Genomic DNA, 68,333 nt, shown 5'->3' with positions numbered 1-68,333 from the left:
TCATCTGTCCTGATCACCAAGAGGAGCTCTGTTCAGACCCTCTTTCCTGATGGTTGCAAGCCCTGTGATGGTAGCCACTGCCCTCCCCACCCACCTGCCCCAGCCCCACACAGGTGCCCAGGGATCAGGGCCTCCTGGGGTCATTCTTTGAGATGCCATCTGACTCTTCTTTCCTCTTTCCGTTCTCTGGAAAAGGCAGTTTGGGGCAGAGTCCGCGGGCTCTTCCAGCCACACAGTCACTGCAAACACTTTCCCTTCTGTTGGGCAGACCGCAGTGGCCAGAGTCAGCCTTACAAGGAGTTGTGCCTGTGGCTGCCCCAGGCTGGTTTTCTCTTCCCTCACCACTTGGCCCTAGTCCTGGGCCTTTCGCTTCTGCCTCCACCCCGGAATCCCAGGCAGGAGCGTTGGAGAGGGCAGCTCAAAGGCTGGCTTGGGCCATCATGGGAGGTGTTGGCTGGGGTATCGGGCAACAGGGAGCTGACAAATGAGGTGCGCATACTTCTAGCCCCAGATTGTTCTGGGCTGCCCCAGCACCCCCCCTCCCCCCATTGAGGTCTGGGCCAGCTCTACAGCCTGAAAACCACAGGGGTCCTTGTAGCCCCCTTTGTCCTCAATTTAACAAAAGACACTTTTTTTTTTTTTAAAGATTTTATTTATTTGACAGAGAGACACAGCGAGAGAGGGAACACAAGCAGGGGGAGTGGGAGAGGGAGAAGCAGGCTTCCCGCGGAGCAGGGAGCCCGATGCGGGGCTCGATCCCAGGACCCCGGGATCATGACCCGAGCCGAAGGCAGATGCCTAATGACTGAACCACCCAGACGCCCCAACAAAAGACACTCTTGGAACCAGGGAACCAGGCAGGTGGGGGCGGAGGGGCTGAGACTTTAGGACAGGCTCTGGGTTGTTATTTTGTGCTCAGGACTTCTAGTGCCATCTGTCCCTGCCCCCACTGTCCGCTCCCTCGCCCCCTCATCTGCCTGGGTCCACTGGACTACAGCATGGGGGAGGGGAAGAAGTAGGGGAGCTGGTGTCCTCCCTCCCCAGGGCTGCCATACCTGTCTGACCAGTCCCTCCCTTTCTCTTTCCTGCTCTCTGTCCCAGGTTTGGCAGTGGGCCAAACCACTGCCCTCCCTTTGGTCTCTGCAAGGAGCAGTCTCCCCACCATGCTAGTGTGGGGGTTTGTTGGGGAGGGGGTGGCATGCATTCAATTCAGTCTTTGGAAATTAAGTATTGTTTGAAGGGGCTGGGAGAGGGCCTGGTGCAAACAGGTACAAACTGGATTTTCCCCTGCTGGTTCAGCAAGTCAGAGGAGGCCAGAAGTCTGGGGAAGAGTGGGGAGGAGGAAAGAGGGGAGGGGAGAAAGGAATGTGGACTCTGCGTCCCCTCTGGGAGCCTCTGATTTGTCTTTGTGGAAGGGACAAGTGTGTCCTTGTGTGTGTATATGTGTGTTCGGTCTGAGTGGAACTCTTCTGTGGGTCTGTCTTTTCGGATTTATGTCTGTCCCCAAAGAGGGGGCTTCTGGGTCTTTCTGTCCCTCTGAGTGGGGGGTCTCTGTGTCTGTCCTTCTGGAAGCCTGAGCGTGTCTGCTGAAGGCTGGGGAGGAAGCTGTATACCAGCCCTCCTGGCAGGTGGGCAGTCCTGGTCACCCCCTGCCCTAGGGCGGGGGCTGTGTGCTGTGTGTCCCTCTCCTCCAGGGGACTCTACCTGGGTGTCATCCAATCCCCACTTCATGCCCTGCAGGATCTTACTGAGACTCTAGCCCCAGTCATCAGGTAATTGCTGCTGGAATATCTGCCTCAGGGGCCCAACTCCTGCTTTACACCCACAGCCTGCCACACCCGGCCCGCCCAGGCCTGGGGTTCCCTGCAGAGCTCCCTATTCTTCAGACTTCGACAGGTAGTGCTCTTTTCCAACCTGCCCTCTGACTCATTCTGATAATGTGCTCAGGGAGACAGGTGCAGGGACTCTTCCTCCATTTCCTCTGGCCTGGGAAGAGAAAGAGTGTCCAGGTGGCTCCAGCTTTACTCACCATCAGCGCCCTTCCCCACTCCACCCCACCCCACCCGGTCCTGTCTCCCTTCCCGTGATTCACCCACCGGGTGCTCTGGGACCGACTCTTGCAAGTGCAGCTTCCCTCTCTCCTGAGCACCCCCGCTCTTTCTCTCTTTAGCCCTTGTTCTTCATTCTCTGTGCCCCGTAGTAAGGCCTACAGGGTCCAGCCTGGCCCCAGGGAATCCTGGGATCTTGGGAGGAGAGGAAGGCACTAGGTTGTGTCCAGGAAACGTGCTCTGTTGGATCTCACTTTCTTGCACCCACAGATCCAGAGGGAAGACAGCCTCTGTGTGTGTGTGTGTGTGTGTGTGTGTGTGTGTGTGTGTGTGTGTGTTCATTCATTCCACAATTATTCACCCAGCACCTCTTGGCACTGCACCAGATGCTGAGGTTAATAGCAGTAACTGAGGAGAGACTAGGTAGATGGCTGGCCTGAGGTTCAAGGATCTGGAACCTAGATGCCCTGTCCTCCAGCCTGGGCAGAATTTCATAATCACTCAATGCAGAGAGAAGAACATGAGGTGGTGTCTTTGGGGTGTCAGCTACTCTGGGATCCCTTTCCTACTATGCTTCCCAGTCCTTGCATTTATTTCCCCAAGGGGGTTAGGAGACCAGAGGGAGGAGTAGGGCTGCAGTGTCTGGGTGACCCCAACCAAGTCTCTTTGTCACAGGAGGCTCCCGCCAGGCCGGTCGGTCTCTCCAGTGTTACACTTCCGGAATCCCTCTTTTCCTGAGCAGGGGCAGTGCCAGCTAGAGTGGGCTCCTGGGTGGGAGCAGCTCTCTGCTGCCCCCACCTGAGTCCGGCCTGTAGGTGGCAGGTGTCGGGTTAGGCCCAGCCCCCTCAGGGCCTAGCCACTCAGGTACCCGTTGGATCCTCCCCTTGGGCTGGGCTCTCTTTTATAAAGGGCCAACCCTGGGGCGCTGTTCCCACCTAGAAGCAGCTTCTCGGCTCCTTCTGGAACCTCTGTCAGGTTCAGCCTACTCATCTCCACTCCTGCCTCCACTCCGGCCTCCACCATGTCCATCAGGGTGACCCAGAAGTCCTACAAGATGTCCACCTCTGGCCCCCGGGCCTTCAGCAGCCGCTCCTACACGAGCGGGCCTGGCTCCCGCATCAGCTCCTCCGCCTTTTCCCGGGTGGGCGGCAGCAGCAGCAGCTTCCGGGGTGGCCTGAGCAGCAGCATGAGTGTGGTCGGGGGCTACGGCGCCGGGGCCGGGGGCATGGGAGGCATCACGGCTGTCTCAGTGAACCAGAGCCTGCTGAGCCCCCTTAAGCTGGAGGTGGACCCCAACATCCAAGCTGTGCGCACCCAAGAGAAGGAGCAGATCAAGACCCTCAACAACAAATTTGCCTCCTTCATCGACAAGGTGAGGCCGCCCCCGCCCGCCTGGCGGGCAGTGCCTGGGGCTGGGGGTCCCTACCTGTGTCTTGGTCTCCCTGTCTGGGGGCACATCTCCAGCTCCCCACTGGCGACCTGCTGGCGCCACCCACCCTGGCAGCACTCTCCCTTCCAGCTATGACTCAGTCTTCCCATGCACTTTGGTTTGGGCCGGCGCAGCTAGGGGGAGAGGGTCCGGGCGGCTTCTCACTCTAAACCTTGAGGCTCCCTCCCTCACGCATCACACCCCTACCCGAGTTCTGACGGCTCTGTGAAGCTTTCAGCCTGGAAGAGTCCTAGCTGTTCAGCTGTGGGGTGGGACGGGGAGGCCCCTTTAACCAGGTTAACCCTTCTCCCTGGCCCTGCCCCAAGGGCTCCCCAAAGTGCCCCTCTGTATTTTTTTTTTGCATTTAAATAGGGTTTGATAGGACTGTGGAATAAGGAAGCAGGTGATTTGACTCAGAGGGCAAATATTGATTGAGGCCTTTGGCATTCCAGGCCCTGAGTGTGGGGGCACCGAGATGAGTCATCACCTGGCCCCTGCCCTGGGAACCGGGGTGGGCGGGGCCGGGCGGGGCAGAGACTCGCCCCCCATCTTGGGGTGAGGGGCTGAGGCCCTCGGTCTTGGGGAGGCCCTCCCCTACCTGGGCAGCTCTTAGCTTCTGGGGTGAGGGGGGTGCCAGGGGCTGGCTTCAGGAAAGCCCATCCAGGATTCAAAGTCTGCGGGCGCTGGACACCCCGCCCAGGTTTCTTGTCCTGTTCAATCCCAGAGTTTATGGCCTCAAATAAGGCGTCTGTCCGCCAACGCCCCTCTCCCCACTCGGCCCTTGTCCCCGACCCCGGCTCCGCCCCAGCCTGGTTCCACTTTCCCCAGGGCAGACACTGAGCCGGGTTTTGCAGCCTGGGTCGTTGCAGCCTCCGGGGCGGGGGGGGGGGGGGGGGGGGGGGGGGGGAGCGCAGCGCTCCGGAGGGTTGGGCCCGTCTCTGCTGACTGGCTCCTGGAGGCATTGTGGGAAGGGAAGGAGGCAAATCCTGGGGCAGAGTAGTAGTAGAATTGGAGTCCCCCCAGGGAATTGGCACCCCCCCCCCTCCCCGCCCCGCTTAGGGAGGGCTTGCTGGCTCCTGGGCAGAAGGCACCCTTGACTTTACTCCTTGATAGCGTTTTGTTAGCTCTGGGGTCCTCACAGTGAGTGGTTAAGCACAGGCTCAGAGTCGGAATTCCTGCCTCACCGTGCCCTGCCCTTTCCTTTGATGGGGCTACCTTGCCAAATCTGATTTCATCTATAAAATGGGCATGATAATCCCTAAATAAAAGAGGTTTTGCCTATTCAAGCATATAATGTATGTACAGAGCTTAGCAGTGCTTGGCCCATATTAAGCAGTCCATTAAGGCTAAATGTTAAAATCATTTACTTTTTATAATTTGTGGGCAGAATGACCTGGGGAAGAAAAGGATTTATAGAGGAGAATTTGTTGGATCAAGACTGCATGCACCCTTCAGACCGCCTTCTCTTTTAAGTCCCCTCAATTTAAAAAAAGTGACGACTTTGGGTTGATTAAAAACAATGTATTCCTGCTCTTGGAACCCATCTATTATTCTTTCTTTTAAAAATTTCCTTTCTGGGGTGCCTGGCTGGCTCAGTTGGTGGAGCATGTAACTCTTGATCTCAGAGTTGTGAGTTTAAGCCCCATGTTGGCTGTAGAGATTACTTAAAAAATACAATCAATCAATCAATCAATCAGTCAATCATTTCTAACATGCCTTAGTTTCATCCTAAAATCTGGATTCCTTGAGCCCAAGGAACCCCGGGACCTTTGTGTTTGGGGCAGGAGGAGGGGCTGTGGATTCAAGGGTGGGGTGGGGGTCGGGGAGCCCTCTGCCTGCTGGAGAATCTCAGAGGGCAATGGGGAGGGGGGTGTGCAGTTTGCGCCCAGATCTGCCTAGTCTTTTGCCTCTTCTCTGGCTGCAAGGGACATCTGCACAGAGATAAGCTCCTGAAAGGGCCTGCCTGGGCTCCTCTAGGCCACCGCAGGGTTGAGGAGACCCAGGCTCAGACCGGGGAAGCAACTCAGTGTCGTGCAGCAAGGGCCAGTAGCAGCCTTTGGCTAAAACCTAGGTCTTCTGGCGAGTGCTCTCCGGGCCGAAGGCCTGAAGTTTCTCTGTAATCTGTAGGAGTGCCTCGAAGCCACTCCATATGATAAAGATGATGATGATAATATTTGATATGAGCAATTACATTTCTTTTTCAATCTTCTATAAAGTGCTAATGGAAACTTGGCTATTCTTACTGATTTGTAATATACAGTCTAAGTAAGTAAGACCTATTTTTGTTCTGCAAATACCATTTCAACATAACTCTCCTAGCCCTTCCCTTCCACCCATGTGCTTGCTTGTCATCCCCCTTCTCCCCTACCCCCAGCACTTGGGGGACATGGCTCCCTACTCCACTCACCATGCTGTCTCTTTCAGGCCACTGGGGAGCCTCCCAGAGCAGCTAAACAGATCTCTGGGTTCTGGAGACACCACTGGGAGTGGCTTAGAGGAGAAGACAGTGCTTGCTTACCCCCCAGACTCCTCCCCTGCTCCTTGGGCCCGATGTGGATCTTCTTGCTCCCTCTTCCCTCATGCAGGTGAGGCACCTGGAGCAGCAGAACAAAATTCTGGAGACCAAGTGGAGCCTCCTACAACAGCAGAAAACCGCTCGGAGCAACATAGACAACATGTTCGAGAGCTACATCAGCAACCTCCGGCGGCAGCTGGACACCCTGGGCCAGGAGAAGCTGAAGCTGGAGGTGGAGCTTGGCAACATGCAGGGGCTGGTGGAGGACTTCAAGAATAAGTGAGCTGCCCTCCTTCCCGCTGCCCCCTACCTGACTGAAGTCCTTCGGTCCTGTCTAAGACCACGTGGCCCCCTGCCTGTCGGGCAGTGCAGTCCTGTATAGTTAGGGTGACCAGAGGACCAGGTTTTCCAGGACAGTCTAGCTTTATGCCCGTTGTCCATGATTGTTAATAGCACCCACCCCCTTTCAATCTCAGGACTGTCTGGATTTGGACAACGAATTTTATGTTAATATGTACATAGTAAACCAAAGGTGGGAAAGGCCTCTGTTGTATCCTTACAGCCTTGGCCGTATTTATTCCTTACCCTTGATCTCCAGTACACGCCAGAAAGTTCTGTCTGAGGTCTCATGTCAATCCCTGCTGCTAACCCTCTTCATGTGCCTGATCCAATGTGTATTCATGGATTCCGAGAGGGGTTTCCTACTCTCGGCTTCCCCACTGGCTGATGATAACCTGGGGTAAGGGTGGGGAGAGAGTGGCTGGTTGAGGCAGAAGGACCAGAGCTGCCCTTATATCTTGCATCTTCATGAACTGAATTTCCTAGATACTCTTGCCTCCCCAAATACTCAGGACAACCTCACCTTTGCCTTTGTTCTCTGATTCTAAGTCTTTTCCTTACCAGATATGAGGAGGAGATCAAAGAGCGTGCAGACATGGAGAATGAATTTGTCCTCATCAAGAAGGTGAGGGATGACCCCTCCCCCACCAGATAACAGGAGGCGGGGCTTAGAGACTTGGAATTAGGCTTTCTGGGTTCTGTCCTTTTTTTTTTTTTTTTTAAAGATTTTATTTATTTATTTGAGAGAGAGAGAATGAGAGATAGAGAGCACGAGAGGGAAGAGGGTCAGAGGGAGAAGCAGACTCCCTGCCGAGCAGGGAGCCCGACATGGGACTCGATCCCGGGACTCCAGGATCATGACCTGAGCTGAAGGCAGTCGCTTAACCAACTGAGCCACCCAGGCGCCCCCTGGGTTCTGTCCTTAAATGTGTCCAAGTAATGGGATATTTGGCTACCTCCCAGGTAATACAGCATAGAAAGACAAACAAGGACAGAGGGGTAGTTAGGTGCGTTTGGACAGAACTTTGGACATTAATGTTGGGATATGGTTAAGAAAATGGAGCAGAATTGGAGGTGTGGCCATGGAAGGCTTCCTGGAGGGGGAGGGGGAGGGGGAGGGGGAGGAGGAGGAGGGCTGCGGGGAAACGGAGGTAAAGGTGTTTGGGCTGGGGGTACAGGTGTGATGGGGCAGAGGCTGGGGATCAGGCCAGAGAATGAGGTGGGAAAGTCATTTAGTTAGAAGGTTCTATGTCTGGGCCATTGGGTGCCCCTGGTTGCGGTCATGTGTGGGCACTCAGCTCAGACTCCCCTTCCCTACTACCCAGGATGTGGACGAAGCTTACATGAACAAGGTAGAGCTGGAGTCCCGCCTGGAAGGGCTGACCGACGAGATCAGCTTCTTAAGGCAGCTGTATGAAGAGGTATGTTCTTGGGGGCTGAAGACTGAGGGGCCCCTGCCCCATCAGAGGCTCCTCCCAGCCCCCAGCACGTCAGCAGACAGGGTCTCACCACTGAATAATTATAATTATCCATATAACCCAACACGGCTGTTCTATATGTTTTGTCCCCCTGCGTGAGGGTGAGGGAGGGTTTATTACCCCATTTCACAGATAAGAAAATGGGCTCGGGAATGAAATAGCTTGTCCAAGGTTGTCATACACAGAGGGATGGCCCAGCTGCAACTTGAACCTGCTCTGTCCCCAGAGCCTTTGTTTCCTGTAGCAAGCTCTTAGGGGCTCACTGTTGGCAGCTGAGTGGGGAAGGGCTCTGCCCCTCGGGTCACTCATCTGGAGCCAGGTGGCCGTTTGTCCTTGCCTCCTTTCATCTGTACATCCCTCCAGGTTTCAGGCCTTTGACCCATCTTCCCAGCCCTAGCACCCACCTGCTTTGCTCCTCGGTGGCTGGCCTCCCTGTCTTGTCCCTAAGGAAGTCCCTTCTGCCAAAGGGGGCTTCTTGTGTGCAAGGACAGGGCCTCACCACCCACCCCCTGTGCCGTCCCCCCTCCCCAGGAGATCCGTGAGCTGCAGTCCCAGATCTCGGACACGTCCGTGGTGCTGTCCATGGACAACAGCCGCTCCCTGGACCTGGACGGCATCATTGCCGAGGTCAAGGCCCAGTACGAGGACATCGCCAACCGCAGCCGGGCTGAGGCCGAGACCATGTACCAGATCAAGGTAGGGCAGGAAGCTCTCAAGTTCTGGCCCTGCTGTAGGGTCTCAGGGCTCCTGTCCCCAGATCCTTGGGTGCTGGGGAGACAGGGGTGTCCGTGTCCCTGGAAGTCTGGAAGAAGGCTGGCCGTGGTGTGTGTGTGTATGTGTGCGGGGAAGGGGGAGGTGAGACGAGCTGGGCACTCGCCTTCCTCCTGCTCACACCCACAGTACGAGGAGCTGCAGACACTGGCTGGGAAGCACGGGGATGACCTCCGTCGCACGAAGACGGAGATTTCTGAGATGAACCGGAGCATCAGCCGACTCCAGGCTGAGATCGAGGCCCTCAAAAACCAGGTATGAGCTGGGCTGGGGGTGGGAGAGGATCCTTGGACGTGTCAAGGTGAGAGCAGACAATGCAGCAAGGAGTGAGGGGGCTGGGGGTCAGGAAAGGAATTCTAGACCAGACTTTCAGCTTCTCAGACTTCTCCGGGGGGGGGGGGGTATGAAGGGTGCTGAGGAGGTCCCTGGGGCCCTGATGAGGGGGCCAGAGGGGGGTTAGGCTCCAGGATGGGTTCCCTCGAGCCTGCTTTGTTTTATCTGTCTTATATATCAGGGTAAGGTCAGGTTCTACTGCTTTAAGGCAGTCTGGAAAGTGGAGATGTGGTCCAGTTAGGCTGGGATGATGCCTTGTGGTGTCCCAGGTGAGAAGTTCATGCAAGGAAGTGCCTGGGAGCTGCTTAGATTTCCCTCTTCTGCTTCCTGAAGCCCACTGGTAGCATTTTCTCGGAGCTAGATGGAGTTGGTTAGTCTAGGTCAGGGAGAGGCTCTGGTCCCCAGTAGAGGGGAAAGGGAAGGTGGATGCAGGGGGAGGAGGCAAGCAGACTGCTCTACCTGCTGACCTGACCCCCTTGCCCCCACAGAGGGCTGCCCTGGAGGCGGCGATCGCCGATGCCGAGCAGCGCGGGGAGCTGGCCCTCAAGGACGCCAATGCCAAGGTGGCCGAGCTGGAGGCCGCCCTGCAGCGAGCCAAGCAGGACATGGCCCGGCAGCTGCGTGAGTACCAGGAGCTCATGAACGTCAAGCTGGCCCTGGACATCGAGATTGCCACCTACCGCAAGCTGCTGGAGGGCGAGGAGAGCCGGTGGGTGTTGGGGTCTCTGACTGGCCTGGCGACTTGGGGTGGGCAGGGGTGGGAATTGAGTCCTGTTGTCCTGGGACAAGGGCCCGGAGTTGGTTCTGATGTCCCATGTGTCCTCTGGGTACAGGCTGGAGTCTGGGATGCAGAACATGAGTATCCATACTAAGACCACCAGTGGCTACTCAGGTGAGTGTCCCAGCCTTGGGGTGTAGGGCAGGCGGGCGGGGCCTTTTTACACAGCTCCTGTACATTTCCCTCTTGTACGGCTGAGGAAGCTGGGGCCCAGTTAGAGGTCCTGTCCAAGGTCACATAACTATTTCAAAGCTCTGTCCTAGTCTGCTCCTGGTTTTCCCCAGCCATCCTAAAATAATGAGCCAGGGCTGGGGAACTATGTAGGGGGTGGCAGGGAACAGCGGACGTGGAGCCTGATGTGTGCCTGGCCTGAGCTTATATGGCTGCTTCTGTCTCTGACCAGGTGGCTTGAGCTCAGCCTATGGGGGCCTCACAAGCCCTGGCCTCAGCTATGGCCTGAGCGCCTTCCAGTCCAGCTTTGGCCCTGCTGGTTCCTTCAGCCGCAGCGGCTCTTCGAAGGCTGTGGTCGTGAAGAAGATCGAGACCCGTGACGGGAAGCTGGTGTCCGAGTCGTCTGATGTCCTGTCCAAGTGAACAACCACGGTGGTCCCTCTCAGCCTCCCCACTCTTGTGGCTGCCAGAGAGCCTTTGGGGGGAAAAGGAGCTGTGCCGGGGAGCGTCGGGAACAGGAGAGCCACCTAAGACCCAGCCCTAGTCCTCAGCCTGCCTTTGGGGGGAGTCTTTTGCCCTGGGTACCCCCTCTCGTCCGTGCCGCCAACTAAAAGCCAACTCAAGTATCTTTTCCCAAATAAAGCCTCAGCTGACTCTGCCAATCCCACTGGCTTTGTGCAGCCCTTGTCCGTGGGGTGGGGGAGAGGGGGTCAGGAGGCCCCTCCTGGGACCCAGAAGCTGGTGGGGGGGCACCTAGGAAGTGGGGGGGCACTGGGGAGGATAGTCTGGCCTTCTCCAGGCTGTTCCCAGAGAGACTTCTTTGCTGAAAGCCACATGATACCTTGGTCATTAATGTCCTCTTCAGTACCCCATTTCATTTTAGCTGTGCAACAAACCCTTGGAGGCAGGCAGGCAGGCAGGCAGGCAGGTTTTAGATGCTATTATCAGGACAGAGTGCAGTTTCCTTTCGGTAGACCTCACAGGACTGCTTGCCCGGAGGGCCAAGTAATTGGCCCAGCAGGAAAGAGGAAGCTCCGGCATTTATACTCTGCAGTTCCCAAGCCTCTCCTCCTCCTCCTCGGCCGGGCACGTGGCATTTCCTTGGTGGCCACAGATGTCTTTTTACCGTCTTCATTCCTTTGCAGCTGGGAACCAAGGAGTCCCGGGTTTCCTCTCCCTTCAGAAGCCCAGAGTGCATTTGTAGCAATTGGACGTGTCACACCCACAGTTTCTAGAAGCCAGGATAGTATAGGACTTGGCATTGGTAAGTGGGCTCCTCCTGGCTCCACTGACGATTGTTCCCATCCGACACTGGTCCTTGCCATTCCCTTTTCACCCTTTTCCACGCAGTGTTATATATATTTTAAAGTCTTACTTATTTATTAGAGAGAGAGGGAGCTCAAGTGGGAGGGGCAGAGGGAGAGGGAGAAAGAATTTCCAGCAGACTCCACGCTGCGCGTGGAGCCCCACGCAGAGCTTGATCTCACGACCCTGAGATCATGACCTGAGCTGAAACCAAGAGTCGGACGCTTAGCCGACTGCACCACCCAGGTGCCCCTACACGCAGTGTTTATATTATGTATACAGCTGAGTGTGCGAAGGGTGTGTGCATTCTGTGTTTGCATGTGGAGGGTGTGCTGTGTTGATATGGGTGTGTTTATGTTCTGTGAAGTGTGTAAAGGGGTTTGCCCATCTTCGCTAGAACTGCAGCCTCTGGAGTCTAGGGCAGGGCCAGAGGTTTAGGACACACCTGGGTGGGGCAGCGTGTCCCTGGCCTGCGGCTTCACCACTACCACCACGGGGTTCCGGGCAGACCTGCGGACCTCTTAGCACTGGACTAAGTGTGGACAAGCCCTTACTTGGTTCTGACTTTCCAAAGCACCAAGGGAGAATAAAAACCATGCAGGGAGTACATTTGTGGGGACAGGGTAGGGCAGGAAGCTCTCAAGTTCTGGCCCTGCTGTAGGGTCTTAGGGCTCCTGTTGGCTTCCCGGCCTCGGGGTTCTCCGGTTATCTCCCTGGCTACCTGCCTCAATGGAGCTGCTTGACTGATCCCCGGCCTTCTACTTTCCCACCCCCTCCCAGCGCTAGGCCCAGAGTTCTGGACTTTGTCACAATAAAGGACTTCCCTCTTCCATGATCAAACTAAGCACCATTATTTAGAACACCATTATCTCTCTCATTATTTGGCAACAGCTTGAAGAAAGAAACTCATTTTTATCACAACTTACAGCCTAACCAGCCTTCGGCTCATGTGTGGCTGACTCTCCCCAGGTCCCAGGAGGCGGCAGGGTGGTGTTAGAACCCAGAGCATGCATGGTACCCAGTGAGAGGGACCTCTGGCCCGGTGAGGCCCCACGTCAATATTTTAAATTGTGCCCCGCGCAATCCTTCTTGAAGCCAGCCACCCATCTTATCAGGCCCTGCCCCCACGAATGCTGGGGGCAGCCAAGGGCCCCACCAATAGGCTCCTGGTGTTTCCACACCCCAGGTGTTTGCTCAGGGAAAGGCAGGAAAAGTCGGGAGAATTCCCTCCCTCCCCCTCCTTCCTTTCTAGGTTGCTGTGTACCTACTGTGTGATCAAGGACACTCAGCATTCAGGGGACACCAAATACAAGAGCTGGCTGTCCAATTCTCATTTAGACGAACTGAGGAAGGATGGAAGCTAACCTTTCTTGAATACCTACTTGATGGCCGATCTGGGGCTGCATCACACGCCAACCCTCCAGGGATCCTGTAGGGCGGGTAATAAAGTCCCCATTTTATGCATGTAGACTTTGCACAAGGTTACCCTGTAAATGATGGAAGTGGTGTCCAGCGCTTGGGCCAGGGCTTTTGGACAAGACTAGATTTTTATCATCTGTATAGCATACACAGCTGAACAATTTTAAGCTTGTTTTTGTTTTTGAAAAGATGATGTCCCCTGTACACAGTTCTAAGTACAGGGGGCCTCCTTCCCCACCAGCTACCGGTTTCTCGCCCAGAGGGTAACTAACGTTACCTGTTTCTTGTAGTTCATTTCAGGTAGAGTTTATGTATGCATCATCCCTTAGGTATGTACGTGTATACAGATAAACTTTTCACAAAAGGTATTATACTATATGTGGTATTATATGTCATGCTTTGGCATTCCCTCAATGCCTGTTTCTTCCATATCAGTATGTAAATTGCTGCCTCTTGCTTTTTCAAAGCTTCATCATATTCCATTTACAGATGTGCCACTACGTATGTATGTATGTATGTATGTATGTATGTATGTATGTAAGCAAGCAAGCAAGCAAGGAAGCTCTACACCCAATGTATGGCTTGAACTCAACGACCCCAAGATCAAGAATCCCATGCTCTATTGACTGAGGCAACCAGGTGCCCCATATTTAAAAAATTTTAAATTAAGTTTTTAAGTTTAATTACAGTATAGTTAAAGTGTCACAATCTTTGTAACCAATCCTCAGTTGGTGGGTCTTTTTAATCTTCTGCTATGTCAACAAAGTTGCAGTTAATAAACCTTGGGTCCATGGCATATCGTACATAATGAGGGTATCTGAAAAATTCCGGGAATCGCTGAGTCAAAGTATATGTACATTTAAAATTTTTTAAAAAGATTTTATTTATTTGAGAGAGAGAGAATGAGAGAGGGAGCATGAGAGGGGGGAGGGTCAGAGGGAGAAGCAGACTCCCTGCTGAGCAGGGAGCCCGACGTGGGACTCGATCCTGGGACTCCAGGATCATGACCTGAGCCGAAGGCAGTTGTTTAACCAACTGAGCCATCCAGGTGCCCCTACATTTAAATTTTTGATCGGTATTAGAAAAGAAGCTTGTTTTCTTATGGGACTGAATTTTAGTTTTCTAGAAAGTCTATGGGTAGAGAAGGCCCATGTTTGATCGTTTCAGATAAATCAGGCATTGCTCCTCACCTCTCACCCCTCTAGGAACAAAATAAAGAGTTTTCCAAGCATTTGTGGGCCACTTTTCATACACTGTCATTTTAAGGTTTTGCTCTGCCCGCCCAGGGTGATCTGGGCTAGGATGGCCCGTGATCGTCTCCGTTGGGGGGACTCTAAAGAGGGCTCAGGAGGAGGGCCAGACAGACCATAGTGTAAGGTGGGGGGAAGGGAGGAGGCTGCTGGGTGCCGAAGCTGGTGAGGAAGGGAAGGCAGGCATGGGGATCAGCAAGGCCGAACATGGTCGGTGGCCCCTGGGCCGGACTGATCCTGCTTTGCCCATCCTGGCGGGTGTTAGTAGCTCTGTGTATCCAGCATCCCTCCCCCTTCTGGTGACAGGACTCTCCCCCCATCTGGCCACTCCCATGGCCTCCCCCTTCTTTTCAGGGACTGTCCTTCCCAGCTGCAGCCTGTGGTTCTGGCGGGCCTGCCAGTCACACTACCTGTTCTCCGGGCCCACAAGAGTGGTGGAGCCAACCTGGCCGATCAAAGAACAAAGCCCTTTTCCTTTCTCGCTGGGGTATAATATGAGTGCAGTAAAAGGCAGAAAGTGCTTCATAGATTTCTGCTTCCCTTCCCACCTGCAATATAGAACATTTCCTCCCTCACAGAAGATTCCGGTGTGCCCCTGGCTAGAGTGCACCTTTAAAAGTACAAATCAGGTTTGGTTAGTCTCCTGCTTAGCAGCCCCTCATGTTGACACGGAGGAGAAGTCCCCACAGTTTGGGCCTGCTCGGTCTCTTCCCGCTCCTCAGGCCTCCTGGTCACCCTCTCTTGTGTTCTTTGATTCGGTGGAGCAGGCTTTTCAGGGCTTGGTTCTCATCTCATTATTTTCTGCTCGGACCTTCTGCACAGGCTGTTCTGTCTTCTTGGAACACGGTGCTTTTCTGTGCACACTGAGGAGTTTCCTATTGTTCTTCACGGTGCCTGTGATGCGGCTTCCGCAGGAAAGCCTCCTGGACACTACAGGCCAGGTGGATCCTTCCTTTCTCTCCTTCTCTCCTTTCTTTCTTTCTTTCTCTTTCTTTCTCTCTCTCTCTCTTTCTTTCTTTCTTTCTTCTTTCCTTTCTCTTTCTTTCTTTCTTTCTTTCTTTCTTTCTTTCTTTCTTTCTTTCTTTCTTTCTTTCTTTCTTTCTTTTTCTTTCTTCCTTCCTTCCTTCCTTCCTTCCTTCCTTCCTTCCTTCCTTCCTTCTCTTTCTTTCTGCTGATGTATTGGTCTTTTATTTATTATTTTATTTTTTAAAAAAATATTTATTTACTTGAGAGAGAGAGAGAGACTGAGAGAGACTATGAGTGGGAGGGGCAGAGGGAGAGGGAGAGGGAGAAGCGGACTCTCCGCTGAGCGCAGATCCCGATGCAGGGCTCGATCTCAGACCCTGAGATCATGAGCTGAGCCAAAACCAAGAGTCAGATGCTTAACCAGCTGAGCCACCCAGGCGCTCCTGTATTGGTCTCTTAAAGCATCTCCCTGCAAAGTGGCCTTGGCCCCACAGCAGCAATCAGGCTGTCTATAAGTGCCTGGGAAAGGGGGAGAAGGCAGACTCGGGGCCAAGCTTGGCATAAATGTGCCTAGCAGTGTGTGGCTGGTGCCCGGAGGGTGGGGACAGGGATGGCAGGAGTGAATCCACAGACACCTAAGCCAGGGTCCTGGGCCTCAAACTACTTTCCGCTTACCTGGGAAAACAATGCACGACCCAGAAAAGTCAACTTCACTTGCTCAGTCATTCAGCAGGCATTCACTGGTCACGGGATGAGGCAGACACCGTCAGGCACAGGGTGAAGAGGACTGGATGTTTGGCACCTGGCAAGGTGAGGAGTCACTGGGCACGATGGACTCAGTGATGACTTAGGGCAGCATTGACTGTTGGTGGTCCCCCAAATCTTGTTCTCCCCCACTTTCCCCAGTATGAGAACTCCACTTTTAGTTGGGCACATGGCTACTTGGAATAAAGGCTGCATACTTCTGCTGTCCTTGCAGTCAGCTGTGGCCATGTGACAAAGGGCTAGAAGAGGAAGTGGAGGGTGAGACTTCTGGGAAGTATCCTAAAATGGAGAGAGTGTGAGCACTTCTTCCACCCCTCCTTTCTGCTGGTGTGAATGCATATGGAATGGTTGTAGTTCAGCAGCTATCTTGGACCATGAGGCGACCTGGGGAATGAAAGCCATTCTTGACAGAGCAAAGCGGAGATGAGACCTGGTCTGTGCGCCACGGGATGCCATACTAGGCTTGGCCAGATTATTTCCATGTCTGGAAATTGGGAGAGAAATAAACTTCCATCTGCACTGAGCCACTGTTATTCTGGGTTTTGCTATTACTCTTAGCTGAAGCCAATCTTCATATAGTCTCAGGCGCATAGCTTCCAGACGAGCCCAGAAGATGAGCAGAGAGAGTCCTGGCTGGGGTAAGCAAACTGGCTTCCAGCTCCATCTTGCCCTGACTTGCTCTGGGATGTTTGGAGAATCTCTCCCTTCTCGGGCCTCAGTCCCCTCGTCTTGAACCGAGTTGTCAGACTTTGTGGGCGCCAAGATATCTTCTCGCCTTGCCGTTTTATCTTCTGGATATTTTGATGAGTCCTGGAAGCCCGGCATGCTGAGCTGAGAACGTTGTACTTGATCTCAGAAGCAGTGGTGTCCTTGGTGAATTTTCCTGGTGGAGAGTAGGGATGGGAAGTGGTGGAGGTGATGCTTTAAGAGGAACCTGGAGTCTCCTGATAGGGACGTGTGGCTACGCTGGGGTGGGTGCTGGGTGAACAGCAGAAGACCAGCTCTGCCATGCACGGGGTCTGGGACTGTGGGCGTGCTGCCTCCCCTCGATGAACTTTAGTGTGCTGCCAGGGACGTGGGGACGATCCACCCTGGTCCCAGGGCAGCTGAGGCTGGGACACAGTAATGTATGGGAAGGAGTTCTGTGAACCCTAGATGGCGAGGCTTGCCCTTTCCCTCAGGAGCCCTTTCAAGATGAATTCTCTGTCCGTCCTCCCTTCCGTGTCTGTGGCTCACCCCAGTGCATGCGCTCCCCATCAGGCTGGGGGGCCTCGGGAAGCAGCATGGCCCTAATGTTAAGGCAGAGGGGTCCTCAGGCACCTGCCCGCTCTGGCCATGACATCCCCCCCCCCGCCCCCCGCAGCATTTTCTTCCTCTCTTGCAGGTGTCAAAGTGCTTAGCCCACCTCGTCTGCTTCTCACGTGTTCTCTCTGAGGAAGGTTCTCTTCTCATTCTCACCTCATGAGGGACGAGGTCTGAGGGCCCGGGAGGGGAAGTCATTTTCTCAGGGTTGCCTGGCTTTTGGTGGCAGTGTGGACTGGAAAAAGAGACCATAAACCTGAAGCTGTTCCCAGATTATTTGACCTGCCCAGACCGTTTGAAGCCAGGGGAAACTTGTGGGATTAGAGGAGAGAACTGAGGAGTGGGCCAGGCTGGGAGGCAGGCCACCCAGTCGGGGGGGCGGGGGGACAGTATAGCTTCAGACTCCTCGGGCCCATGGGTCACTTCACCCAGGCTTCGGGTGCCCCCTGGTGGGCATTGTGGGGAGTGCCCAGCCGATCACCTTCCCCGCCGTAGCCGGCGTCTGGATGGTTCCCGGGACACTCCCTCTCCTTCTGGGTATCAGTCTACCTGTGGGGCTTATTGGAACGGTGAGAATGTGAGCAACTTGGAGATTTTTTTTTTGGTTTAGGAGGTTAAAATTCAAATGCCCACAGGGGCCAGGCAGCTAAGGTAAAACAGAGAAGTTCGTGTGGGGTGAGAAACTGTGGGTAGTCACCCGCCATTGGCACATAAAACATGCTGGAATATTCTTGGCCTTCCCAAAGAATTACACTTTCCCGCTATCTTTTTTGAAACACGTCGGCCTTCCATCCTCCCACTGCAGACTGAAAGATATGCACAGGGAAGGTTTACTTTCCTTTTCTCTGTCTCATCTGTTTGCATTTTCTCTATTTCATCTTTATTAGAAGATGGCGCACGTATAGGTATGGCATCTGACACGTGGCCTCATTGTAGGGACAGTAAAAGGGCGTGGTCAGCACAACGGCAAACTAGAACCACTTAGAACACCTGCGCCGGAGGCAGCCCTGCTCTGTTACCCTCTGGCCGTGCCCCTGCACCTCTGCTGAGGAGCCCAAGGGGCCAAAGGGGTGTGTCCACCCCCAGAGCCTGTGTCTCCCCATCCTGTCCAGCAGGCCCTAAGCTCACTTCCGGGAACTGCTGGGGCTTCTTCCCTGGGTCCTGCCTCCTTCGTACCTCATCCTGGCTGAGGGATGGCTGGTTTGGGGGTGGGGAGCCTCTGGAGCTGCCCTGTCCAATGGGGCGGCCGCTAGCCACGTGTGGTTGAGAACTCTGAATGTGGCTAGCCTGAACTGAGATGTGCTGTGACTATGAAACCCACATCAGATCTTCAAGACAGTAGGAGAAAGATGAATATAAAATACGAATAGTCTTAAATATTGATTACATGTGGAAATAATATTTTGGATATATTGGGTTAAATAAATATACTATTCAAATTAATTCTATTTCTTTTTACTTTATGAATGTGGACACCAGAAAACAAGAAACTATATATGTGGCTTGCATTTGTAGCTCACCCTATATTCCTGTTGGGTTGGTACAGACGGCCCTTGGAAGAGTTGTCCTGGTATTCATGGTGGCCCATCTGAGTGTGGGATGAAGTAGGGGATGAAGTAGGGGATGGAGCCGGGTCAGAAGGGGAGGGGAGCTGTGGGCCTCCTTTTACACCCTTCTGTGCCTGCCCACATGTTGGGGCCCAGCCCAGGGCAGCCTCTTTACTCAGCCCCCGCCTGCTGTAGACAAGCAAGCTTTCGAACTTTCATCCAGAGTTTCCAGAACTTCCAACTTTGCAACAGAAATTGGAAATCTGAATTTTTGCATGAAATCTCCTAATTTTTAAGTGTTGACAGCTAATTCAAATGTTTAGAAAAAACACTCTTCTGGCTAAGACCACACAAGGCAGGGAAAACATATCTTTGGGCTCTGGTTTGAAGTAGGGAGACTGAGGTCAGGGAGACAAAGTTTGAACTGGTTTCCACAGCAAAGGGGACTGAGGGAAGGGGCTACAAGGGGACGTAAAATCTCCAACACCAGCATCTGTCCCCCATTGCCAGACTTCGAGAGTCCAGTATTGGTGTCAGGGGCCAGTGCAGTGGTGGGGACCCGAGGGACACAGAAAGCCTTGGATTTTCACCTTTCCCTGAAGCCTGCTGCTCAGCCTGTGTGGACCCTGCAGGATTGGGCGCTAGGACTGGGCCATAGCCTGAGGGAAGGTTGGATTTGAGCGACTAGGAGTACTTCAAATGTCCACTGGGGGGCAACAGAGGAGCAGGGAAGAAGTAGCTCCACATGCTCTTTGGAGCAGAGCGGGCAGGACTGCTGCACCCTCCCCGTTCCTGGAGCCAGACCCGGGAGGCCCCTGGGTTGCAGGCCACCACACGCCCACAGGCTGCTTTCGTGCAAATCAGAGGGCGCTCCCATCCTCCTGGGGGATAGAGCCGTCCGTATGGCTTGGTGAGTGGAGCTTGGGGTGGATTTTAGCCCCATCCACCTGTGCCTTACACACCTGACAACCCAGGGGCCCATGATGTGGTGGTGGGGAGCTGGGGGCTGCGGGCACCCGGGAGCTGAGTGGGGCAGCCATATTCCTGCAGGGGTGTGTCGCCTGCTACAGCGCGCTGGAAGTCTGAGTTCCTGGGGAGAGGCGGCAGGGGCTCCCCTGGAGGGCGCCACACTGCCAGTTGCCGGCCCTCTGGCTCCCATCTTTCCAGCAGGTGGCAGGCTCCTGGCTCCATCAGCAAGGCAGAGGGAGGTGAGGGTGGGAGGAGCATGCGGAGGAAGGGCTGACTGGGGAAGCTGGGGACAGGCGCCGGGAGGATGCGCACAGCGGGTGTCAGAGGGGGTTCTTGGCTCTGGAAGAAGGGACACCTGCCTCACGGGAACATAGGTGGCCCGGTACTCTTGTTTTGGAGGCTCCAGAGGGAAGTCACTGAGTGTCTTGGCAGGGCCAGGGTGAGAACTTGGGTGTCCATGCTCCCCATCAATGCTCCTGTTTCCACAGCACTCCGGGTTGATTCTGATCATGTCACACCCTGGCTAAACCCCTTCCTTGGGGAAAACCAAGCCCCTGAGCTTGGCACTCAAGGCCCTGCTTGACCTGGCTGAAGACCACTTTTGCAGCCCCCCTCCATTCCCCCTGCATCCCCCTCGCTCCTCCACTGAGCTCCTTGCAGGTTTCTGGAGGAAGCCCCCTGGCACCTCCCAGTCTTAGTGTACGTGCCCCCCGCTGCCCGCAATGTGTGTCTCCAATCTGGCCCACCGGTCCGTCCTCCCCCGCCCCTCCGAAGCTGGGCTCCCCCACTGCCCTGTACTCTACTGCAGGGCCCTTTCCCCTGGGTCGCAGCTTCCCCAACAGATGGTGACGTTGGTGAGGGCCAGGTCTTCCTGGAATGCATCGGCCTGGCCCAGAGCAAGTGGTGGGAAGTATCTGTTGTTTAGATGGAAGGGAGTCCTGCCCACATCCCTCGCCCTGCCAGGTGCAGCCTCGCCGGCATAGAGGAAAACGGGGAGGGGGGGCAGGGGTGTGTGTGTGTGTGTGCATGTGTGAACATGCACATCTGTGGTGCGCACTTGTACAGAGGGCCCCAGGCAGCCGCGATAAGGACTGAGTCATGGGGGCAGTTGTGTGGGCACAGCAGGCGATGGGCACCGACAGACGGGGTCAACCCGGAAAGACAGCGCTCTGTACACAGCAGGGGATTTATTTTCAAACAGCATTTTCATTGAAGTGTACCATACAGGCAGAGGTACGCATGTCCTAGCTTGATGAGCTTCCACAAACTGAACACGGCAAGGTACCAGCACCCTGATTAAGAAGGAGCAGGGTCAGCCCTGGAAGCCCCCGGTGGGAGCTTTTTAAGTGCCCGTTGCTTGACTCTCGAGAGAGGGAGGAGGAGAGGGGCAGGAGAGGAGCGAGTCTGGGGCTCCGCCTATCACCCCTGCAGGGTCTGGGCCTCCCCAGTGTGGCCCGAGGAGCTTTACTGCTTTTTGGACCCCAGCCCTCTCTCTGGTGCCTCTGCCACCATTTTGTCATTGTCTCTCCTCCTCTAGCACCCCATCTGCTGGGCCCGCGCAGGGCCCCCTCCTTGGGCAGCAGGCCCACGGCCTACTCTTCCCTGTCCACCTCAGCTGCCAATAGCTGCCTACGGTCCTGTGTGCAAATCAGCCACTGGCCAATTTTGCTTTTCTTCCTCATGTCTGGGAGGGGCCGCTGTGCGAGGGTGTGGCTTCTGGGGGGACATCTCCCAGCCCCCTGGCTGGGCTGATCATAGCTGCAGAATAGGGACAGAGCAAGGAGAAAGTGAAGCCCACTCTGATGTCTTGGAATTGTGGACACCAGGGGTGTGTGTGTGTGCAGAGACCTGCACCCCGAGAACCAGCTCTCTCAGGGCACCCCTGGCATGGCCAAGTGGGACAATTATCAGCCCCCAGTGAGGCTGGGCAAGTCTGCATGACCGGCCACACACAGGACACAGTTTCTTTCGGCTGTGTAGATGTCATGAAGGCCGCATGACGCCGTGCTTCTGTCATGGGGCTCCATGTGACTGGCAGTGCGGGGGCACGGGGTGTGACGTGCTGAGGGGGTAGAGTGGTCGTGTGTGCAAGGCTGCGTGCGTGGGGCCGTGAGAAAGAGTGCTGGTTGTGTGTGTGCTGGACAGATGTCCGTGGGTTAAGGGACAGTGTGACAGACTTGTAGCTCTGGGTGTGTTTGCTCACTGCAATCAGGAGGTTACCGGTTACTGGGGGGATCCAGGATTGGTGAGGAGGGGTCAGTCTGAAGAAGGAGAAAGGACCAGGCGGCTGTGGATGGGCTGTGCCTTCCCCCTAGGGTCTTGCCCCTCCTCTTCGCCCCCAGCTCTGGGCATCAGGCGACCCACCTACTGCCTGCAGAAATGGGCGAGGTGGAGGCCCGGCGGGGGGGGGGGGGGGTGGTGCCTAGATGCTGAGGTGGCAGGCCCAGGAGGAGGGGGTGGGGCCAGCGATGTGCCGGAGCGGCAGCCGGGAGCCCAGGGCACCCTGCCCTGTGCTGAGCTGGCAGCGGGCGCTGGGAGCGGGCGGGGCCCCACCCGAGCAGGCTGGGGCAGGCCGGGCAGGGTCTGTCTCGGGCCAGGGAGAGCATAGAGCTAATGGGGCAAGCCTGGGCCTTGTTTTGCCAAGACAGAAGGTGGGGGGGGGCAGTGGTCTCTTCTGGGGGAATTCCTTTCATGATGGGGGTGGTGTGTGTGCACGCACGCACTCGGTTGTTGTATGTGTGTCTGATTTGTGTGTGTCTTTGTAGTTTCCTCTTGGTGCAGGCATGTATCGGCGGGTCTGTGTGAGGGCCAGGCTGCTGGGGGTGTGTGTGTGACTGGCGCCTGGGCATGTTTGTGTGAGGGTCTCACTTGGACGTGTGTGCCCACACGACTGCTGTGTGTGCGCCCTTGTAGCCAAGGCCTACGTGGCTTGTGTGTGTGTCACGTTTGTGGAAGACATCTGTGTGGGTCGGTGCGAGCTTTCTCCAAGGCCTATGTGTGTGCACCCATGTCTGTGTGTGTACGTGATTCATTCAGGTTCTAGGCGCCGAGGGCAGAGGGGGCCGAGGTTGGCAGTGGCCTGTCCGGGGTGGGGGTGGGGGTGTGGGGAGTGGAGGGCTCTGGGCTTCCTGGGTTGGGGTTTGGCCAGGTCCTGGAACCAATTTGTTTCCACACCAAATCCACATGCCCTTCATGCTCCCCCATCACCCCCTTTGTGAGGGTTTGGAACAATGTGTGTGTGTGATGACCTACAAATTTACCAGTGTGTGTAACCATGCCGCTGATTCTTTATATACTTGTTTGTAGCAATTCCCCTAAACAGCATGTGTGCAGCATGTGAAATATGCAGGTGTGGTGTGACACATACTCCTGTGTGTCTATGTGCCACGATCCCAGCAAAGCATGATGTATGTGCATTAGTGTGCATGGGGTTCTACCGTCCCTGTGCATGTGTGTGTGGGTCCCATGAAGTATATGGATCCAGCTGACAGTGTTCCTCCTCAGCTGTCTCCCTGCTGGGGGCCTGGCGCATACATTCTGTTACCTCCTTCAAAGCCCACATGTCCTGACACTCAACTTCTTTCTGTTCCCCTCCCTGGTCCCCACCCCACTCTTTCCCACAGCCATCGGGGATCCTCCCCTGGGACAGGAAATCCTGGGTGGTTGAGAACTGGGCCTTTCTGTGGAGTCAGTGGTTTTCCCCAAGTTTGCTATGGTACCAAGGGGCCAAGGGGAGGCTGCTACCAGCTAGGTGGTTGGGGGAGCAGCCCCGGCCAGGGGCAAGAACATATGTTTTGAAGCCAGACAGACCTGGGGTCAAATTCAGACTCTGACAAACTACACATGTGTGACCCTCTATGCTCCGTTTCTCCTTTGCTGATTTTTGGAGTTGCTAGGAGAAGCCATGGAGGAGGTGAACATAAAACTCCTAGCATAGGGCTTGGCACCCAGTGGTCTTTGGCCATGGGTCCTTTTCTGTTTAAAGGATGGCTTTAAAATCATTGTGAGATCTTGCATGTAGGGCCCAGGGGCTGGCGTGGTGCCTTGAGTCTGATGCGCAGGGCAGCATCTGGTCTTTGACCTTCAGGGGCCCTGCGGTGTGGCGATGGGCAGAGCCTGAGCCCAGGAACTCTCCAAATGTAACCCCTGACACAGTGGTCTGGGCCTCTGGCCCAGGCCTCGAATCTGTATCCAAAAGAGGCATGGAGGTGGCGTCCAGGATGTGTTTGGAGGGCATGGGAGAGGCAGTGCAGAAATGATCTTGAAATGGTGGTCACGGAATGACACCCCAAATGGACCAACATACAAGACTCGAAAAGATGACCAGAGTGCATCAGCTGGACCCGCAAAGATCCAGGAAAGGGAGACACAGAGACACTTCCAGAAGGATTGGCACAGCTTCCCATTTCAGAGGTGTCCCCACCACCCCAAGGACAGACACTCGGATCCCCCAGAAAAAACGGACACCAGACCGTACCCCCTAGGGAGCCCCCTGCCGCCCGCCCGCGCCCCTCCTCCCCGCTCCCCCCGCCCGCCCCACGCGCCCTGCTGAGTCAGGCTGTTCCAGCTTAGCGGGCGGGTCTCGGCTGGAAGCGACGGGGCATTCGTCCAGCTCCAGGGGTGGTGGTGGGGGGAGGGTGAGTCACCGAGAGGGGCCCAGCCCGAGCCGCCCTGGGCCCGCGGGCCGCCGTGGGAGCGCTGGGGCCCAGCCAATCGGCGGCTGCCACCCGGCCTGTCGCTCTGGCCCCGCCCCCGCCGCAGGCCCGCCGGCTTCCCAGTTCCCAGGGTCCTTTGCAGCCGAACGGACCCCTGACCGGGCACCCAGCCAGATCCCGTGGTCAGTGCTTCCGGACAGAGGCTGTAGGAGACGGAGCACCGGGCTCTCAGGGAAGAGAGCTCCCAGCCAGAGTCAGCTCCTCTCCCAGGGGTCCCCTTGCTGTCCCATTGGCTGGTTAGGGGCAGGGGTGGCCCCGCAGGTGACAAGGGGGGACTGCCCCCTTCTTGCTGTCCTCTGAGTCCTTCCCAGGTTGTCTCTGCAGGGCACTCAGCCTCTCTGGGAAGGGGACAGACTGCCCTCATTTCCCAGGCTAAGGGCCTGTGCTGGCTGCGCACCGTCTGTCCTGTAACAGTCTCTATGACCAAGTTCCTGGTCCTCAGTCAGGCATATACCACTGTATTCAGAAACCACAGGCACTGTTCTCTGGAGGCTCACTGTTCCTAAGGCTCTGGTGACCCCAGCTACTGAGCCTGGCCTGGCCGGGCTCAGACATGACACCGACACCCATGCAGACACGCAGACTTACCTGAACAGGGAGGTATGAGACCGCGCAGACTCAGGGACACATGCAGACAGGTGTGCAGATGTTATACCCAGATTTTCATGTATATATGAGAACACACACACACACACACACACAGACACACAGACAGACACACAGACAGACATTTTCAGTGTGAGAGGCAAGCATCCCAGCTCCATCCCTTACTAGTTACCTGACTCTGGGTCGGTTATCAAATCTTTCTGTTTCCCTATCTATAGAATAGAGATATCTAGAGTAACTTCCTTAAGGGTTGTGGGGAGAATTAATGGCAATAACAGCTGGAAAGTGCCTGGTACGTTGTAATAATTCCATAGATGGCGGCTATGATGGTCACGCAGACCCACGTGGATATAGCCACACAAACACACTCGTGGACACATACCAAGGCACACAGACACACCAAACCTCAGACAGCCATACACATACAAGGACCAGGTGTGTTTGCACATAGATACACAGACACAAACAGCACCCCCAAGGAAAACAGCAACCCCCACAACCATAAAAGCAAGTTTTACTGCTCTGGGTGTGATGGGAACAGCCAGCCCAGCTGGGTGGGGGGCGGAGGCCTCCGCGTCGGGCGGTGCCCGCTCTGCTCCAGCTCCCACTCAGCCCCAGGGAGGGGATGCTTTCAGTCTTCCGACACGCCCCTCTCTGTCCCCCTAGAGCAGACATCCCATCGTTTCTCCACTGTCCTCTGAAATCAAACCCCACTTTTCCTAACAGCTGGAGTCCCAGGGTGCGGCCCCCAAGGATTTGGGCTCTGTGGGGTCGGTGGTCGGGCACAATGGCCTGGCTTCCTGGGGAGGGCTTGGGGGTCCCCAGGGCTGGCGCTGTCCCTGCCACTTCTCTGGCCTGGTGGATTCTGGAAGGTAGTAGTTGTGGGGATTTGGTTGCTGGGCCCTGGAAGCAGCCAGTGGGGGACCACCTGCGGCTGGGGATGCCCCTCTGGGCTCAGATCCCTCTGGGCTCTGGACAGGATTCAGATAGCTTCTCTCTACTTTTTGTTTTATTTTTATTGTGGTAAGCACTCTCACCATGAGATCTACCCTTTTCAACTGTACATGTCCTATATAGTGTTGCCAACTACAGGCCGAGGGGTGTGCAGCAGCTTTCTAGAACTTACTGGCACAACTGAGCCATCCTCTACTTTGCCTTGTGCTCCCTATCCCCAGCTCTTGCCTGACCCTAAACCCTCCCCAGGGATGGGGACATTGGAAAAATGGGTCTTTAGTCTCAGGAAAAGCTAGAAGGAATCCCCGCCCCCAGCTTGGGGGCGAGTCCTTTTCTGTGGAGCCATGGTCACACCAGCCTGGTTTTCCACTTAGTGCTTTGCCATTGTCCTCTCTCCTCATTCACACAGTGGGTACTGGATAATTCCAGTAGCATAGGCTGTCAGAGCTGGAAGGAACCCCCAAAGTTACATAAAGTCAGAACCAGAGATGGAGGGTCCCATGTCTGAGTTGACACAGTGATTCTGTAAGAAGCAGCAGTGGGATCGAACTCGGGGCTCCTTCCTCCTCGTCCAGAAGAGAATCCCATTTCTCAGTGCTCCCATCTCCCCTGCCCCTTGTGTCCATTTTCACAGGGAGCAGGTCTGACACCCTCCCATGGCCTCCAGGTCGTAGGGGCTGGGGCTGGAGACTAGAGCAACAAGGGGACTCAGGCCCTGTGCTCTGGAGCTCCAGGCTGCTGGCGGAGGAGGGCGTCCGATCCAGGGAGCAGAGGCCGGCCGCAGACGGGGCCTGAGCACGCACACCAGACTAGAGGGGTCTCACAGCCTCTGGGAGGTTTATCAAGCAGTTACCTGGAGGAGGGTTTTGAGGGAGAGGAGAGACATGGACACGTCCAGGGGAGTGGTCTCCAGACTGTGGGGCTCGGGGCGGGGGGGGGGGAGATGGATGAGGCTTGTTCTATCCACTTCAAGGAGTAAATGTGCTAGATTCTGGGAGTCGGCTATGAGCGACCAGGTAACCCTTTGCTTCAAATGTATGGCATGACTAAAATGGCCAAAGAAAGGGCTGAATGTCTTGCCCAGGCCTGGACCTGGGTGTAATGCCCTACGGTGTAATCTTCAGGGTGGGGCCACTGGCCACTTTCAGGGCTTGGTCTCTCTGGGGGAGCTGGGGGCCAAGAGATGACAGCTCCACCAACATCTTGCCAACCTCCACTCTCCTGCTCCAGAAAAGGCCAAGCCAAGCTTCTCAGAGGCCAGCTGGCCCTTGAGGGTGGCCCTGCCCTGCCGATGGGTCCTCAGAGGACTGAGAAAGCCTCTCAAAACGCCCAGGTGTTCAACAGACCCCTGCCTTTCCTGCGCTCAGATTTCCTGCCCCCTTCTGCCCCCAGGGCCTGGATGAACCAGAAGGGTGGGGCTCTCAGTTGGCAAGACCCTATTTTGCTGGCTGGGAGTTTTTCAGGGTGCTAATTAAAAGGAGCCACCCAGAGAGAATGACTTCACTTGTTCACACACACACCCTTCTGCCCTGCCCTCTCTTCTGCCCCCATTCACACACCCAGCCAAGGCAGGGGTGGTGGGCAGAGGGAGCCCAGCGGCAAAAGCCTGGATTGTGAGTAGATGTAGATGTCAACAAGCAAACTGCAGGCTCAGAGCATTTTTGACATTTTTTTTTTGAGAGTCAAATGTTGCAGTCACTGCATTTCTCCGAGGTTCCACTCCCAGCTTAACTGAACCGGCAGAACTGACCTGGACGGGAAGGGATCTCCCAGAGGCCCCGAAATACCCCTACTGGGGGGGGGGAGGGAGGGGGGAAATCGACCTCAGTCCACCCAGCTGCGGCCCCTCCCTGGTGGCTTCATCCCCCGTGGGCTGAGACCTCTTGCCGGAGAGACCTTGGCGGCTCTGCCTTTCCTACAGGCTGTGAGGTTCTCCCCACTTCTTCACAGCTCTCTATGTTCCCTAAATTCTTCCAACAGTAAAACCACGATCCCTTCCGTGGCCAGGCTGCGGGATGGGGGTGGTGCCGAGGTGGGCACCGGTGCAGATCCAGTGGTATCTGGAGGGGACGGGTGTTGCTGACAGCGGCAGAGCTCCCAGATCCTTCTGTCTTGGTGCTTGCTACAACCCCCGTGGAGCCCTTGGTCTTGGCTAATTGGGGGCTGGATGTGAGTTTCCAGATTCTACGAGGGTCTGGTAGGGGGACGACCCTCAGACTCCACGGGGCTGCGAAGCAGTAGGGCGCGGGGGAGGCAGAGAGACTGGGCTGCTGCGCCGGGCGTGGAGCCGGGAGGGGAGGAGCAGAGCGGACGCTCGCTGTCCTCCTCCCCCTCTATTCTGGGAACGCCCTGCAGGGGGCGCCCTAAGCCAGGCTTCCTGTCGGAGGTCGGCGAACAGGCCCTCTGGACAGGCGGGGTCCTTTCTCAGCCCCCCTGCCGCCGACAGGGCTCTCTTCTCCCTCTAGGGTCCTCCAGGCCTCAGGAGTCTAGAAGGGGCCAGAGGAAGGACCAGAGCAACATGGGGCCAGAGGCTCCGGAGTGACAAGTGTCGATAGCTAGACAAAGTGCATGCAAATGAAATGTACATGAGCCTGGCTAGCACGCAGGCCCCTCTTCTGTATCTCAGGAGTGTGGAGAGAAGTTGCTGGCCTGCTTTCCACCCATCTGTGGATGTTAGGATCCCATCTTTGCTGTTTGCACCTCCGAGTAACTCACTGTGCCAGACACGCAGGTGCTAAGTGCTTTAGATACTGCACTTAATTGTCACATTACCCACTGGCAGGGACAATGATCCTCATTTACACATGGTCCCTGTGGGGTTGGAATATTGTTTCCTAGTCTCTCCCTTTTTCCTCACAAATCACCAGCTACCAAACCAGCCTGAAAAGAATGTGACGGGACCCCACCCCCACCCTCCGGAGAGCTGGGTCCTCCTGGGAGGTCCCTGAGAAGGGGGGCTCTGGCCTGCAGTTTGCTGCGCAGAGACTCCTGGGAGTCAAGCCTGGGAAAGGACTCTGAAGAAGTCATCTGAGCATTCCCCTGCCTCCTTGGGGCGGCCCCTCCCTGCCTGATCCAGGTAGCCCAGACCCTGTCCCTCTGCTCCTTGACCCTGACCTTTCCCCATCGTCGGTGGTCTGACTTCAGGCACCCTTGCTGCAGCACAAGCCCCTTACCCTGGTGGGGCCAGCCTTTCTAAGGAAGTGTCAAAGGGGATTTTGATACACTTTCTCTACTTCCCTCTTGCAAAAGGGCTTCATGAGGCCTAGGGAGCTTGGGGTGGCACAGGTCGCTTTCCTGGAGTAGAGTCCCAGAGAGAGGCCCGAGGTGACCTGATGCTCTGCCTAGGTTTCCCACATGCTTTCTCCCTGGGGAAGCTGGGAGGCGGCTGGGGTGAGGCCAGGTGAGGTGTGCCCGACCCCCCTCCCCGCACACCAAGTGCTCTGCCTCAGCCCCGCCTCAGCAAGGAACCTGTGCCAGGCTCCTTTGGCACCCCTAATCCCCATTCCTCCCCACACGCTCTCCCCTATTCACCCTGCCTTGCTGTCCCTCCTCCTCCCACTTCCTCTTTGGCCCCCGTGGATCTCCTTTCTCCTGAATCTTTGCCAGGCAGCCTCTCCTCCCGGCCTGCCCCTCTGGGCACTTTGGCTGGTTACTCTGGAGCCCCACTGAGTTTCTCTTCCCCACAAGTCCAGGGGTTCAGGGGCTCCTCCCTGTTGCTGGGAATGAGGCAGCTAGAGGAATGAAGCCCTGGCACATTCCAGAGTTTGAAGGTGCTCAGTGGCTCAGCGCCTGGGCTCCCTGGGATCTGAGACCCCCTGGCCCAGCAGAGGTCAGGAAGCAGATGGCCCAGGCCTCCTTGGGGGTAGTGCAGGGAGACAGGTACTTTGGGGGCTCGGCACCAGGCCCCAATTTTTACCATCTCTGTTCCCACTCTGTGCCACCCTGCATGCAGCCATACACCCGCCCTCCCCAGCTAGGTGTCACAGAGGCCAGAGTCCCCCTTTCCATCCCTTCTTTCCTCCACTCGACAGTCCAATCTCTCCCCCTTGCTTCCTGAGTTCCCTCCACGCTCCCATCCTCTGGAAGTCTTTGCCGACAGCCCCAGCCCACCATTTCCCCTAGTTTTCTGTCCAGTCTGAGCGTGTTTGTGCCTTTCTTTGGAAGAGGAAGAACAGAGGTGCCCATTCTGGCTGAGAACAGACAGGAAGATGCAGGCATAGACCTAAGAAAGGGTCCAGACTTTTACAGACAGACCTAGGTTCAAATCCGGACTCTGTCACCACTGGTTGTGTGATCTAGGACAAGTTAACCTGACCGAACCTCAGTTTTCCCATCTATAAAATGGGGTTAACTAGAGGTACCATATGTAAAGCACCTGGCATGTAGTGCTTGTGCATTGAGTGATGATTATTGTTGATACATATAATGTTATTAACAACTGAGACAACTTCCTGGAAGAGTGGTCTTCTCTGGAACCCCTAAATGAAAGGAAGGACCCCTCTTGACATCCAGCGTCTGCATCCAAGTGGCCCTTCTTTCTGAGATATCCTCCCCACCCAGTCCTCTATCGTGGTTTTGCCTTCTTAGGAGACACAGGGTGGGGTGCGGTGCCTGCCTCCTGGGAGGGGGTTGGCCCCCCCACTCCAGCCCCCAGTTCCCTTCTGGCAGGGAGTCGCTGGCTGCCCCTGGATAAGGCCTGCCTGGGCGGGGAGGCAAAGTGCTCTCACAGCACGGAGAGGGGCTTAAGCTTTCTGTCACTGGCTGGCAGCTGCCCCAGGTGCCCTCAGAGGGGCCAGGGAGAGCAGGGAGAGCAGGGAGAGGGTACGGGCGGAGCAGAGGGAGGTGGGGGCAAGGTGTGGGTTCTGCGCCACCAAGAGCATCCCCCCCACCAGGAGCATTCCCAGGCAGGGGTGGGGGTGCCGGGTGGGGACAGCTGACGCTGGTTTCCCTTCCAGAGTTTCGATCAGTGGGGCGGGTTTAAGGCTGGGCTCTGTTGAGCCAGCAGCTTTTCTCTAGGAAACTCAAAAGCTTTGAAGAGAGAAAAACATCCAGGCTGTTCTCCCATCAGGTCAGGGGCACTGTCCCCTCAGCCTGGGGAATTTTTGTCTCTGGTAACCCCCTCCTGGCGAGACGCGTGCCGGGGTGGGGCTGGGGAGCATTGACATTCACACACAACCTTCCTGCACACACATACCCTTACACATTCACAACATACAACCCGGTACACATTCACGCCTTGTCCCCCCACATCCCCCCACGGCCCCTGACACACTGATGTGCACGAGTGTCTTCTATGGTCCACGGTCACAGAGCTCCGCATCTGCACGCCCACCCTTATACGTGCGTAACTAGCTTACACATGCATATGTGAACTGCGCTTCCACGGCCCCGACACTTGACTTGTGCACACACATCTACACTCCTACGTGGTCATCTGACCTCTGCACATTCCCACTCAGGCCCCTACATTCAGTTAGAAGCTCCCAACAATACACTCCTCACATGTACCCCCACACATGGCCCTACTCTCTCTGTCTCTTGCCCCACTCACTCAGATGGCAGTGAGGCCAGGAGTAGTCCCAGGAAAGCCAACCTTTAGTAAGCCAGGCCTGGCCGGCAAGTGGGGACCGAGAAGATAGTAATAATAAGAGCTAATAGTTGGTCACTCCACCGTGCTAAGTGCTGTTCTGGGCTCTACGTGTATCATCTTGTTGGACATACACAGCAACCCTATGAAATAGGAATTATTATTCCCTTATTATAGTCGTGAACATGGAGGCACAGAGAGGTTAGGTCACTTGCCTGAGGCTACAGAGCTAGTTAGTAGTGGAGACACAATCTGAACCCAGGCAGTCTGACTCACGCTCTTAACCACCACCTGTAGGTCCTCTCTTCCAGATCCTCAGCCTCTCTCTTCTGCTCTACCCAAGGTACCCCTAGGACCCCAAAAGCTAGCTTCCAGAGAGTCCACGAACGGTGGACTTTCCCAGCTTGCCCCAGGGCCAGTGGGGACTTCACAACATCCAGAAAAAATGCCCAGGAATCACTGGTGGCTTATGTTCCCATTTGGGGGCCTGTTTGGGGGCTCTCGCCTTATAACCCAATCAGGCAGCAGGGAAGTGGTGCTAGGGGAGGTACTTCGGGGAGGTCCTGAAGACCCCCCACTACTGTTTCAGGAATTCCAGCGGGACTGGCTCCGCCTGGCTCCCACGCCCCATTCCGGTCGTGAGAACGCTGGCTGCCTGCAGGGGGCGGTCAAGAGCACAAGAAGCCAGGCTCGTGCTCCCGCTTGGAAGGAAATGCCAGGAATGGCTCTGTGCCCTGGAAAATCCTGGAAAGATGTCTGGGACCTGGACTGGATTACACTGCCCCGTCCGTTGACCTGCCGGCTGGCCCCCGCGGGAGACGGTGTGTGCATGCATGTTCGTGTACGTGTGTATGTGTGTTCAGACGTGTCCTCTGGGAGAGAAATCAGACAGTGGGCTTGGTGAAAAGCCCTGAGAAGCCATGCAAGGGAATATACACTGAACCGTTTACAATAATTTGATCTACACTTATGGATACCGACGAGGTGAAACTGGCTATAAACCCATATGTATAATCTGATCCCACTTCTGGGAAGTACAGATTTATACGCATAAGTGGTGCTCATGCTACAGCAGTATACAGCACTATACTAGAAACATGAATATACACGTATGCATATATACATATATATAATTATAAAATGCAAACTCCATAAGGGCATGGATTTTTATCTATTTCATTGGCTACTTTATACCTAGTGCTAGAACAGCACCTGGTCAAAAAAAAAAAAAAAAGAACAATATGTGGTCCAATAAATACGGGTTGAATGGATAATGAAAGATATTTACATGTGGAAAAGTCTGGGAAGTTTTGCACCAACCTGTTGATAGTGACTGCTTCTAGGTTGTAGTTTTTGGAAGAGTTTTATTGTTCCTAATTTTATTTTATTATCTGTTGTTTTAAAATTTTCAGCAATGAGTTTGTATTATTTGTATAAAGAAAAGGAAGAGCCACAAGCCTTAGAATCTTCTTCCTCCGCATCTTTAAATCATCAGCCTAGACTTTAAGAAGCCAGGCAGTGGGAGCTGCATTTTCTTCCCCCTCTACTTCCCCACCCAACATCTTCCTGCTCGTCTTCTGCTCTCCCTGCCCCCTCCCTGCCCACAAGCTTCTGCTGGCACAGCTCCTGGGGGCTTTTATGCCACTTTTGAAATAATGGAAGGGTTACCTCAGGAGCCAGGAGAAGCCCTGGGTAGCACAGGCACCCTCCCCACCTGCCAGGCCAGGTGAGCAAGCAGGTGCCTTGGAGGCCAAGAGACACTAGGCTGATGTTGCAGCAGGACGGAGTGAGGTGAGACCCAAGAACTTCGGAGAGTAGTAAGTGTTTGGCCAGGTCAGGGAGGTCACAGAGCCTGTCTCTTTTCCTGGAGGGCAGCAGGTACTCTCCATTCTTAGCTGGAGGGGATTATTCATTGGATCTGAAGCACCTAGCACAGTGCTTGGTGCTGAGAAATGCCCGGTACGTGTTATGGATGCATGATAGCCTTCACGAGCTTGCTGGGATGGCGGGAGTGGGCGGGTGGGTGGGGTTTTGGGGTCCTCTTCCATGGGTCTCTATCCAAGTCTCGTGGCTCTCTACAATGCAGGATGAAATGAGTCCTGGCTTAGTGGGTTCTAGTCCTATCCTTGCTATGTTGCCCTGGATAGGTTGCTTTCCCTCCCTGGGCCTGTCTCTTGTGCTGTTAAACAAGGGTGTTGAACAAGATGACCTCTTAGGTCTCTCTGCTCTGACATTCTGCACCAACTGGCAGGTGTCGTGTAGGGTCTTTTTGCTACTGGGTCACTCTCCAGTTGTGCATTATTATGGTCTTGATAGAGTCTACAGTCCCCAAGGGCAGGCACACAGTCTGACCCGCTCTGTGTAGCTCACGGCAGGCCGGCCATCAGGCCCTCCGGCCCTGTCTGCACTCAGCATGCTGCTGTCTGCTCTCCCCAGCTCCGCCAACCTTATCCCCCCCTGGATCCAACCAGGGGTTCCTGTCCTTGTCACTGTCATGACTCAGTGGTTCCATGGAGGAGGGGGCCATGGTTCTTTCCTTTCGGGAGCTATAGGGCAGAGCATGCATCTGTGGGTTTAGGGATTAGATTAGGTATTAGGAGAATTTCTTAACCCTCAGGATAGATTGGGAGAGCTCCCTACCCTCTGCTTTCCCCCTTCTCAAACCTGCTTTCATTCTCTCTTCTGGAAGAGCTTCCCAGAGGAAAGCTCTATTTTCCCATCCCCCAGTCCTGACAGCTAACGCTGCTCCTGGTTCTGGTTTTATTTCTTGGGTTTGTGTGTGTTTGGGGGTGGGACCGCTTCTTCTGTCAGAAGGTTTCTTAAACTTTTTTGGACAATGATCCCTAGGAAGAAATTCATTTTTTTTTTTTTAAAGATTTGATTTTTAAATAATCTCCGCACCCAACGTGGGGCTCGAACTTACAACCCCAAGATCAAGAATCGCATGTTCCATCAACCGAGCCATCTGGGTGCCCCAGAAATTCATTTTCTATCATAGTTCTGTATGCACTTATACAAGCACACACATATGGAACAGAATTTCGTGGTGCAGTGGTAGGTAGCCTTACTCCCTGTGAGGAGCTGATAACGCTGGTTGAAACCCATTCAGCCAGGGCGCCTGGGTGGCTCAGTTGGGTAAATGGCTGCCTTCGGCTCAGGTCATGATCCCAGAGTCCGGGGTTCGAGCCCCTGCTTCTCCCTCTCCCTCTGCCCCTTCTCCAGCTTGTGCTCTTTCTCTCTCGCTCACTCACTCTGTCTCTCAAATAAATAAATAAATAAAATATTAAAAAAAAAAGAAACCCATTCAGTTGATTTCACAACTTGCTGCTGGTTGTAACAGAACAGACTGAAGTTCCTTGGGGATGGGGGCAGAAGAGTCAACCCCCACTCCCAGACCCCGGGCCCCGGGCACGGCTCTTCAGATGGCCCGAGGAGGGAAGCTGGTGAGGGGGGGTGAGGGTCAGGGAGCTCATCCAGGTGACCCCCCCTTCCCCACCTCCCAGTCCAGGAGCACCTGTGGGCCTCACTTACTTTCCCAGCATTGTAGGAATCCTGGGAACTTTCCCCTAGAAATTGCCCCATGGGCCTTTTGCTCGCTGGGGTGTTGGGAGGCTGTCCTTAGCAACTCATCTCACAAATAGTTGCCACGTCAGGAGCAGTTGCTATAACAACAGGGCGCCCAACTGGCTGAACCTGATTGGATCAGAGTGGCCGTGCTGCGTGCTGCGGGCTGGGCCCTGGCTGAGCAAGTCTGGACGCTCAGCTCGGGGTTTCTGGTCTGAACACTTCCCTCTTCCCTCAGCCCAGCCCCACTTTCCTCTCCCAGGCACCACTGGTTTGCTCCCAGATATGTGTTCTTGGCTGCCACAGGCTGGGAGAGTCTCCTTCCACGGAAAGGCCTCCACCTGCTCCCCCCTGCAGCTGGTGGTGGCGTGCTGGCACCACACCAGCCTGTGCACACTCTGGGGGGCACGCCGTGTCCACCTCCCCAGCTCTGCAGTCACTGGCAGCGCCCTGGCAGCTTGAGATCAGCTGGGGTGGGGGTATTTACACCCCAGAAAATGGCCAATGCTACGAAGTGGAGCTGTGTTCTCTCAACCTGCAGCGAGCCCGTTGTTCTGCGGCAGGGCCCGGCTGCCTGGCCGGAGCCCAGTGAGTCCCCTCCAGGCTTCTGGTTCTCTGCTGAGTGAGGAAACACGCACCGTTCGTACTGCACCAAGGAGTCTCAGGGGATGCCGCGGCGCTCCCAGGCAGACTCGGTTCTCGGCCTGACTTGGCCTCTTATCTCGGGCACTGGCTTCTGTTTCTGTGCCTGTAGCATCAACGACGATGATACCCACTTCTCAGATTGCGACGAGAGGATGAAGGATCTGCAAAGGCCAGGCACGGGCACAGTGATGGCGCCCAGGGGTTCCTCAGTAGATGTTTTAAAAGTGCTTCATAAAACACGATCACTGTTTTTCACGTAAAAGGGTTATTATCCCGAAGTTGGAGTTTGGCATTGTCCTATACAGCCTCTCTCAACCTGGACCTTGGAGACATACATTTAAATTTGAACTCCCAGGCAAAGCTTTGCAAATCCCTGCTCTCCAAGGCCTCTGTGTTGGGATTGCGCTCCCTGTGGGTTTTGGGGGCTCATTACCTGGACTTGGCGGCGTTGTGGAGGCAGCAGCTCAGCCCACCCCTTTCTTGATGCAGTAAGCCCGTTCTCCCCATTCTCTGGCTGGGTGCCACCTTCCTCCGTTGCTGGTACAGTGAGGAGGACAGGGGCTACCTGACCCAGCCCAGCGGGCAGGAGGGTGCCCGGGCAGAGAACACTGGAGTGCGCTCTGCTTGGCCTGAGGCAGCATGGGGGGCTGCCTCTTTCATCTCCTTCCTCTTCTTTCCTGCCCCACAGGCCAAGAGAGATGTAGTTACAGAAACTGGCCACATTGGAAGGGTGCTGCTCCCTCCCTGTCCTCACTGGCTTTGGGCAGGAAGCAGCGTCAGGTTGACCCGTGTTTCGGAGAGGGTGCTGTGTAGGCCATTGGCACATGGACGAACGTTTGACATTTTAACAGCCATATTTTATTTGAATATGAATTAGAAAAATTAGAATTAGCACACCAAAGCCATGATTTCAAGGACATTACTGCTTAGGGGCAGGATAAGAAAACAGTAAATTGATTTATAGAAAACTGTTAATGGGGCCCCTGGGTAGCTCAGTTGGTTAAGCGTCCGACTCTTGATTCCAGCTGGGTCATGACCTCAGGATCATGAGATCCAGCCCCATGCTGGGCTCTGTGTTCAGAGCCAAGTCTGCTAGCCCCTCTCCCTTTGCTCCTCCCCTCCCTTGCTCTCTCTCAAGTAAATAAATAACATCTTTAAAAAAATAAAGAAAACTATTAAGCATGAAATGACACCCATGGGACAACGATATGCCACATGATGGTGAGGGTTGAATGGGTGAATGACTGATGTTCGAGAGGCTCTGGGTTAGAATTTGGCATGTATTTCTCTGCTGCGAAGGCCTAACTGAGGGAACGTTCTATGACTCGAGCAGGAGAAGTCATGGGCTGTCTGTGGTGGGGGGTGGGGAGGCTGGTTGGAGACAGGTGAGGGACACTTTTGTGTCCGGTTCCCCTCAAACAACAGGACAGTAACCAAGCCCTTCAATGCCCCGTGAAAACTAGGAAAACAGAACAAGCGTGGGCAGCATAGCCTCACCCTGACCCCATGAGATGATTTTCCTTCTTCCTGAGCATGCCAAGAATAAGAACATCTGCTGCTGCTTCTAGAAGATCCCCAGGCCCCCACAGTACCGTGTACGTGGCACCTTCAACACTTTTATTGCACTTAACTGGTTTTTACATAGGTTTCCTGCTAGATTGCAAGTTCTGCTAGGGCAGGGACTTCTTCTTCTTCTTCTTTTTTTTTTTTTTTAAAGATTTTATTTATTTATTTGACAGAGAGAGACAGCAAGAGAGGGAACACAAACAGGGGGAGTGGGAGAGGGAGAAGTAAGCTTCCTGCAGAGCAGGGAGCCTGATGCAGGGCTCGATCCCAGGACCCTGGGATCATGACCTGAGCTGAAGGCAGATGCTTAACGACTGAGCCACCCAGGCGCCCCAGGGACTTCTATTATCCTTTGTTTACTCTGGGCTAACATGGTGTCTAGCATCTGGTAGTGCTTCCTTAATATGGATAATGGATGCAGTTTGAGGAATGAATTTCACTTTTGGATCTGCTGTGTTTGGGCAAGTTGTTCTACCTCTCTGGGCTGTAGGTGGTTAAGGTGTCCTTCAGTACTGATATTCCCAGGTCTCTGAGAGGAGCACCGTGTGGTGATGGAAGTGCAGGGCCTCCAGGGCTCAATGACCTGTGTTCGGGTTCTGGCTTTGCAGCATACCAGCTGTGTGGCCTGGCGCAAATTCTTTGTTCTCTTGGCACCTTGGTTCCCCTTTCTGTAAGATGGTGATATTAATAGTACCCATTTCACAGAGTTGTTAGGATTAAATGCTTGATATATATAAAATTCTTAAAATGGGGCTTGGCATGCAGGTCCCATTGATTGCTTTATTGTTGGGTAAGATAATTCACTGGCACTATTATCTCGGTAGTTTTGTAGGTCAGACAGAGTTTATCTGGGATTCAGTGAGACATTTGATACATTTTCCGATGTTCTTGCAGCAAGATGGGAACATGGGGTCAGGGTACAATGGATGCAGGAGAGGGGCAGATAGAGGCTTCCAGTTACGGGATGAATGAGTCCCAGGAATGAAAGGCACAGCATAGGGAATAAGGTCAACCGTATGGTCATAGTGTTGCATGGGGACAGATGGCAGCTACACTTGTCGGGAGCACAGTACAACCTATAGACTTGTCCAATCACTATGCGTACACCTGAAACTAATGTAACATTGTGTGTCGGTTCTATTTCAGTGAAAAGAATTGGATGCTGAATTAAAAAAAATGGGGTCTGGATAAAAGTACAACTGGATAGATTTCCAAAGAGCTGAGCATAGGCCCCACAGGACCTAGGCTGGGAAGATGTAAATCTGCAGAGGGAGGGTTTCCAGGGACGGGGCACAGGAGTCTGTCCTGGCTTTCCTCCAAGACCACGGCGTTGGGTCAATGTTCCTCCAAAAGAGGAATCCCCCGCTATTACACCAACATGCAAACTTGCGACCCAGGCAGTCCCTCTCAGGCCACCCCCCATTCTGTATTCATATGGGTATCCTCTCTGGGACTCTATACTTCAGAGTGGGGATGGGGCCTTATCCATCTCGTATGTCCTGTTATCATTTAGCTCAGTGCTCAGCCCACAGTAGGAGTTCAACACACACACACACACACACACACACACACGTCCATGTGTCTCAAATGTATGCATGCTCCCCACCTCAAGTGGGTGGATGGCGATTTACTAATGCTTCAGAGAAGAGAATTTAGAGTCACAGGGACCTCCAGAGGTGGAAAGATGGAAGGAAACCAATGAGATGAACCTGGATGGGGATTCGTTCATTCAAAAGATACTTCTTGCCAACCTCCTGTGTGCCAGGCACTGACCTAAGTGCAGAGGATACACAAGGGAGCAAAGGGACCAAACGTCTGCCCTCATGGGGCTCACATTCTCCTGCAGGGAGACTGACGAACAAAATGAGTAGGTGAAGGACGTGCTGTGTTAAGCAGTGGCTGGTGCTAAGTTGAAAGAAGGAAAACAGAGAAAGAGACAAAAAGTGTCAGAGGAGGGATGGCCCAGGGTTGCAATTTTGGGTTAAGGCGACTTTTAGCCCCATGGGTAGCTGGGGAGGAGCGTTCCTGGAAGAGGGAAGAGCAAGCACAAAGGCTCTGAGGTGGGAGTGTTCCTGGCGCGTTCGAGAATAAATTAGGGGATAAGCCAGATTAGGCCTCTCTCATGCCCTATACTTTTCTCTCCTTGTTGTAATAGCAATGAAATACTTGTCCAATGACCTGTTCCGTGTCTCTTTCTCCACAAGACTCTGAGCGCTCTTGGTGCAGGGGCTGGGCTTTGCCCTTTGTTAAATTCTTAACTCTCAGTGCAGGCCCCGGCACACAGTGGGTGCTCGATCACATTTTGTTGAAAAAATAATGAATAAATGTGAGTAAATGGCATTTGGGTCAAAAAACAGGCTGTGCAGACAGGATAGGCTTGAGTGAAAGAGGTTGGGAATGATAGCTGTGACTTAGGGTGAGGCAGGGAGGGAAGGGGTGAGGCAGGGAGGGAAGCAGCTGCAGGGGAGCTACGAGAAGCCGTGCTAGCCTGGCGCTTTCCCGAAGGTGGGCCCAGGTGGCCAGGGGCTGCCGAGCATGACGTATGGCTGAGGATGGTTAATCTGGAGCAGGGGAGGCTGAGGACAGCCGTAACCCATCAGAGCCTTCACACTGCTGGGTTTAATGTGAAGTCGTGATGCGAGCCACTGGGGCCCTTCAGCCCCTGCCCGAATTGAGATCTCTTTGTGCACCTCTGTGCACAGGGACAAATCAGTCTGCCAGTGGGGGCCTAGCATTCAAATCCCCAAACTGTTTCAGCATTCTCCCTGTCACCTCATGATTATTTATTTGATTCATTTATTTATTTATTCAAAAGGCCACAGAATCATCGTATTTATTTATAATGTCACAGAACCGTTTATGTATGTATGTATGTATGTATGTATGTATGTATGTAAGTAAGCTCTCCACCCAGCACGGGGCTCAAACTCACGACCCTGAGACCAAGAGTCGCCTGCTCTACTGACCGAGCCAGCCAGGTGCCCCTGACTTATTTCTTTTTTTGAAATAGAAAGAAACATGTTACAGCAGCATTTGAGAACCTGGTGGTTTAAGAAGTTCCCTGGGTGTGACTGTCGTGGATAAGAATTCATTTTTGAAAACCGATACCTGTTGATGCCTGGTGTATGTCAGACCCTGAGCCGGATAGAGCGGTGGACAAGTTATAACCAAAGGTTTAGTGGGCGGCTCCGTGGGGCCGTGGTCTGAGCTGGGTGGTGGTCCTGTCTCCAGCCTGATGAGCTGTGTGGGTGGCCTTGAGCAAGTCACCCGGATCACAGGCTTAGAGGTCATCTGGTGCAATCTCTTAGGTTACCCAAGGGTGCACAGTCTCTGCACCCCGCCCTACCCCCTATGGGGCCTCAGAGTCCTTAAGTGTGAAACAGGGGCATTGGACAGATGACCTTGAAGCTCGTTCTTACTTTAATGTTCTGCAACACTACAACTATGAGGAAGTTCCAGGGAGGTGGATTTGGTGCCATTCCACTTGTGATTTCTGTCCTCCACCCTTAATACCGGGGGGGGGGGGGAAGAGTAGAGTCCAGTCCACAGAGATGTTTCTTTTTTTTTTTTAAGATTTTATTTATTTATTTGAGAGAGAGAGAATGAGAAATAGAGAGCACGAGAGGGAAGAGGGTCAGAGGGAGAAGCAGACTCCCCGCTGAGCAGGGAGCCCGATGTGGGACTCGATCCCGGGACTCCAGGATCATGACCCGAGCCGAAGGCAGTCGCTTAACCAACTGAGCCACCCAGGCGCCCCCACAGAGATGTTTCTAAACACATGCATGGGGCCTGGAAGGAAGGTACCTGGCCTTCCTTGCTGCTGCAAAGTGGTCCCCAGGGGTAGGGTTTGGAGGTGGGTCCTCAGTGGGATCCAACCCATTTCCCAGATTTTCTTTCTAGACACTGGGACTGCTCCATGATGCTTCTCTCTCCTCGGTGCACTCGGATCTCCTGTTTGAATCTTTTGTCTCTTCTTCCTCACCTGGCCCCTCAGTCCCTTGATCTCTTTTGTTCTCCCCATGGAAGGCCCAGCGTCTTCTTCCCCGTGAGGCTATCTGTCATTCAGCTTCATTCAGGGTTGTGCCAGCTGGGGCTAGAAGGAGGGAAGGGCTTCAATCCTCTGCAGGGAAGGGAGACTTGCTCACTGTTGTCTGGCCTGGGGCTGCATTGCCAGGACCAGCTTCCTCATAGCATGTCTCTTGAGTGTTCATTATGCTGACTCCCTGTTTGTTCTTGCTTTGAGTTGCAATATCAAAAGCCCAGTCTCCTAGTTTTAGGGGCCACCAGGCTGGGAGGCAGGGAGAAATAACCCTTCCACCATGTAAGAAGGAATTTTAGAAATTTCTAAAAACCAGAGCCGCCCCACCCTGCTTGCCAGTAGGGGAGGGGTTTCAGTGGTGGCGGCTGGATGCCTCCTCCGAAGGGGCCTGTACTGGGTGGGGGGCTCACGGAATACCAGAGGGCAGAGGCAGAGTCTATCCTGGGGGGGGGGGGAATCCCCGAAGTTCCTGTGTCTGCTCTCAGCATCCCAAGGGAGTATTTTTCTAACTACATATTTTACTTCAGAGCCTAGGTGCCTCTGATTTGTAACCTGACACAGGCAGTGCATGACCGGAGCGGATGCGCCTGGCACTGCGAGTCTGGGGCAGGAGCAGGGGCATAGGCTGGGCTTGGAAATGCGCCACTTGCCCAGATACAGGTTGGAGATGCCTGGTTTGAGTGGGGTGGAGCCTTGTGGATGATTGCTGGGTTGAGCAAGAGAAGGGACTTGGACACCCTGTTTTTCCGTTTCATTTCCAAATCCTGGAGTGTCTTTTAGCCAACGACGACAATAACATCTTTATTAACCCCGTAGCTTCTCCTAGTGCTGCCAAGTGCCTTCCTTCTCCAATTACTGTAGATAGATTCTCCCTTGAGAAGCTTCACACTCCTCTGTCCAGCATGGCCAGGGCACTCAGATGCTCCACAGAACCCCCTCTCTTCTTCCCCATCCCATCTCCTTCTCTGGGAAGCCCTCCTTGAATGACTCTCAGTGACGGCTCAGGGCCATCGCTCCCCACCGCCAGCACTGGAGTCCAGGTCTCTGGCTGCTTCCTTGTCTTTGGGACGTGCCCAGCTCTTCTGCTGGCCTGGGAGCTCCGAGGGCAGGATCTGGGCCTTCTCTCCCTTGGGCTCCGCACGTGTTGGGCCCCTATCCTCCAGGCATGTCAGAGTAGGTCAGCTGGAGCCAGTGACAGACACAGTCAGGCAAAGAGCATCTTGCTCCCCGAGGCCCAGCCCAGGCACGGGAGGGGATAAAAGTCTTATGCTGGGGCCTCAGGGCAGGAACTCGCACACCTCGATTATCCTCTCTCTGCAGCCGTGTGACCTTCCGTCTCTACCATGTCTCCCTCGTCATGCCAGGCCCGGAGGGGCTTCAGTGCTCGCTCAGCCTGTTCTGCTCGCCTGGGGGGCCGTGGCGGCGGCGGCAGGGGCAGCTTCAGCAGCAGGAGCTTCAGTTCCTTCAGGGGGTGCAGAGGAGCCTCTCGTGGGAGGGCTTGGGGATCAGGGGGAGGACCATGGGTGCAGTTTGGGGAGGGCCGTGGTGGGCCGGGGCTTTCCCTGTGCCCTCCGGGGGGCATCCGGGAAGTGACCATCAACAATAGTCTGCTGACCCCATTGAGGATTGAGATCGACCCCCAGTTCCAGGTGGTGAGGACTCGGGAGACCCAAGAGATCAGAACCCTCAACAACCAGTTTGCTTCCTTCATTGACAAGGTGAGGGTCCACTCGGCTAAGCCCCTCTCTCGGCCTCCCTCGGAGGAACCGTTCTCCATGGATTTGGGAATGGGGAAGTCTGCTCTGCTACCACTTTTCTCATCACTTCTGCAGCAAAAAAGTCCTTCCTGTGGTCTAACTGCAGGCTCTCTGCTTACGCTGAGGCCCCGCTGTTCTATGGTTGGGGCTCAGGAATGGAGAACGGCTGTTCAGCGGTAGACTCTCCCCTGCTAGCCATCCCCATCATTTTGATGGGCTCAGAGTCTCCTGGGAGGGCGTGAGGCTGCCCCTGCCCAGGCTGGATTGGGAGGTAGGGGAAAGGTGGGCGGACTGGAGGGCCCCTGAGGCTTTCTTCGCCAGAGCCTGTGGCCAGGGAGCCCCACGGGAGCCTCAGGTAGCCTCTGCTTGGGTGGCAGGTGCGCTTCCTGGAGCAGCAGAACAAGGTCCTGGAGACCAAGTGGGAGCTGCTGCAGCAGCAGGGGGTGAGTGACAGCCCCCCGGACCTGGAGTCTTTCTTTGAGGGCTACCTGGCCCAGCTCAGGTGGCAACTGGAGCAGCTCCAGAGCGAACGGAGGGCTGTGGATGCCGAGCTGAAGTCCTGCCAGGACCAGGAGGAGGAGTATAAGGCCAAGTAGGCAAACCCCAGCGCCCCATGGGCCCCGGGTGGGGTCTGGTAGGGTTTGGTTCGGGGCTGGCAGTTGGAAGGCCTCCCACATGCTGAGCTCCCAGAGACACAGGACTGGCCTCCCCTCTTCATCCCATTCCCTCTGATTCTCAGAGTGCCCCACCTGTGGCAGGTAAGGAGGCCCCACAGTCCCTGATGCCCAGGTCTGGAGAGCCTCGGTTCCAACAGACCCAGCTCTGAGGGCCATGTTTCGGGTCAGGGCTGGGAGGGGCTTCTTTAAACAATGCCTCAGCGGGTTTTTCCTCGATAAATTCCTGTTGAGCAGGCTGTGGGCTGAAGTGACTCAGATGTTCTCTGGTCCCGGTGGTGGAAGGGAATCCATTTAGTGGGACCCTCCCCAGGCGTGTGGCATGATTCACAGCTGGGCTGTGTTTCTGGGTTCCCCACCTAGGTCACCTGGTGGTGTGGAGAGAGCAGTGGACTAACAGGAGGCTTGGGTTTGGTGACTGCGAGCCAGGGGAAGCTGTGTGGCCTTTTTACCTTTGCCAGCCTCAGCAGCATGGGAGGTGGAGCGGGTCCTGGAAAAAGCCCAGGAGACCTGGTTTTAGATCTGCTTGGGCCACCTAATTATCGATGGCTTGGGCAAGCCATGTACTCTCTCTGACAAAAGCCAAAACGCCTGCTTCGCATGATGATTGTGAGCAGCGAGTAAGAAAAGGTGTTGGAACGTGCCTTATAGACGTGGAGAGTGGCCTCATGTGGTTAAGTGGACGTGAGCTGAAGGCGTGGAGACGGACGTAGCCAGGATGTGACAATGACTTCCTGATGGGAAAGGCCGAGGAGTGGGCTAGTTATGTGTCCTGCTTGGGAGCGTCTAATGGCGGCAAGGGGGGGCCCTTTCAGGGAGGTCGTGCTCGGAGGAGGGGCATGGGCTCTGATCTCGCCACCTCAGGCAGTGTCCTTCTGTACTTACTTCACAGGTATGAGGAGGAGGCCCACAAGCACGCCACGGCTGAGAATGACTTTGTGGTCCTAAAAAAGGTGGGGGTCAGCAGCTTCACTGGGATCCTGAGCACCCACCATGCACAAAGCCCAGTCCTGGGCTGGGACGGTGGGAGGTGGGAGACCCTAATGCAGCACATGATACCACACTGCCTGTAGGGGGCCCCCAGGGAAATGGGACACCTACATAGACACAGTGACCCCAGAACAAGATCTGATGGAAGGACCACGTGATGAGTTCTGGGTGTCACTGTGGGAGAGGGTGGGGAGGGAGTGGAAGATGCAGAACTGTTTGAGAGTAATCAGGGAAGTCTTCCTGAAGGTGGTGTGTGCCAGTGTCAGGCAAAAGGGAGAGCAGAACGAGGGGGGGCTGGAGGAGGAAGGAATGGGTCTCTGGGGATAGCCATGAGTGAGTATTGAGTAGTGTGTGAGCAGAACTCCTGAGCCAGAGTGGGACCCACAAACAGAAGTGGGAGTACATGGTTTCTGTCTTCCTGCCCCCAGGATGTGGATGGGGTTTTCCTGAGCAAGATGGAGCTGGAAGGCAAGCTGGATTATCTGCGAGAGTACATCTGCTTCTTGAGGCAACTCTATGAAGAAGTGAGGATCTGCCAAGTGCAGGGCAGTTTGCTGAGGGCCTGCGGGAGTGAGGGGAGGGGACAGGGCAAGCAGGCTCCCTGGCTACAGTGGGAGTGGCCAGGAGGCGACGCCTGGTTAGGGTGACTTAGATCCAGTCATTCAGTCATTTGACAAACGAACATCAAGAATGTACTGTGTGGATTGGTGGGTACTGGAGATACACTAGGGAATAACCAGACAAAAATCACGACGCTTGCTGTCTGTTGGAAGGCAGACAGTCAACAATAGACCTAGTAAAGAAGTATATTGGATAATATGTTAGAAGGTGACCAATGCAATGGCAAACAGGAAAAAATGCTATGGCAAACAGGGAGAGGGGGCTTAGGAATGTGGGTGGGAGGTAGGGCAGGTGGTAATTTCAAATAGGGTGGTCAGAGTGGCCTTATTTAGAAGATAAAGTTTAAGCAAAAATTGGAAGGAGGTGAGGAAGTTACCCAAGCAGCTGGGACCAGAGATTCCAGGCAGAGGGAAGGGCCCCCAGTGGCGTGCTGGTATCTTTGTGGAAGTAAGGAGGCCATGGGGGTCGGAGCAGGAGAAGGAGAGCGAGGGGGTGTGACAAGCAGTCAGAGGAGTGATGGGGACCCGGTGCTTTCGAGCTTGCAGGACATTTACCTTTCATGTCCAAGCTGCAAGGGGCATTAGACACCACCTCCTACAGCCCTCATTTTCAGATGAGGAGACAGCAGGGAGCAGGGCATGCCCAACCACCCAGCGGAAGGAAGGCTGCCCCCTGTTGGAGTTCACGGGCAGGAAGTCAGGCAGCCTGCCCCCCTGCCTGGGGCTCCAGGGGGAAAGGGAGAGGGGGCAGGTAGACACTGAGTCAGTCTTCCTGGCAGGAGCTGGGCCAACTCCAGACCCAGGCCAGTGACGCGTCCGTGGTGCTGTCCATGGACAACAACCGAGGCTTGGACTTCAGCGACATCATTGCGGAGGTCCGCGCCCGGTACGAGGAGGTCTCCCAGAGCAGCAAAGCAGAGGTGGAGATGCTGTACCAGACCAAGGTGCCGGAGTTGGGGGGCAGCACTGGGTGGGAAAAGGCTGGGTCTCCCTGCCCACACCCCACAGGGGTCATCCACCTCGGTCCCCTTGGGGCTGTTCTGATAACCTCCCCGGAGCTCCAAGGCTGGGTGGCATGGCCACTTCCCCTCTCCAGGAGGGGGACAGTGCAGGGAAACCGTGGGAGACCAGTCTGGACTATTGCAAGCCCATCCCGCCGTGTCCTGGCTTCAGCGTTTAACTCGCATTCCAAGTGAGGACGTGAGGAGGCACAGAACTGGTGACATGGTGTTTCTCATGGTCTTGAGGTCGGAGGTGAGGGTCCTCTTAACCAATGGTGTCACCTCCGTCCCCCTCAGTACCAGGAGCTTCAGGCGTCTGCCCGGCTTTGTGGGGACAGCATGAAGGAAACCGAAGTCCAGATCTCTCAGCTGCAGCAGGCGAGTCAGAGGCTGCAGAGTCAGATCGAGAACCTCCAGAAGCAGGTAAGGCTTCCAGAGCTCCCCAGGTCCCCCTTTGTACTACCTTTGTGCCAGGGTCACTGCTGGCTTTGTGTGCAGGTTTGATAACTAGCTGGAGCTTTGGATACTTTGTGTGGAGAGAACTTCAAGCCCTGTTTTGGAGGAATTTGGCCTCCCTCCTATGACTTCAAGCTTGTGTGCGTTCTGTGCTGAACAACTCCAGGGGACGCTGCTCACCTGCCTTCCACGGCCAGGCGTACATCTTGCTTTTGGATCCTCGGGGAGAGGGTTGATCCATCTTTCTTGTCTTATACTCTTGTCTTTCCTTACTCTTACTCCTCCAGCCCAGCGGAGACTCTAGGGCCAGGTGTTGACTTTCTTCGTCCTGTGTTGGGGAGGGTGAGAGCCATGATCTCAGGGCACAGGTGAGATGGGGGGGGAGTGAACCTTCCTTAGGCAGGTCTTTGCGCAGGCTGGAGGTGATGCTGTTGGGGCCTGGCGTGGGATGGAGTGGGGAGAGGAGGAGGGAGAAGATGGTAAGGGCAGGGGGGTGGTTCCTTGCTGGTCCTGGAGCCCTCACTTCTAGATGTGAAGGATTGCAGACTCTTCAGCTTTCGAGTCTCTTTGCACTCATGTTCCCCAAACCCATAGAACTGGTCTTGGGATCGGCAGAGGGTTGAGAGCTGAGACTACAGAGTCTCAGGCAGTTTCCTCAAGCATTTCAGCTTGACTCCCGGGGCGCGCCCGTGGCCAGTCCTCTCCCAAGCCGGGGCCCTCCTGGGAAAGCCCTCGGAGCTCCATTCCAAAGCCCGGACTTTGGTCTCCACCCATCCCTGCCCGCTGTCCTTTGGAATGTGATGCGGGACAGAGATGAAGGTGACCAGGTCCTATTGTCCAATGTGCTGCCACAGGGTTTTTGCCCATAAATTTCAATTCCTTGCGGTGGCGGTTAAAATGCAGATTCCTGGGCCTCTGTCAGACTCAGGCAATCAGCCTCTCAGGGTGGAGCCCAGAAGCCTATTTTCTGAGCTCCGTTCAGCCAGGCGATTGTGAGCGTGCAGTCTCAGCCCAGTGGCCAGCACTTAGGAGGGCTACCACGTCCCCACAGCTGGGAGCCACAGCTCTGGCACACATGCTTTTCCTGCGAGAATCCCTCTTGGGAACACAGCCCCCCGCTTACTCCTCCTTTTCCTGTACAAACATGACGGACTGAACTCCCCTGTGCCAGGTCCCGGCAGAGCCCCGCGGGCTGAAAGAGGGGGACCAGCTAGCAGCTAGCTGTCCTGGGTTAGGGACCCAGCTCTCCCTTCACCGCCTTTCTGAATCTCATTTTCTTCATCTGTAGACGGGAGATGATGTTGCCCATCCACAGGGTGCTTGTGTACAGAACAGAATAGAATAATGAGGCTAGAATGGGGGTAGAATAATGAGAGCCCTTAGGGAATGCCTTTCCTGATCCTGCGCATCAGTCAGCTGGATGGCCAATTAGATGGGGGATGTTGCTCCTGGGAGTTTTCTGTCCGATCAGAGAGGTAAGTACAGAGAGTGTATTTCTCAAACCAAAAATTGGGGTCCGTGGTTTAATATTCTTCTTTTTTTTAAAAGATTTTATTTATTTATTTGACAGAGAGACACAGCGAGAAAGGGAACACAAGCAGGGGGAGTGGGAGAGGGAGAAGCAGGCTTCCTGCTGAGCAGGGAGCCCGATGCGGGGCTCGATCCCAGCACCCTGGGATCATGACCTGAGCCGAAGGCAGATGCTTAACCATCTGAGCCACCCAGGCGCCCTTGATATACTTTAGTAAGAGGACAAAGTATTGGAAGAGGTGCTAAGGGATGAGTTTCCTGTGGCTGCTATAACAAAGTACCACAAACTTGGAGCCTGAAACACCAGCCCATGTGTTCTCTCGGTTCTGGAGGCTGGAAGTACGGAATAAGGGGTTGGCAGGTGCGCTCCCTCGGAGTCCCTCCTTGCCTTTCCCTAGCTTCTGGTGGCCCCGAGAAGCCTTGGCATTCCTTATCTTACGGCAGCATCACTCCATCCGTGCTTCCATCGTCACATGGCGTCATCCTTGTGTATCTGTTGCTGTGTTCTGTCATCTTTTCTAGGGACACCCCTCACGGGATTTAAGGCTCATTCTATACACAGTATGATATCGTCTTGAGATCCTTAACGAATGACATCTGCAAAGACCCTATTTCCAAATAAGATCACAGCCTGAAGTTCTAGGTGGACATGATGTTTTTGGGGACACTAGTCAACCCACTCCGGGAGTTAAGGGAGCAGAAAAGGAGATGCTTTCCCTTAAAATGAGAGGAACGGGGTGGGAGCAGGATGGCCATGGGTAATTTTGAGCTCCTAAGATTGTGGTCTACCCTGGGCTTTAAGCTCTAACCACCGTAGGTTCCTTGGGAGGCTGTGCTGGACTTGCAGCCACTTTGTCCCTCATTTCTACACCCCTTCCAGAATGCCAGCCTGCAGGCCACCATCACTGATGCCGAGCAGCGTGGGGAGCTGGCCTTCAAGGATGCTTGGGCCAAACTGGTTGAGCTGGAGGCTGCCCTGAGAGCGGCCAAGCAGGACCTGGCCCGGATGCTGCGCGAGTACCAGGAGCTGATGAGCATGAAGCTGGCCCTGGACGTGGAGATTGCCACCTACCGCAGGCTGCTGGAGGGCGAGGAAAGCAGGTGGGGACCTGGGAACATGGGCGAGGTGTGAGAGCAGGATGGACTGCCACCGAGCTGCTCTCCTTGCTGAGGGGGATTCTGAGACTTCCTAGCACTCTGAGCCATGGAGGGCAACCCATCCTGCTGGGAGGGATTTAAAATCGGGACTGTGGGTTTGATCTGCTGAGAGGCTAAAATACCTGAGGATGCATTCTTTGCAGCCTTTCTGAGCATTTCCTCTTCTCCTTTCTCTGCCAGGATGTCTGGGGGGTGCACCAGCCAGGTCACTATCTGTAAGTATCAGGGGGCTGGGGGAGAGTGGTCCCGGTGGGGAGCCGAGGACTCTGCTGGGACCCTGCTACGTTTCTTGGCAGCCGTGGGTGGAGGCAGCACCGTTGTGTCTGGAGGAGTTAGCGGTGGCCTGGGGAGCACTTGTGGACTCGGAGGCGGGAAAGGCAGCTTTGGGTCCAGCTGCTCCAGTGTCGTGACCGGAGACTCCAACGTCATCCTGGGCTCTGGGCAGGGCACTGTTTTGGGCTCCTGCTCTGTGTCCGGCTCCGGCTCTGGCTGCCACACCATCCTGAAAAAGACGGTGGAGTCAAGTCTGAAGACGTCTGTCACATACTGAGTGACCTGGCAGCCACTTGCTCCCCGTGCCTTCTGGAGCCCTCTCAGCCCTGCCCCAGCTCCACCACCCACCTCCCTGCACGGCCAGCTCCGTGTCCCTTGCCCTCAGCCTGAGCCAGCCCACGGGGACTCTGCAGAAGTCAATAAAAGTCATGCCTGCCGCCGTTCTGAGTGTGTGCCCAGACTGGCCTTGCTCCGCAGACGGGTTTGTGTCTCATTTGCCTGCTGTCCGCCCCAGGCCCACCGCGCCCTGTCCTCCAGCCAACCAGCTTCATCCTCTCCTCTCTGCAGCCCTCAGGCAGAGCTGGGAAACCCCTGGTGGGCTTGGCCAGCCAAGTATTGTCCTTTGTGGGGAGGGGAGAGGTCTGAGGCCCACTGACCAGAGCCTGGGGGCTGGAACGAAGGGCCACCACCGTAGTCCTCCTCACCTGCCTGTGGACCTCCATCTCTCCAGCTCTCCTATGAAATGAAGCAGCACCCATTTCTCCCTGAGGGGGTCTCCCTTTCTCTCTCCCCTCTCCCACTCTTTCCCTCCCACAAATTTTATTGAGTGCAAACCATACTCGAGGCACTGTGCCAGGACTGGGCTACACTGGCAAGCAAGATCAACCCCATCCTGCCCTCCTAATGGACTCAGTGTCTGTCTTTTTTAAAAAGTAAGCTCTATGCCCAGTGTGGGGCTCAAACTCATGACCCTGAGATCAAGAGTTGCATGCTCTATAGGTCGAGCCAGCCAGGTGCCCCTGGGTTCAGGGTCTCTCCCACCCCTTCAGTTTCTGGGTTCTCCAGCATAACCCCTCCCACCCACGAGAGCCAGATCTTCCTTCTGGAGCCTGTGGTTACCAGGCCCAGAGGCCAGTCTCCTGTGGCTAATTCAGACAGCCTGTGTTGGGAGATGGGGGTTTCCGGAGGGGGGGCTTGTTTGCGTCCTATCCCTTCTTCCAGTGCTCTCCCGCTGATGCCCTGGCTCCAGCTCCATCCAGGGTAGCAAGCTGGGTCTTGTCATGTCAACCCCACCACCTCTTTGAGCTTTAACCTGGCCCCTCTCCAGGGATGCCCCCAGCAGGTTAATAATTCAGCACTGATGCCAAGCAATAACTTTAAAGGCAGGTTCCAAGGGCATTTAGAAGGGAGGCTGAAGGGCAGAGATGTGAAGGTTCCCTGTGGCACTGTGCAGCTTCTCTGCCACTCCTTACAGCAATTCAGCTCTGTCCCAGGCTTGCATCTCACCCAGCGAAACAGAAGTGGTGCTACTGCCCAGCCACTCTTCCCAGAAGGCTAATTTGTGGAATATCTTTTGCTGTTTAGGAATATCCAAAGGACATCTCACTCCTCATCCCAGTCAGCTCATCAGGGGGCTCCTTCCAGCCCTCTGCTCTGCTCCCTGGGATGTCCTCCCCCGCCTCCATCTCCACTGATGTTTCAGTATCTCTTCTAGCTTGTTCCCTGGTAACATAACTGTACTCCAGACCGAAGAGAGCCCCTCATCCCTGCTCCTTGTTCTTCTCGTGTGTGCACCAGATTTTTCTCCTCCTGGAAACCTTCCCTAATTCCCCAAGTCTGAATGTGCCAGACCCTTTCTTTCCCTGGCACAGCCTGGCTACACCTGTTGCTGTCCTTGGCTCTGTCCCTCTCTGGTTCTGGTCTGGGATCCAGCTTTCCTATTAGCCTGGGACCAATGGGCAGTTTCTTCTCCCGCACCCACGATGGGGATCAGCTGCTTAGGTTGTGCAGGGGGGCCTCTGATGAGCACTTGGGACTGGAACTCTGCCCATCCCCTTACCTCTTTTTTTTTTTAAGATTTTATTTATTTATTTGACAGAGACAGAGATAGCGAGAGCAGGAACACAAGAAGGGGGATGGGAGAGGGAGAGCAGGCTTCCCGCCGAGGAGGGAGCCCGATGTGGGACTCGATCCCAGGACCCTGGGATCACGACCTGAGCAGAAGGCAGACGATTAACGACTGAGCCACCCAGGCACCCCCATCCCCTTACCTCTTGGCTCTCACCCCATCACTGGGCCTGTCTGACCATGAGGCTGGACATTTCTCCTTCCTCTTCCAAAGGAAGTCCTGCAGGAAGCCAGGAGCGTGGGCATCGGGGCCAGTTGCTAGGTGGGTGAGGAGGGCCACCTTCTCCTCCCCGGGCCCCACCCCCCAGCAGCCCATCGGCTCCTGCACTGCTTCTCCTGTCTTCTCCCTCCCATGTGGCTCAACCCCAAACTCCACGGTCTAGGCCACAGGAGGTCATGCCATTCAGCCCCAGCTTTAAGGGGAAGTCAGCCTTTTTCTCAGACCCAAGGATCTCTCCATCAAAAGTATCTGAGAAGGAGGCTTTTTGGCCTTCTGTAAGGGAGACATGAACTGGGGAGCACATGGCCCAGGAACCAGGATTCCTGGGCTTGCATCCCAGCTCTGCCACTTACTAATGGTGTGACTTTGACCACGCTATGTAACCTCTCCAGTTTCCTCATCTGTGAGTAGAGATTAATATTAAGGCTGACCTCACAGGGCTGTGTGGGGATGGTGCCATTCAGGATCCCAGCAGGAGACAAAATTCACCCGAGAACGTTCAGTTAAATGGACTTCAATGCCAGAAGCACCTATGGAGGTGTGGGTGTCACTAAGGGAAGGCAGAAAGGAAGGAGGGGCCAGAGGCCAGCAGAGCTGGAGGGGCCAACCTCTGGTTTGTCCAGGGCTGAGCGGTTTTCCAGGACGTGGGCCTCTCAGTGGAAACAGGGAAAACCAGGATGAGGGGGTCGCCTGCGTAGAGCTGAAAGACAAGAGGAAGAAGTGAGTGACAGATGGAAGAAGCTGTAACCATGGAGGACAGCAGGGAGGAAGCCGGGCAGAAATACCTGCCCTCCCTTCCACCCTCCCACATCTCCTGCCCATGCCCCCCAGCCTTGACTGACCTGTGAAGCCAGAGAGCAAGGGAGCAGCCTACAGGGGTCTAGGAGGAGGGTGACTGATCTGGGGTGGGAAGGAGGCGGATGGAGCCCAGCCAGCGTGGACATGAGATGCACTATTGCACTGGAAGTGTCGGCCCCATAGTAAGTGCTGAGTAAATGCTGACTGTAATGATCATCACGATTAGGTGAGGAAGTCCTACCCCTGTGGGAGGGCTCCCAAGGGCGGCGACTGTTGTCCTCCCCCCGTATCTTTGCTATGGCTCCGTAGCCAGCCTGGCCTGGGTTGGGTGCTGTTGGGTGCTCCACAGACACCATCTGTCCACCCCCACCCAAGCCATCTTGCCTTGTCCCTCCTGCAGCAGCCTGCCATCCCCTGGGCTCTTGTGTCCTACCGACGGGGCGGGGGGGGGGGGGCGGGGGGATGCCAGGCAGGTGAAAGTCTCCAGACACAGAAGCCCTTGGTTGGAGACGCAGCGGAGGGGAGGAAACTGTTTGTCCTAAACCCCAGAAAGAAGGTCTGAACTTGGGTGTTCTGCCTGAAAGCAGAGTCAGGGCCTAAGGAGACAGGGTGGCTCCCCCACTCTGTCTGGGCTGGGACCCCGGAGCCCCCGCCTGGCTGGGAGGGAGTCTGTCTCCAAGCAGTAACTCGGGCAGAGTGAGCCTGGCTACCTGTGTGGCTATCTGTCACCAGCTTGCCCACAAAGCCCGACAGAGAGAGCCCGGTCATTACGTGTGGCTGTCATTCCTGGGGAGGGGTGGAGTGTGTGCAGCCGACTCTACTCCCACCTCCCCGGCCGCCCTGACTCAGAGGGCTGACATCACTCCCTTCCCCAGAAGTCCCACTCCCAACTGTCTCCCCTTCCCACGCACCTGCGGGAAGCGATAAGGGAGGCTGAGAAAGTGAGCACAGCCTCAGGGACAGGAGACAAGGGTCGGTGGGAAGTGACGGCTCAGTCCTGGCTCAGTCCTGGGATCACAGGCCAATACTTTTGGATAGGGCTTCCCCTTTCAAAAAGGCAGAGGTGAAGGAGGCCCAGAGGGGTTGAGAGCAGCCCAAGGACACACAGCTCAGTGGGGATTCACCTCCTGGCCTGGCTTGCCCAAATGCCTTGTATCCTAGCTCCCAGCAGAAAGGAAGATCCCCTCCTGGGCGCTAAGGGACTGGTTCTGTGAGTGCCCCTCACCCCATCCCTCATGAGGGTTAGGTTCGACATCTGTAGCAACTGGGAGCCCCTTACAGCCTTCAGTAGTGGCCCCGGGAAAGAGTCCCACAGCCTCCTCTGGGTCTGGAGTGGGTTTGCTCTCTGCCTGCCTTCCTCAGGCTGTGGGAATGGGCCACTGTCCTCTCCTTCGGGATCCTGGGGCGACAAGTGGCCAGAGTCCCAATTCCACTGTGGAAGGAGTGTGGCAAGGGGCTGTTGCGGCTCCTTCCCTTGGGCGAGTCTCTCTCGCCTCTCTGGGTCCATTTTCCAGTTTTCCAGCTGAAAGCTCAAGTGGGCGAGGAGGGCCAATCTCCAAAGTCACCTTGGCAACACACCCTCACTCCTAACATTTCACTAACATCTGACATCTCCAAGTCTTCCTTTGGGGCTGTGCTTGGTCCCAGGAGCCTGAGGTGGGGGCGGGGGGGGGGCACAGAGGGGACTGTGTGAAGTGATCAAGGAACCCCTGGCCTTTCTGAATCAAGCATCAGGCTCCTTGGGGGCTGGGAAGATGGGAATGTTGGGGTGCTCCCTGGGGTTCTTGAGGCCTTTGTTGAACACATTCTTCTTAGACCTGTACTTATGTCTAATCAGAATGGGATGTGTCCTCCACCCACCTGCAGCCCCCTCCAAAGTGGCTGGGCCCTTCTGGGGATGCTCTGCTGCGGGACAGAGGGCTAGGGGGGAGGGCTCTCAGGTTATAGTCAAAGCGCTCTGTTTCTCTTCAGTCCCCAGCAGAGTGTGCTTTGCGCCATGCATCTCCCTGACCTCGGCGCAATGCCTGAGGAGCCCAGGGCCTTCCACCTTCTCCTCAAGTGCCCCGGCCCCAGGGTTGGGCCGAGACTCTCTTTCTGTCCTTGTACCCACTTTGCTCAGCACGGGGTCTCCGCCCAGCAGACAATCTGCCAGCGATGACAGAACAGATCGCCCCTGCCCCCACCCTGTCACCTGTGTCCCCCTCCCTGGACCTGCCAGGAGGCGATGAGGCTGTGGGCTGGGAGGGTGGGACTGGAGCAGGCCTGGGCACCCTCTCCACAGCCCGTTGCCCAACCCTCGCTTGCCTTGCCACCTGTACAGCCCTGGGCCTTGGGGCCTTGGCTTGCGACAGGGGCCTGGGCCAGATCCCACAGAACAGAGCCCCATTGACGGTGGCCATCAGGGCTGGGTGGGAGGAGAGCAAGCCAGCCCCTGGGTGGTGGGGGCGGCCGTGGGAGCCTGTATCATCCCGTTCCAAGTCAGGAGAGCCCCAGGGGGGAGAAGGTGGCATCCTGCCCCACACAGTCTCGGCTCAGCCCCAGCTTGGGAGCACAGGTGATAACTGGGAGCAGCCCCTCCCTCCCGTTGGGGGAGAGGGGACTCCCCTGGCCCACGGGGCCCCTCCCTCTCTTCCTGGGGCAATGGGGCAGGAGTGTCTGTGAAGCCCAGGAGCCAGCCCAACTGGGAAAAGATAAAAAGCCCATCGGTGGTACAGCAGCTTACCGCGTTCGCTCTCCGCTCTCCCAGCCTGCACTCCAGCCCCTGTGACAGCCATGAAGTCCTCTGTGTCTCGGCAGACATACTCCACCAAAGGGGGCTTTAGCTCCAACTCCGCAAGTGGAGGAGGCGGCTCCCGGGGCCGTACCAGCTTCAGCTCAGTGACAGTGTCCCGGAGCAGTAGCAGTGGTCGGGGAACGCGCTGTGGCCCCAGCAAGGGTGGCTTTGGCAGCCGAAGCCTCTATAACTTGGGGGGCAGCAAGAGCATCTCAGTCAGTGTGGCTGGAGGGGCGTCCTCAGGGCAGGCCCTGGGAGGCTTCGGCTTCGGCAGTGGGGCCTATGTGGGTTTGGGGGCCGGCCGGCAGGCATTCGGGCCGGCCTGCCCCCCTGGAGGCATCCAGGAGGTCACTGTCAACCAGAGCCTGCTGACCCCTCTCAACGTGGAGATCGACCCCGAGATCCAGAGGGTGCGCACCCAGGAGCGCGAGCAGATCAAGACCCTCAATAACAAGTTCGCCTCCTTCATCGACAAGGTGAGCCAGGGTGGAAGGAGGCAGGGAGGGGCCCTTGGAGTAGAAGCAGGGCCGCTAAGAGAGGGGGCGCTGGGCAGAGGCTGCACACTGTTGCGGGGGAGGTTGATGGGATGACTTTGGAGCTCTCTGGCCTGGCGACGGTCTTCTGGGTCTTCCTGTCCTTGCTCAGGTGAACTTGATTCTACTCATGAGGCCTGTTGCCGAGCCTACCTTGACTGTGCTGTGCCTTTCCTACGGTCATCATGAACACGATCACACAGCAGCCTGTTGCACGATTAAGGAGTAGACTGTCCTCACGGCTCCTCTTAACAGGGTGGTCCTTAGTGCCTCTGGTCATTTCACAGCTGGGTGCTCAAATGTCCAACAAGTTATCCAAGGAGCCCCATCTCTTGCCTGTTCTCTCAGTGTTGGAGAAGGCCTAAGGACAAAGATGTGATCAGGACACGATTGAGGGGGTTGTCCTAGGAGAAGTTACCATTTTGCTTCTCCTATTGCTCCTTGCTGTTCTGGTCAACAGGCTCAGTTTGGGGGGGGACAGTGAAGAGGGTGGTCGCCTGGGCACCATGACCTGGGGGTAGAGTTTGATCTGTCCCAGATTGGGAGCATCCTGACCCCTTCCCTGGCCTCCAGACTGACTGGGTAGCTCTTGTACCTGCTCTCTGGCATTTCCAGGTCTACTTTGCTGCATTGTCTTACCTCTACCCCAAGTCCCCAGGCAAGGGGACCATGATGGGGAGAATCCTGGTGGATAACTGTTATCTTAGTTCAGTGACCTGGGGGTTCCCAAAGAACATTCATGTCCTCTTTCTCACGTGAAGCCCACAGTGTCCCATTGTGGGACACCCATAGTGATATTGTGTCCATTCTGAAGAAGAGAAAACAGAGGACTAGAGAGGACAAGTGATTTGCCCAGGATCATACAGGCACTTGGAGGCAGAGGCAGGCCTGGAACTCAGGTTCATGGGCCCTATGGTCCTTGGCATTGCGGGGTCTTGTCTATGTTTGTGGCAGATGCACCTGCTTTATGGTTCCCAGGCCATGTGACTTTGGGCCTGGGGTGCTGTGGAGGTGGGACCTGGAGAAACCGGATGGCAGGTGAAGCAAGCTGTTCCGCCCACCTCCTCACCTTACCCCCTAGTGACTTTTGGTCCTCCTGTGGGACTGTCCCAGAGGTTAAACAAGCAAAAACCTCTCTCAGGCTCTCAGCATCGTGTTCTAGGAGCTGGGGGTCTGTGAGGTTGACCCTGTTTAGTGTCTCTGGCTGGACAGAGAACCCCCCCAGGGGGCCTATGAAGCCCATGCCACGAGCCCTCTTTTAAGTCTTTAGAGATAGGGCTGGGCATCTATATTTAAAATTAAAAAAAGTTCAAATTTATAGAAAAGTTGCCAGAACAGTACAATATATTCCTATATATTTTTTCACCCAGATTCACCAAATTTTAAAATTTAATTTAATTTAGTTTAATTTAACTTTAATTCCAGTGTAGTTAACATATAGTGTTATATTAGTTTCAGGTGTATGCCACAGTGATTCAACACTCCCATACATCACCCGGTGCTCATCACAAGTGCATGCCGTCACCCCCATTCCCTATTTCCCCCATCCCCCCGCCCACCTCCCTTCCGGTAACCAGCAGTGTGTTCTCTAGAGTTAAGAGTCTGTTTCTTGGTTTGTCTCTTTCTCTCTCTCTTTTTCTTTGCGTGCTTGTTTTGTTTCTTAAATTCCACATATGAGTGAAATCTTATGGTATTTGTCTTTCTCTGACTGACTTAATTCACTTTAGATTCACCAATTTTACATTTTGTCACATTTGCTTCCTCTTTCCGTGTGTGTACACATGTACATATGTACATATTTGCATATATACATACATACACATACACCTATATATGCATCTGCATTTTTAACAGTTGATTTTGGTGTAGAATTAGGGTTCAGGAACACTGATCTAGTCTGGTTTACCCAGGACCAGTGGGAAAGGGAGACCCAGAGGTAAGTGACTTGACTGTCGTCAACTAGTAAATGACTGAGTTGGGGCTTTTGCAGTTTATTAACTCTTTAGAGTCTTTGTCATTGGATTGGACAGTCTTTTCCAGCAAAGACTATTCCCTTAGGAACTCCTCCCCTCAGCAATGCATGGGCTGTGCACTGGCCCTGTGAGGTCCTGGTTGGGGGCAGATGGTGGCGATGGGCCCAGTCCTGGGTCCCTCCTGGAGCCAGGAGATGGTACCAGCCCACCACCCTTCTTGCTCTGGCTCAGGTCCGTTTCCTGGAGCAGCAGAATAAGGTGCTGGAGACCAAGTGGGCCCTGCTGCAGGAGCAGGGCCAGAACTCGGGTGTCACCAGGAACAACTTGGAGCCCCTCTTTGAGAACTACTTGGGCAACCTGCGGAGGCAGCTGGACAACCTCCAGAGCGATCGGGGGAGGCTGGACTCAGAGCTGAGGAATGTGCAGGATGTCCTTGAGGACTTCAAGAGCAAGTGAGGAGGACTGGAGAGGCTGGGCCCATGGGGGGGTGGGGAGGGGACGGCATGGGAAATCTCCCCAGAGAGGGTCACCCCATTCCCAGGCTCCTGGGTCCCACCTGGGGGAGTGCACAGACAGAGCTGCTTCGCTTGGGTGTCTAGGCCCTGGGCCCATTGCCTCCTGGAGAATTGTACCACTTATTTGTGTATTATTCATAATTTAAAAAACTCTAAGGTAGGGAGAATATGTAAGGAACCTCTATGTTCTTATTACTCAGGTTTAATAATTATTAACTCATAGACCATCTTGTTTCATCTATATACCTACTTGATTTTTCTCCTCCCTTATTGTCTTGAGACAAATCCCAGCCATCGTGTGATTTCATTCACAGATATTTACTGGATATATTCATATGGCTCATCAGTATAGCTTGATTTAATCAAACATAAACATAATGCCATAACCACATCTCAAGTCTTTAAAATAGTAATTCCTCAGTATCATCGACTATCCATTCTTTCTGAATTTTTGACTCCCATAAATGTCATAAGTTTTAAAAATAGTTTGTTTGAATCAAGATCCAAATAAAGGTCAGATATTATGATGAGTTGATATGTATATCTATAATTTTACGGTATAATCTTTCATAACTTCCCCAATTACTTGATACCAGCAATTTCTAACCCTTAAAATCTCAGCAAAAGCAGTTGGAGAGAAGTAAGCTGTTTTAAGTGACCTCCTGCCTGTCAAAGGTGAACGCAAAAAAAAAAAAAAAAAAACTGCCGTTGACACATCTTTGCCTGTTCCTATAAAGCCTCCTATGGGCTCTGATCCAAAGAGATGGCTTGATTGCCATATTATTGCGCAAAATCTGGGCCTGTTCCCTCAAAGTGGGTGGGCAGGAATATTTAACGACTGTACTCCAAGTTTCTTCACTGGTGGGCTGCATTACAGAACTGCTTCTCAAGGGTGTTCTTAGATAGTGTGGGACCCAAGGGGGCTTAAAGCCAAGTGGATTAAATGTCTTAAAAGGCAGAAGTAGGCTGAGCCTGGCCTGAGTCTTCCTATGTAACAGGTACGAGGATGAAATCAATAAGCGCACTGCAGCGGAGAACGAGTTTGTGCTGCTCAAGAAGGTAAACAGGTGGCAGGGAGTGGGGGAGGTGGTTCTTGGGCTTGCCAGGGTGCTGGGCTGACTCAGAGGGAGGTGAGAGCCCTGGGGGCTGAGGCATCTGCCTGCTGTCTCTCTTGCCCCCAGGATGTGGATGCTGCATACATGAGCCGAATGGATCTGCATGGCAAGGTCGGCACCTTGACTGAGGAGCTTGACTTCCTGAATCATCTCTATGAAATGGTGAGAAGGCCAATGGACAGGGACAATTACGTTTGTGTATAGCATTGGGGATTCCCCCTGGAGGTCTGCTCTGAATTCACCAGTGCAACTTAACTGGTAGAAGATAGAACTTGGATCTTTCATTAACACAAGCTTCCAGGTATTCAGTGCTAAGGATGGGCCCAGACACCGGGCCAAGTTTTACATAATCCTCTCAACAAAGCCACAATAGAGGTACTACTATTGTCTCCATTGTATAGTAGGTGACATGGAGGCTCAGGGTAGCTTGCCCACGGTCACATAGCTAGTTAGAGGCAGTGCCGGAATTAAAACCTGGTTCTTGGACTTCAGAGTCTGACTCGCGCTCCTGTGTTAGACTGTTTCCCTCCTGGACCAGTTTGTAACAGAGCAAGGGCTGGGGGAGCAGAGAGGGGGCAGAGAAGGGCCTGAGATTCGAGGTTGGCGCAGGAGTTGAGGTGTGGCTAGTGGGTAGATTGCAGGATCCAGGAGGGGTCCCAGGAAACCAGGAGGTTCTGAAGACCAGGGCGAGAGGGCTGAAGTTAACCCGACTTGATCCTGGTATCCAGGGCCTAGACCCGGACTCGGTAGGGGCCTCGGGGCCCACCGGCCCTCCGCGCTGGGGCCCTTTCTCTAACATCGCTGATAGGAGTCATGTAGCCTCGGCTTGAATCCTCCTGGTGGTAGGGAGCTCACTATTTTTTAGGGCAGGCATTTTCATTGTTGACCAAATTAGAAGGCTGATTTTAATCTTCTTCCCATGACTTCTGCTCTTGATTGGCCCTGATTCTGCCCTCCAGGCAACAAACCCAGTTGTCTTCTGTGTGGCATATTGTCTTTCACAGGGCAACACCTTAGAGGTCAGGATGCTTCAGGGACTGACATCCGTGGCATATGAGGAAGTTGAGGAAACAGCGTTCTTAGTCCAGACTTTTGGTAAAGAGTGGGATAGGGAGGGAGCTTACAGACTTGCATTCGTGCACCTAATGTTGTGCTAGTTTATGTGTCATTTTTAGAAGCCATTTCACAACACTTGCTCCTTAAAAAACCCCCGGACTTTTCCACATGAATCCTTTTTTTTTTTTTTTAAGATTTTTATTTATTTATTTGAGAGAAAGAATGAGAGAGAGAGAGAGCACATGAGAGGGGAGAGGGTCAGAGGCAGAAGCAGACTCCCTGCCGAGCAGGGAGCCCGATGCGGGACTCGATCCCGGGACTCCAGGATCATGACCTGAGCCGAAGGCAGTGGCTTAACCAACTGAGCCACCCAGGCACCCCACATGAATGCTTTCAAGTGAGGCATGTATCCATTTGCTTCCAACTTCCTAGATTTGGGCAGTTGAAGTTTTGAAACCAAATGCAAGAGTTAATGAGTCCCGTTTTCCCTGTGACATGTGATTATGGTTTCATCCCATCGCCTAGGTAATTGTGGGCACTTTGAAACTCGATGTCCCCTATCCATATGTTGGAGATACCCAACTGGGTAATTAGATGTATTCATGATACCCCAGCTTGGGGTTCTCTGCAGACCTGGTAAACTTTCGGTTCAGTGTGAGTGTTCATTTCAGTGTCCGTGACTGGTGAGCACATTAAAGCCAACAGGGCCAAGAACCGAGTCCTGGTGCAAGAACTAGGTCTTCAAGTGGTGCCTTTCTGCCAGGCTGACCTCACTCCACTAATCACTAATTTGTGGTTCAAGTGCCTCGGCTACTTTAAAATCTAGTTGACCATATCATCATCGGGCCCACATCTTTCTGTCTTGTGTTCAAGAATGCTGTGGAAGTCTTGGTCAAGCAATGTCTGTGATGGTCCTTTAGCATTTTAGCAATACAACCACAGGAGAAAATGAAATCTATTTGGCTTGGCCTTTCCTTGGGGAAGTCTTGCTGGTTCTATGCCTCTTACATTTTGTGATTCTAGAGGTTCATAGGAGGTTGACGTCAGGTTTAAGCTGAAGAAGTCTAAATATCATCCCCTTGAAAATGAGGACATTTACTGCGTCTGGGGTTCTGGAATCTTTCCCACTCTCCATATTTCTTATGGATCTCCGGGAGTATTCACCCCCTTGGCAATCCCATGGCCTCCTAGGATATGCTCCTTTGGCCTGGACCCTTGAGATTCCCCAACAAGGCCAAGCCCTCTCATACTTTCTGTGTCTGTCTTGGCTTTCCAATTCTTCTCCAGCATGCTGCCCTTTCTAGTTTGGTGACTGTTCTCCTTGATGGAAAACAGGTAAATGATGTAGCCATTAAGTTGTTGGGTTTTGGGTTTTTTTTTTTTTCTTTCCGGGTTAGCCCAATGCTGCCTCTCTGTTCTTCTCACCTGGAGCTTCCCTATAGCCCTTGTCAGCTGGCCTCAGCATTTCTCCAGGCTCATTCTTGGCTGTGTTTTTCTCCTTCTAACATCTCTACCTGCCCTGTCAGAATGGAGCTTGTTGGGGAATGTTCTGTGCCATCACGCTGATTTCTTAGGTGCCTCCCCACTTTCTTCCTTATTGGGACCACTGATGGTGGTTTGCTGCTTGGGAATTCCTCCTTCTCTTCTCTTAGGTTCTTTTCTCTTTGGGGCCGGGTCAACAGTGCCTGCTCCCTTTTCTCTAAATGGGTAGGAATTGGCTTTCCTACTGTCTAAAGCACATGCCTGGAATGCCCAGTGTTCCTTTCCTTCGCTGTTCCTTATCATTTAACACCACAGATTACTGAGTAGTTTCCACATGGCCCTGGCTTTGGGGGCCCTGCAGTCTCAGCACGTGGTGGTGAGGCTGTGTTGGGACAGGAACAAGGTACCTGGTGCAGGCTGTGCCTGACCCTTCCTGGGAGGGCTGGGGGAGCCTCAGAGGAGATGGGGTTTGAGTTGAATTTTGAAGGAAGGGCAGGAATTCTAAAGGAGGAGCAGGAAGAGCCTGCCAGCCGGGGCCCAGCCTGCACAGTGACACAGACGCAGCATAGAGCACACGTATCTGGGGAACAGCGGGCGGGCCGGGCAGAGAGGGTCTGGGAGAATCAGGTGAGGGCTGGGTGCACAGGGAGGTGGGCTAGGGGCCAAGCCAGGGTTCCTCCGTGTCAGAGTTCCTCGTTGCCTCCCTGTGCCTCTTTGGGGCTGAGAACGAAGGCCAGAGCAGCTGTCCCCTTGCTGCCTCCTGCACGAATCAGCACTTGCTAGTTGATTTCAGGCTCCGGTTTTGGTCGAGCCAGATCTCAGGGAAATCCGGAGGGCCACCCACCAAACCTTGGCATGTCTTACACGACAGAAAAGCAGCCTCGTGCCCTCCCTCTGGCCCGGATGATCCCTGTGGGATTCAGCTCCTGCTCCGGTGTCAACACTTTGGCCTCTCTGGCTCATTTCCTCCTTGCCCAGAGGCTCTCCACCTGCTCTTCCTCTCACGGTCCCTGGTGTCTGAGGAGACACATACCTTTAATCTACAGAACTCTTCCTTCTCCACTTGTAGAGACAGCTCTGTCTCTTTGGAAAGCCTAACCCTTTTAACCCTTATTCTATCACTCTAGGTGGTACCTGGTGGATCTTCTTGTCTAAAAAATTCCAAGTTGATTTTCCTCAGGACCAAGCTCTGGCATGGGACTGTCAAGGGACGCTGAGCTGGCGAGGGCGAAGGGGTGATGCTGTAAGATGACACTGGCAGAGTGGTCACTGCTGTGGCAAAATGACGTGATCTGTAGCAAATAAGCCTCATGGATGTCTTGACTGACCTTCAGAGAGGTGTGGGCACATAATGCATTTTATTGAGCACCCACCATGGGCCACAGATGGATCTGAATCCTTACATCCACCGCACGAGGAAGGTGTTATCACGGGCGGTTTACAGAAGAGGCGGCAGAAGCATCATGAGGCTTCATGACCACCCCGGTCACACAGCTAATGAATTGCAGGCCGGGGACTTGAACTTTGCTTTCCCTGTCTCCAGAGCTCATGTCTTTTCACTAAACCGCAAACATTTCACTGATTGGTGTTCGCCCCTTCCTCTTCACCCATCCCACCTTTCAAAAGACAGCGTAACTTAGTAATCTAAATCGATGTCGGTATGGACGGCAGTTCTGGCTTTGGCAGATTTCTTTCTCGATTTCTGCCTATCTCTCTTTTAGTCTGTGTCGCCTCAGGTTCTGGTGTCAGAGGAGCTAGGGTTGAGACTGGGCTTCCCGCTTATCAGTTTGTGATTTGGGGCAGGTTACTCTTTGTGCTATTGGAAAAGGGCTTGTAATGAGTTGGTGCCTGTCAAGTGCTTAACACAGCACCTGCGCACAGGAAATGCTCAGTCAGTGAAGAGCAGCTATTATATTCCAGCTCTATCTGTTATAATCCCACTGGCTGCAGGAAAGCTGGAGACAAGACCAGAGCACACAACGTGTTGACTTTGAGAGGGAAGTTTCTCTGCCCTTTGGGAGCCACTGAGGAGCACTGAGGGATGAGGGATTTGATTGGAGCTGGAGTCGGGGCAGTTTGTCAGCAGCCCAGGGCAGAAAGGACCATGGGTGAGATGGAGACAGAGCTCAGCTAGGAGACCATGCAGATGACCTAGTGATAGAGCTGAACTCAAAGACACAACACAGAAACTGAACTTGCTGTTCATGGCATCTTTAAATGCCTGTTTATATGTCAAAGTTGATGGTCCTAGAAACCCAGGGAGGGTCCAAGAACATCACCATGGTCTATGAATGTCAGTATAGTCTAGAGGAAACCACTTGGGATTTGTTGCTCAACTGATTGATTCCAGTCCGGGCCCCAGGACTGGACGGGATGACCTTGGATCTGGTGACCTTGGATGTGTCACTTCTCTTTCCCAAGCCTCTTTCCTGTCAGGACCACTGTGAATGGTGGTGCAGGTTGTTAGCTGGCTGAGTGGAGAGTGGGGTTTGAATCAGGCCCATGCTCAGCTCCCCGGGTCCCACTGTCTGCCCCTGCTCAGAGGGGAGGCTTTTCCCAAGTTGACAAAAGTGGCCTGGCTTGCCTCCCAGGGTGTTCTGAGGATGAAAGGGACTGGCACTGGGTTTGGGTGCAGTATGTACACATTCTTTCCCCTTCTTTAATCTCTGGGAAACCTGTAAATCCATAAAAAGGAAAGATATTTATAAAAATGAAAGCCCCATTTCCCAGCTGGAGAGAATGAGGCCTTTCCTTCTAGGCTGAAGCCTGGGGCAGAGCACAGGCCTCCCGATGCCACCTGGGGACCCCGTCCTTCATCCCTCGGCTGTCTCCTGGGAGCCCGGAGCAGGGACGCTGGTGGCAGCTATCTCTTTCTGCAGGAGCTGAGCCAAGTGCAGACCCACGTGTCTGACACCAATGTGGTCCTTTCCATGGACAACAATCGCAGACTTGACCTGGACAGCATCATTGCTGAGGTCAAGGCCCAGTATGAGCTGATTGCCCAGAGGAGCAGGGCTGAGGCTGAGGCTTGGTACCAGACCAAGGTGAGAAGAATGGCTGGTCAGGTGTGTGGGCCGGGACAGACAGAACTTCCGCCATTGTGAGAGGCCTGGGGCCAGACACACCGAGCCTACATGGGGTGGGGGTGGGGGTGTGGGGCTTTCGCCGTGAGGGTGGGCCTGGGGCCACTAGTTACCCAGGAGGGCCTGGAATTGACAGCTCACTGACACGTTTTTGGTCTCCAGTATGAAGAGCTGCAGGTGACAGCTGGGAAGCATGGGGACAACCTGCGGGACACTAAGAATGAGATTGCTGAGCTCACCCGCATTGTCCAGAGGCTGCAGGGTGAGGTGGATGCGGTTAAGAAGCAGGTGAGCCTTTGGTTGGGAGCCTGGGGATCAGGCCTGGGTTGGCAGAGGTGTGGACCTTCTCATTGTCATGCTGAGGGGTGAGAACTGCTCTTTTCCTGATGGATGGGACACACTCAAACGCTGGACCATTAAGAGCAACACACTCCTTTTACAGGATAGGAAACTGAGGCCTGGAGAAGGATAAGAACTTGTCCAGGGTCACGCTGCATATTAGTGGTGGAGCAGGTGGGGTGATCTCCTCCAGGGAGATTGGAGATTGAGCCTATCTCCAGGAGGTTGGAGCAGGAGGCTGACAGTTCAAGTGTCCAGGTCATAGGTGCTGATTCCCTCTAAGATATGGCTAAAAAGCTTGAGTTTTTCCCCAGATCAGAGTGAAGCATCTGGTTAATGGTGAGGTTATATTCTTTATTCTATCTCTTTGAAGCACTGGGCTGAGTTGCAGCAGGAGGGACTAAGATTAGACTTCAGTAAGGACTTTCCCAGTGGTGCTGCATGACCCTGCTTGTGTAATAGTATCACTTCTCTGAGATGAATATTTCTCCTTTCCTTCTTTCTCAGTTGGGGTTGAGGGGGGCACGGATGGGGAATGGTGATATCTGGTTTGAGGGCAGAGAGATGGATGTGATGAACCTGGAGGGTGTTCCCAACACCTTTCATCCCTTGGGCAGTGCCAGCAACTGCAGACGGCCATCGCAGAAGCGGAGCAGTGTGGGGATATGGCATTGAAGGATGCTCAGAAGAAGCTTGGGGACCTGGACATGGCCCTGCACCAGGCCAAGGAGGACCTGGCCCGGCTGCTGCGTGACTACCAGGCTCTCATGAACGTCAAGCTGGCCCTGGATGTGGAGATCGCCACCTACCGCAAGCTGCTGGAGAGCGAGGAGAGCAGGTGGGGGCCCCCTCCTGCCCTGATTCAGAGGGCTTTCCAGCCCTGCCTGTGGGAGAGCCCATGTCGTTGTCGGCTCTGTGCTGGCGGTAGGGAAAGAAGGGAGGAACCAGGGAGCTGGGCTCCTAACTCATCACCCACGGGAGACTCTCCATTTGTGTTCATGGCCTCTGCTGCCGCTTCTCCTCGGTTGGCACGACAATCAGTAATCCTTATGGTGGTCGGCAGCCCTGCAGAAGTGAGGCTTCTTCCAATACCAGATTCTACCACCTTTGAAGTTTTGAAAAAAAAAATTAATCATCTCTGTCCTTGGGAAGGCATGAGATTTAAAGAAAGTCACTTGAACCAGAAATCAGGAAGCTTTGTTTCGGCACGAGCTTTGTTTGCTGTCCGTGACAAGCATGCAGAGGGAAGGCAGGGCAAGGACAGGGGAGGAGGGGCCGCACCGCCTGCTGTGGCTCTGCTTTCTCTGTCGCACCTGCTGGAAGGGCCGCGAGGCCGAGCACAGCCACGTGCAAGTGTTTCTCATGTCTTCTGGTCTTGTCTTGCGGGCCCTGGCTCAAGAGTTGACCCACTGAGTTGATCCACCGTGAAGGCAGAGAGTGGGAGGCGGGAAGGCAGGGGAGGGTTTTCACTTGGGCTCCAGGGACCACTGACCCTTCTCCTGGTCTTTCTGTTTCTGCAGGATGTCTGGAGAATGTCCCAGTGCAGTCAGCATTTGTGAGTATTTTGCCGCCTTGCCCTGCCCCACGCCCAGCCCCGGTCCTCTGCTTCATCCACTCAAACTGTCCTTGGCCAGAAGCACATTGCCCTCCACCTGAGCCCCTGGAGACAAGTTCGGGGGTTCCCAAAGAATGAGCTTCCTGCCCCACCTGCTCCATCAGTTTCCCACGGCTCCACTGCCTTCTTGTGTCCCTGTCCCTCACTGGTTTCTGCAAGTCCTCCTCCCTCTTCCAGCGTGGCTGCTCTGCCTCACCCAGACCCTTTGCCTTGCAGCGGTGACTGGCAACTCCACCACGGTGTGCGGAGGCGGTGCGGCCAGCTTCGGGGGTGGCATATCCCTGGGCAGGGGAGGGGGTGCTGGCAAGGGCGGATTCAGCACCAGTGTGGGCTACGGCACCGTCAAGGGAGGGCCCGTCTCTGGGGGCACCTCCATCCTACGGAAGACCACCACGGTCAAGACGTCAAGCCGGAGGTATTAGCTGCCCAGCAGTGCAAGCTGGGGCCCCTGCAGTTTCCTCTTTGCTCTACTCACCCCACCTCTGCTGCCCTCCCCACCCACCTCCATAGGAGCGGGAACAGCCCCAGGACCACAGGTCCAGTGTATTTGCATGCCAGACTCTGCCTGTGACCTGCATTTTGGGAAGGTTCAAATCTACCCACGTTTTCTCCTTGTTTCTGCAATGTGATGGGAGGGGAGGTTAAGGCCACCACTTTGAGTGATGTGTTTGAGTGAATTGGGGGTGACCTTTTGACCACTGAGAGGAGGTTGGATTTCTCTCAATTCCTCTATTCTTCTGCTCTGCATTCAGGGCAGGCTGGGGGAGGAAGGAGGGAAGTTGGGAGTGGTCCCCAAAGGCCTTTCAACCTCCCAATCTCCACCAGACTCAACCCCTCTCTGAATCAGTCCACGTCTGGCTCTCCTGTCTGTGCCTGTGATGTATCTCAATAAACGGTAACTGCTGCTAGCTGTCTGTGGCTCCAGTCTGTCCTGCCTGGGGAACTGAAATTGTCAACCACATGCTCACTATGCCCCATGCTACTCACCATGCTAGAAGCACACCAGCTGGTACCATTACCACTGTAGGCCTTGGCTCTTACTCTCTCCTTTGTGGAGTTCACAGGAGAAGGCTTGAAGGAATATATAAGTTGTTCAAGGCAAGACTCGGCCACTGAGCAGATGCCTATTACCAGCCCAACCCCTGATGCCACTGAGTCCTCTGCTAACTCTATGGGGCAGGCAG

The 68,333-nt window shown here is 54.6% G+C and overlaps 3 protein-coding genes across 5 annotated transcripts; all 3 read left to right on the top strand.

Annotated features, from left to right (window-relative positions):
* The first annotated feature begins 3,069 nt into the window (after window positions 1–3,069).
* On the top strand, window positions 3,070–10,285 carry KRT8 (keratin 8). 2 transcript variants are annotated; one of them, XM_088025612.1, is made up of 9 exons: window positions 3,070–3,420; window positions 6,063–6,271; window positions 6,896–6,956; window positions 7,657–7,752; window positions 8,341–8,505; window positions 8,710–8,835; window positions 9,402–9,622; window positions 9,747–9,805; window positions 10,095–10,285. In XM_088025612.1, the coding sequence occupies exons 1-9, from the start codon at window positions 3,070–3,072 to the stop codon at window positions 10,283–10,285; spliced, it is 1,479 nt and encodes a 492-aa protein (XP_087881738.1). The 2 variants fall into 2 exon arrangements, with proteins under 2 accessions (XP_087881738.1, XP_087881739.1); XM_088025613.1 differs by having other exon boundaries at window positions 9,747–9,809; window positions 10,105–10,285.
* Window positions 10,286–42,404: 32,119 nt separating this feature from the next.
* KRT78 (keratin 78) lies at window positions 42,405–49,797 on the top strand. Of its 2 annotated transcripts, none has more exons than XM_028125668.2 (9): window positions 42,405–42,779; window positions 43,196–43,410; window positions 44,385–44,445; window positions 44,911–45,006; window positions 45,882–46,046; window positions 46,401–46,526; window positions 48,970–49,190; window positions 49,428–49,462; window positions 49,544–49,797. In XM_028125668.2, exons 1-9 carry the CDS (start codon window positions 42,405–42,407, stop codon window positions 49,795–49,797), a joined length of 1,548 nt encoding a protein of 515 aa, XP_027981469.1. The 2 variants fall into 2 exon arrangements, with proteins under 2 accessions (XP_027981469.1, XP_087881737.1); XM_088025611.1 differs by having other exon boundaries at window positions 44,911–45,021.
* A 5,640-nt stretch (window positions 49,798–55,437) lies between these two features.
* KRT79 (keratin 79) lies at window positions 55,438–67,571 on the top strand. The gene is made up of 9 exons (XM_028125599.2): window positions 55,438–55,914; window positions 58,176–58,396; window positions 59,458–59,518; window positions 59,641–59,736; window positions 64,992–65,156; window positions 65,358–65,483; window positions 66,152–66,372; window positions 67,055–67,089; window positions 67,366–67,571. Exons 1-9 carry the CDS (start codon window positions 55,438–55,440, stop codon window positions 67,569–67,571), a joined length of 1,608 nt encoding a protein of 535 aa, XP_027981400.2.
* Window positions 67,572–68,333: the final 762 nt, after the last annotated feature.

The sequence above is a fragment of the Eumetopias jubatus genome, unplaced genomic scaffold (assembly GCF_037043125.1).
Source record: "Eumetopias jubatus isolate StellerSeaLion01/CBP00866 unplaced genomic scaffold, mEumJub1_p1.0 scaffold_8, whole genome shotgun sequence".
Taxonomy (NCBI): Eukaryota; Metazoa; Chordata; class Mammalia; order Carnivora; family Otariidae; genus Eumetopias; species Eumetopias jubatus.
This window is presented reverse-complemented; position numbering and strand designations above follow the sequence as displayed.

What these genes read in the sequence shown, in the direction of transcription:
- KRT8 (XM_088025612.1), top strand. Translation starts at nt 3,070, where the DNA reads ATGTCCATCAGGGTGACCCAGAAGTCCTACAAGATGTCCACCTCTGGC. An exon ending in GTGGAGGACTTCAAGAATAA is followed by an intron (nt 6,272 to 6,895) that starts GTGAGCTGCCCT and finishes TTTCCTTACCAG; the next exon opens with ATATGAGGAGGAGATCAAAG. An exon ending in AATTTGTCCTCATCAAGAAG is followed by an intron (nt 6,957 to 7,656) that starts GTGAGGGATGAC and finishes CCTACTACCCAG; the next exon opens with GATGTGGACGAAGCTTACAT.
- KRT78 (XM_088025611.1), top strand. Translation starts at nt 42,405, where the DNA reads ATGTCTCCCTCGTCATGCCAGGCCCGGAGGGGCTTCAGTGCTCGCTCA. An exon ending in ACTTTGTGGTCCTAAAAAAG is followed by an intron (nt 44,446 to 44,910) that starts GTGGGGGTCAGC and finishes TCCTGCCCCCAG; the next exon opens with GATGTGGATGGGGTTTTCCT. An exon ending in AGATGCTGTACCAGACCAAG is followed by an intron (nt 46,047 to 46,400) that starts GTGCCGGAGTTG and finishes CGTCCCCCTCAG; the next exon opens with TACCAGGAGCTTCAGGCGTC.
- KRT79 (XM_028125599.2), top strand. Translation starts at nt 55,438, where the DNA reads ATGAAGTCCTCTGTGTCTCGGCAGACATACTCCACCAAAGGGGGCTTT. An exon ending in TCGCCTCCTTCATCGACAAG is followed by an intron (nt 55,915 to 58,175) that starts GTGAGCCAGGGT and finishes GCTCTGGCTCAG; the next exon opens with GTCCGTTTCCTGGAGCAGCA. An exon ending in TGGATGCGGTTAAGAAGCAG is followed by an intron (nt 65,484 to 66,151) that starts GTGAGCCTTTGG and finishes TCCCTTGGGCAG; the next exon opens with TGCCAGCAACTGCAGACGGC.